Source organism: Prosopis cineraria, unplaced genomic scaffold, assembly GCF_029017545.1.
Source record: "Prosopis cineraria cultivar Desert tree isolate PC_DT_omini unplaced genomic scaffold, ASM2901754v1 PC7, whole genome shotgun sequence".
NCBI classification, from domain to species: Eukaryota; Viridiplantae; Streptophyta; class Magnoliopsida; order Fabales; family Fabaceae; genus Prosopis; species Prosopis cineraria.
In genome coordinates, this window is record NW_026555338.1 from 22,361,457 (window position 1) to 22,433,545 (window position 72,089).

General features: G+C 32.4%; 1 protein-coding gene and 1 long non-coding RNA gene across 2 annotated transcripts; both read left to right on the forward strand.

Moving 5' to 3' along the window:
* Positions 1 to 24,870: 24,870 nt before the first annotated feature.
* Positions 24,871 to 26,360, forward strand: LOC129314838 (uncharacterized). The gene is made up of 3 exons (XR_008594296.1): positions 24,871 to 25,191; positions 25,542 to 25,695; positions 25,871 to 26,360. It is a non-coding gene; the product is annotated as an uncharacterized LOC129314838 (long non-coding RNA).
* A 12,225-nt stretch (positions 26,361 to 38,585) lies between these two features.
* On the forward strand, positions 38,586 to 39,035 carry LOC129316584 (uncharacterized mitochondrial protein AtMg00810-like). The gene is made up of 2 exons (XM_054960999.1): positions 38,586 to 38,759; positions 38,865 to 39,035. The coding sequence occupies exons 1-2, from the start codon at positions 38,586 to 38,588 to the stop codon at positions 39,033 to 39,035; spliced, it is 345 nt and encodes a 114-aa protein (XP_054816974.1).
* Positions 39,036 to 72,089: the final 33,054 nt, after the last annotated feature.

Consider the following 72,089-nt stretch of genomic DNA (forward strand, 5'->3'; position numbering starts at 1 on the left):
ACTGTTCTTGGGTGTGGACGGCGTACATTGCCATACATGCCATGAAGTTTGTTGAGTAGCATAAAGAACCCTCGCAGGAATAAGAGGATAAAGAAAAAAGACCACCATGGAAGCCGTAGAACCAAAGGTGTTAGAAAGGCAATAGCCAAAGAGCCAAAGGCTGACATGAGCACTTCAAACAAAGAAGCAAAACCAGGAAACACGAACTTGGCTGCAAAATTAAAGTAATATGCTATGGAACACAAGACGGCAACCACGTAAATGAAAGGGTGAAGCTGGAAGGGTGAGGTATTTGCCATTGGACTTCGAATTTGAGGGAAGGCGATTAGAGTTGTAATGATGGGAGCGAAGATAAAATTGGGGGAGAAGGCTTCGTTAGAGAAATTGAAGTTGTTGATGTTGAAGAAGATAGCACCAAGGACTCGCCTTCCTGAGGAATAGAAGTAGTGGCTGTTGCTGTTAGAAGCGGTCCTTGTTCGCTGGAAGAAATGAGAGATAAATTCATGTGACTATGCTTGTATAACCAAAATAATCAATAATTCTAAAGGCTAAAACTTAGTTGTGTGAAAAATACATATAAACACATCTACTATATGTTAAAATTAATTATGAACCCAAAATTATACTTTTTTTAAAAAAATTCAAATATTCATTATACATGATAAAATCAATTATAAATCCAAAATTATGGTTTTTTTAAAATAATATCCAAACACCTTTATATATGCCAAAATCAATTATGAACCCAAAAACATGATTTGTAAAATAATTTATATGATTTTTGAAAAAAAAATTAGAAATTTATCATTGAAAAGTTGAATTGATTGAAAAACAACAGTAGCTTGTGGAATTACTGTGGTTTTGGATTGATAACTGAATTTTAACTTTCAAGGAGTAATTTATTTAATCGATCAAATGATAAGGATTTGATAAAAAAATATAATATAAGAATCTTTTTTAAAAATGAATTAAAATTAGAAGGACTTACATATCAATTTTTCTGAAAATTAAATATGAAAAGAGGTATTAGAGAAGAGCATGAGGGTGTCCAAATTCGATCGTGGTCACTTTTTGTTTCCGAGGAAAGCATTAAGCAGCAACCAAAATAAAGCACACATCTTTTTTATTATTTTCTTTTAATTACATATTTTACTTGTTTATTTAGAAAAATTACATAAGATTTGTCTGAAATTAAAAGATATCTATATAAAACTCCTTTAATTATTGAAAATCTATTTATCTGTATAATTTTTAGGGAAATTTGCTGAAAAGGACCTAAAGATTAAATTATATAAAAAAAGATCAAGGTTGTTCAAAGGAATTAAAATTCTTGGTTCGCCAAGTCATTTATCATTTAACCTTAATGTGTGAATTAATATTTAAATTGTTCAAGGAGAATCCCATCGTATTTGTCACAGCGGAACAACTTAAATGGCGAGAAACTATGGAAAGCAAATTTTAGATGGAGGCTTTGAAACAAATTAAAGGAGTGATAAATAATAATTCCCCATTTCTGAACATTTACTAAGCCCTACCCACCAATATGGGCGGAACCAACATGAAACCCCCCAGGGGGGGTGGTCTTAACAATATATCTGGTTCGGTTTTTAAATATTTATCATAATTAATTTTTTATAATTAAAAAAAGCTTTAGATGTTAAAAAAAAAAAATCTGAATCCATCTGTCTAATATGTTAATTAATTTTAAGAAAATTATAATGAACACATAAAAGATAGGGTTAAATAGCAATTTGGCTTTTAAATTATAGATTTAAGAGCTTATGAGGCCTTGAATACGCTTTTTTGCAATGTTTTTCCCTAACTTTTAAAAGCAATACAATGTAATCCTCACCATTAACAAATTTAATTTTAACAGTTGATTAATTAGAAAATAATAGAAAATGATATCAAAAAAATTATAAAAAAAAAAAGAATAACAGTTAAGTCTCAAAAGAGAAAATTAATGACAGTTAAATTTCTAACAAATTTTTTAAAAATTAGTTATAAATATTAATTCAAACAGTTATAAATTTAAAAGTTTCAATTACAAATATGATATTTATATTTTAAATATAGCGGAGGAGGGCGACGGACAAGGGCTTCTGAGGATGGTTCCCGCGGTGGCCTTGCGGGTATCATCCTCCTCGGAGGTTTGGGAATCGCGAGAGAGCTGGAAAGGGTGGTGAAGCTTGGAGAACATATTGGGAGTTTCTTGCTTAGCGTGCTGCTCACTGGAGTTTATCCCAAAAAAAAAACTCACTTGCCGGCGTGACCGGATGGAGAAGAAACCCACACCATTCTCACTTTACGCAGAGAAAACAAAGCCTTACAAAAGATGGCTACGTATCTCCCCGATTCAAAAAAATGGTGAAAGGAAAGTGTTTAAGCTCTTAGCTGTGCATGGTAAAAGGGAATCTACTAACTAAACCAGACATTTCCTCAGCAAGAAAACTCACCAGCGGCAGACTCTGACTATTGTTTCCTTCCATTCCGTGCAGATCATTCTCGTTCTCACCCTCCGATGATGGTAACAACCACGTGCAGAGCTTCCTCAGCAATGACACGACTGAGTTGAAGATGATCATCACAAACAACATTAGAGCTTCAGCCGCTCGATGCACCATCTCTGCCAATCAAGTACAGAAATGGATTCAGCAAGAAGAGAGAGAGAGAAAATTTTATATTGAACGTCTATGCAGAGCAGTAAAGGTGGTAAGTAAGAAGAAATGGGCGAGGGAAGCAGTAGCTGGAGCTCAAACTGATAAGAAGAGGAGAGAAGATGAAGATTTGAGCGTGAGTATGAAGACATGATATAGTATTATATAAGAGCTAGGGGTCTGGTTCCCTCATGCCAAGCACGTGCTGGCCTTTAATTTGGAATGAAATCTGAAGAATTCCATAGAGCTAGTGAGAGTACACTGGTCAAAGGAGATAATAAAAGTGAAGGAACATCTGGCCACAATAGAACAAAAAGGAGAACCACCATATTTCCACACGGTTTGGTTTCGAAGGAATCACGTTCATGTCAATTGGATGCATTTATATCGCCCACCAAATGCCATAGTCCAATGTGGGAGAGTAAGGTTTGAGAAAATATATCTACAATTTCTTTCCGTTTTATTTAATTTTGAATCAGGTTTTTACAGTTTATTTTATTTTAATTAAATCCTTATATTTAGATCAACCAGATTTTTTAATCCCTAAAAGTTAAAACCATTAAATTTTTCCTGTTAAAAAAATAAAACTAATAGCTTTTATATTTTTATTAAATGATTATATGACTTTAGAATTAATTACATAATTTTTATAACCCAAAAAAATTATATAATTAAGTTGTCTTCTAAATATTTTTTATACATATAGAATTTTCATAAAAAATAAATAAAAATGAGCTGATCAATACTATAAGAATGAGGTGTGTAGGGCCTATTTGGTTTCTGTTAATATTTTTTATTTTAAAAAACTTTTTTATAATATGATTTTTATAATTCTTGTTCAAAACAAAACAAATTAAAAATTTGTTTAGTTATGTTAGGTTAAAAATAATTTTAAAATTAAAAAATAGACTAATAGTGATGATTGCAGGTAGTTAATAGCAATAGTTTGTAATAGAAATTGATCAAGCTTAAGCTATTTATTTATAATTTTATAAGATATTTTCTATAATTTTTGAGTTCTCTTTTACTAACAAATGGTCAAAGTTTATTTTTATTAATAATAGAAATAGAATTGTACCATTTCTAAATGCTGAACGAGAACATTTCAATAACTTTTTTTTTTGGAGGTTTCCTTATTCCTGAATGAAATGGTTCAAAGGAAAATTCTCAGAAAGTCTAGCATTTGGCTATTTTGAATATCGGTGTAGCTAAGAACAGTAGCTCCACATGAACTGGTGGAAATGGGCATTGAGACGTGAGTCACGAGACCACGTCTTAACAGAACACAAGAACACCTATAATACTAATCCACGTCATAACAGAACACTCCACGCGTCATAACAGAACACTCTTAATTCCAAGGTATTGAAAACCAGTCATTAAACCAATCAAGCGAATAAGTTACAGGTTAGTGGTTCAATCGAAGTTGAACTAAAGGTCAACTCAAAGGGCAAATTGTCATGATTAAAATAATATAATTTAAATAAAAAGACATTAATCATGAAAACATTCAACCAACTTTAAAATTAATCTCTAATACAAGATACAAATACAATAATAATTATAGAATTACAACCACCTAAAAGTCTAACAATAATAAATATAACTTTCTAAATATTCATTCTTACCATTACAATTTATAACCCTTCAATCATTAAAAAATTTAAAACTAATAATCACTAACAATAAAATCATCAACAATAACAATTATAATTCATAAATGTTAAGTAACAATCAAACAAAATGAACAACATCAAATAATGAAATATTAAAACAATTAAAGCACAATTCATTTAGAAGAATATTGAATCTTCCAAGTTTAAATTTACAATTAAGGCTCTCCATTCGAAATTTAAACCACAAATGGTGAAATCTAGTTTAATTGTCTTGCCCTCCCTTGCCTTGCTTCTTTAATTTTCAAGTTGAATTTTCACTTTTTTTTTAGTTTTTACAATTTAAAAAAAAAATAAAAACCAAAAAAGTGACTTGGTTGACTCAGCAACTTTGCTGGGTTAGACGAGTTATCCCAGGTTGACCTTGGGTCACACCAGGTCAGTGGCTGGTCGATTTATGAGGAAACCCAAACCGAAAAAGAGACCAAGTCACCAATTCACGGGTTGAATCGGCTGATCTGATTCGGGTTTTCATACAATGATTAATTCTATTTTTTCGATCAAGCACATTTAATACTAATTGTCTACAACCACCTTGACTGTCTTTGTCGGATTATGGATGTGATATCATTTGCCTTCTGATTGGATTCATTGGAGTTATTGGTCAGGAATCTAATGGAGTTCACTTCATTACACATCCCAATAATATGTAATAGAAGATGTTCGGTTTTTTGTTTCACAAAGATTGGAACATATTGATTTATTATGTTAGTAGATACTCTAATACCTATGCTCTAAACACCTTCAATACTAATCCCCAAAAATATATATTTAGAAGAAGAAGACCTAACAGAATCAAAATTTAATATAGAAAGATTTCATCCAAAAATATATAGAAGGATAAATTCATCAACATAATTTATAGGTTTAATATATAATTTAGATGCTGAATTATAGATTCAGAGGTAATTTGAATCACTACAAAAAAAAATAGCAATTTTATTAACATTAAATTGTTTCGTTAATGTGAGAAAGAGGTTAAGAAAAGGGAAGCATCATCGAAACTTAATTTACACTATATACGAAATAAAAAATAAAATAGAAATAAATTAAATTAAGTTTGCTGTGGTATATAGTGTAAATTTAATTTATTTGGGGGGTTAAGAATAAAGTTCCGATGACGCTTCCAACGAAAATGAAAACTTGATGGAGATTTGTTTACGTGGACCCCACCTGAACTCCGTGTGGCGTGTTTTCTTCCTACGTTCCATTAGGGCTGCACAAAAATCCTTCAATTCAATATGATACAGCTCAATACAAGACAAATCTAATCCTATTCAGTTCATATAAAAATTAAGCTTTTAAAAATAAAAAAATTAAAAAGATCATGTTATTTTTTTAAATTGGACTGGATAAGAGACCAAATATCTGGACCACTTAATTCGATTCAGTCCTATAAATTCATTTAATATAACTATAATTAATTTATTAATTATTATTATAATAAGTTAATTTATAATAATAATTAGTATTTTTTGTGTTTTATACTTGTAAAGTCATAAATATTAAGCAAAATTCTAACATTGACCAATCTCAGTCTTCTCCTTTTATTGATGAAATTTATTGTTAACTTGATATAATGGACTTTAGACATGTTAAAAGTTATTTACTTTTGTTAAATATTGTTTAATTTGAATAATTTATGTTGTAACTGAAATACTTTTTGTTGTTATTGAATATTGTTGTGAATTTATAATTATTATTGTTGTGATAAATTTTATTTGACTATAAGTAATTTTATTATGTTAATTGATTTGATTATGTTGAAATAAATTGCTACCTCCTGAATGAAAGAGGAAAAAAGTGAGATATTAAACAAGATCGAGACCAGTCTTCTCATCTTACTGGACCTGGTCTTATTCAGCTTTAGGTTATATTAAGACCAAACCAGATTATGAGTTACTTAACTCAATTTTTTTAATAAAAAAAACTAAACATTAAATTAAGCTGAAGTTCTTTTGAGTCAGTTTTTCATATAGTCCTATGTCTCATATGATTTATTATTGCTTAGAGGGCAGAAGTAAGAAAAAACAAAGTGGTCCCTTCAAGTTCTAATTTAGTATAGTTGCTGGGAAGTACAAGTGCCAGGTAAAAAGAAGTGGTGGTTTCGTCGGTTTGTGCCGTGAAACCTAAGTTTATAAATTGACTACACACACCCGGCTTGTTCGTGACTTGAGCCGACGGAGTGGAGGAGACTGTCATTTTTTATTCCTATAAAGCCCCCCTCCTTCGCCACAGTTTGCAGACGAACACTTTACTACCCATCTCTGTTCTGTTTTTCTTCTCATCCGGCCCTTTCTATTCTAACAATTTTCTATATTAATAAATTTTCAATTTTCAAAATATATATACTTGATTAATTATAGGAATTTAAATTATGTTATATTGTAATATTATTAATGACTAGATTTTATACCCTCGTACATCGTACGGGAATATTAATCCTAAGTTTTTATATTAGTTCTCAGATTTTACATAAGCCCACTTTCCAATTATTTATAAATCGATAAAATCTCCCATCTCCTGCCTTTATTTTCATTTGTTTGTTGAATCATATTACGTGTGGGAATGGAGATTTTAAGTTCTTGACGTTAAACCCATTTTGGATAATAAAATAACAAAACTGTTCACTTGTCAAATAGATGACTGGCATCCTAAAAAAACACGGATTCTAGTCTCAATCTATCAATACCATAATCTCATTGGTAAATAGGTTTTATATACATATACTAGAGGTGTAAAACAAGCAGGCTTGGCCCATATGAACTCAAACCCTTAAACTTAATTTCTCAAAAGTTGACTGAATTCTGAAGTCACTTTCATGGATAAAAATCAAATCATGCTTTTCTCGTCCCATCTTGATCATCATGCGAGTTGGCAGAATGTTCATCACCGAGCCATTGTCACCGAGGACCTTAGTCATTGGTCTCCTATCGAAATGTGCCCTAATGTATAAAGGCTTCAGGTGTTGAGTCATCTTCATGCTAGGTTTCTCTAGGATGACTCGCTTTGGTTTTCATTCCATCGCTTGTAAAGTGATTTGGTAGACGGGCTTTGCCATCTCTTCTTTCTGTGCCCATGTGCTTATAGGCTCATACTCCTCTTCTTCTCTTAGCTCCATTGGACAATACTGATATGGGCTCGTCTGTGTTGGCCCTGAGGAGTTTTATTTCTGCTGGCCCTGGGTATTATCGGTGGCAGACCAGAATTGAGAAGGTAGTGTTAACGAGACCACGCAGCAGAGGTTGAGCAGTATCTCTCCAACATGAATGGTCCCATTTTTCTGATTTTCAGCCTCACTTTCTTCGTCCTGATCCTCTATGGACTTCCTTTTGAACTTGCTAGCCTCCTATACTTCAATTTTTTGTTGTTCGAGGTACCTTTGTGTAGCCCGCTTTCGTTGAAGACGTCACTTCTAGGTTCTTGTCAAGGCAGTTGGGAACTTCTTGTGCCTCACAACTCTCCATTTTAGAAGCGACACGTCGCCAGGTGGTGTAACGAACCTACCCGAGCCCTTAGCGGCTTTTGGTTTTGAAGGAAGCTCTGTGCTCTTTTTTGACAACGTTAATAGTGGTAACGATAGGCTATTAGGGCCTACATCCCAGCCCGTTGGTGTCCCCGTGAATGCTTCGCCTAATCTAGGGGATGCTGAGTACTTTACAAAGAAGTCAAATTTTCTAGATTGTTCCCATAAGCGGTCCCAAACCACCTTAGATCCATCTAATTCTATTATCACTAATTCCCCTGGGCCAACATCCCATCCTGAGGGTCATTTGTCATTTTTCTTCCTTTTCTGTTGATTATCTTCGTTCTAGGTTTTTCCCAAGTGGTCCCAAACTACTTCGGAGCCATCCGGGCTTTTCATGTTCTGCCCCTTTAGGCCTATGTCCCATTTAGAAGACCTGTTCTTATTGGACCAGCTCATAGGCTTCCCTAGGTGGTCCCATACTGTCTTAGAATTTCTTTAAGTCACTTCACCCCTGTTCCAGACATTCCAAGGTCTCCCATCCTTCTGCTTACCATCACTTTTCTTGAGCCATCATTTGCCAGAGGTTATCTCCACCATGTTAACTGTAACAAATGGGGAAAACGGGTCCTCATTTACCACATAGATTCTTCCTTAGGGAATTTTAGAACTCCCTTATTGATCTGGTCTTGGACGACGTTCTTGAATCCCCAGCACACCTTAATGTTGTGGCTCCACGAGTAATGATACTTACAGTATTCCTTTCCTCTCTGTTCTTCCTTCAAAGGAATCTTATGATTTATGGGCAGGGAGATGAAGTTTTCCTTGATGAGGAAGTCAAAAATTTCCTCTATTTTAGTAGTATCAAAGGTGTACTAGATTGTGTTTGATCTTTTGGGCAGTTCTCTGACCTTCTTTACCAGAGCTAGGCATGTGTAATTACCAGCATTCTTCAGTTCCGTTACCACTATGTCTAGGTCCCCAAAATAGGTCCCGGCTGTAGTCCATCAGTAATGGTCCTCTTCTTTGAGTAATTCCTCATAACCCCATACCTTGACCTCAAACTCATAGAAATCTCAAAATTTCATCCCCTGGAATTTCTTTCGGAGCTTTATATCTAGTCCTGCCTGTGCTAGTTTGACAAACTCAATTTTTAAAAGTGACACATGGCACCTGCTTCTCAGATGTTTGAACCTTACCATGTATTGGTCTGCTATCTCTCCAACCTATTGTGTGAGCTTGCAGAGTTCTGCTATGTTGACTTCTAGCTCTGCTTTATAGAACTGGATATGGAACTTCTATTCCATCTCCATCCAGCTGATGATTGAGTTACGAGGCAACGACGTATACCATATGAATGCCGGACCCATGAGAGTATTTAGAAACAACCTCAGCTTCAAGTTAGCGAAGTTCTCATAATTAGCAATTTCGCCGTACTGGATTGTGAACCTCCCAATGTGCTCCAGGGTTAACTGTATCTTGTCTTCTGAGAACAATGTGAAGTCAAGGATCCTGTACCCCCGAGGGTATGGGTTGTCCCTGTCTATATACTCTAGATAAGGTTTTGAGAAGGTAGGGTGGCCGATTGGCCTCAGCCCTGGTCCATATATATCTTGAATGGCGTCCCTTAGGGCCTCTATGTTCACTAGTTGGTTTTGAGGCTCAATCGAACATTCCGGGATCACCGCCGTGCCCCCTAGGCCACTCGTGCCAGGATCAAGTGTGCGGCCCCGATGGCCAGCACCTATATTAACTCTAGCTTGTTGCCCTCTAAATGGCCCTACACTTGAGCCTGCTTCTAGATGGGTGCCTCTCAATGATGTGGCTATATTCTTCATGCCTTCATGCAGAGCTTGCATCATGATCTGCTGTCATTCCTTCTCCCTACATTCTGATGTTTTCAGGGATATTTCAAAGAACCTTTAGTTCTCTTTCAGCTGCTTATCCATTCGGTCTTGAATTCCTCGTAGTACTTCTGCCACAGGTCTGTTGAATATGATCAGTGGGTTGGGTTGGCCACTTCCTGACTTGGAGCCAGGGCTCATGCTACTACTACCTATTGTCACCAACACTACGTGCTCACGATGTTCAGTTGCTCCAACATCAGGCAATAAGTGTTCTAATCCTGCGTGCGTAGAGATCCGTTCTGGTTCGTGAGAACCAGCACCTATTTTATTAATTCTTTTGTCTTTTCGAGTCCTTTCCATCTTTATTACACAGGTCCCACTAGGCGTGCCACAAATTGTTCGTGGTTGAATAACAAATATTAAGCGTGACAGAGATGTTGGGTCTCAATAGATAACAAAAAGGGTCTTGAGTTCCCTTACCACAGTTCGCTCGGATGTAAAAAGATAAAAGGCGTTGGTAGAATAAGTGTACAATTTTATTGAAATGTAAAAATTACAAACTAAAAACTAAGAACTGAAAAAAGAGCTAATGAATGTAAAATATGCGAGTTTTGATTAAGTATTGACTAGCTTTCTCAGTTTTCTTCTTTCTATTTATAGTGTCAAATAGCAAAAGCCTTTTCTTTGAGACTTAACACGTTATACCGAAGAATCAGGAATCTTGCAAAACTTATGACATGGTCTCTCCATTTTGATAACCATCCCATTTCACCGAACTACTCAGGCGTAAGTTTCGGCATTACTTAGGATCGTGTCCTCGTGTCAACGGTCTGATATTTGAAGCTGACGGGATTTCGGCATGTTTATTTGTTGTAGACTTTATTGAGCTTTGGGGCCGGCCTCTTTTGTTTATATTGGGCCTGATGCTTCGATTACTCAACCCAACTAGCCTCGTGACCTATTTGAGCGACGTTTCATATTTAGCCCAAACACTTTGTTTCTTTTTTTAGCCAAACAAGACGTGAATTCTAACTTCAAGTGAAATAAAAAAGGGTGGATACATAAGTGTAATGGATGTACAGTGGCAGACACAGGGATGCAAGATGTTTTAATTTAAAAATTAATAATTTTTAAAATAAAATTTTGAATAATTAAAAATAATAGTTATACTAAGACTAAAATTGTAATTAATTATATAAATAGATTAATCATATTTTTTTAGAAAATTATATTACACATGTAAATATATTTTTCATATCTTATTTTGATCATTAAAATTTAACATATTTAATAAGCTTTTAAGCTTGAATATTTTTTATTTATTTTAAAGGGTACAAAATATAAAAATGAGGGTGTAAAATTGCAAAATTTACATATTATACTTGTAATTTTTTCCAAAATAAAGGGATGCATTTGCCCACCCTCATCACAATGTGACTTTGCCACAACGCCACTAGGAACTCGTGCGTGTATCACATTTTCTCATAGGAATCAGTTAAGTGTTTGTAAAAAAATAAAAACATTCTCAATAACCTATACGCCGAACTTTTATAGTTGAATGGTGCAGATTCGGTACATTGACCGAAACACACCGTTTTGGTCATTGAGCCCCTCACTTCTATATACTGACAAACATATATACATTTTTCTTTTTTTGAAATTGAAAGACAGGTCAAATGACTTGAAGGTACAAAGCTTAGTTACACGCTGTTGATCAGCCCACAAATGGGCCGTACAGGCACATTTGGTCGAACATATATACCTGACCCCCTTTACGTCAAATTCATTAAAATATTGTCAAGTAATAACTTTGTGTGGGAACTAGTAGTTTTTAATAATGTTTCGAGAATTAATTTTCATTAATCAAATTCAATACTGAAATTAATTTTATATTGTATTTTTCAATTAATGTGCTCGGTTCTTTTTTAAAAAAAAAAATCCACTCTTATGAAGTGGGATAAATTATGTTTAGCTCACCAATGTATTAACCTTGAATAGTTAAGGGCAAAATCACTCTTTTGGGTGTTCAAAACTTGTGACTTAAATTCATCATTTTAGTGCGCTCAATTGGGCTAAATCAATCAACTTAAGTGTGTGTATTGTTTTCAATTTACATCTAACAAAAAATCATATGAGAGATTCAACTATTTGTTAGATTTGACAAAAATATATTATACATGTGGTTTGAATGTGCTTTTAAAGGTTACTCAAACATGCTTTTAATCTGTTTTGACAATCACACTAACTCAATCAACTTTTACCAACAACTTAGAATCCTGTTAAAAAAGGTGTCCATATTTGGTGCCTCATTGTATTCGAACATGATTGTCTTTAATAGAAGGACACCTGTAAGCAATAATAAAAAAATTCAACAACTTTTATTTTGATCAACTCAATTTATTTTATTTCATTTTTATTTTCTAAATTTAGGAGACAAATAGAATCCAGAAAGGGGAAAAAAAAGTAAACCCACTTTAATACATACATACATGCAAACATACTTACATAGATGATTCATATGAGCACATCTAACGGGAGATGATTACCTCCTCTTCTCCTTCTTTTTCTTTTCTAACAATGAGATCAAGATTTGGATGGTTTATATTTTATTTTTTTCATAAAATTATTCTTAAAATGTTAAATTATAAAGCATATAAATAATCAAATAAAAAATTGCTAAAATTTAATTTGAACTGTTGAAAATTGCAATGAAACAAAATAAAAATAATTATTTTATAAAGCATTAAATTCAAACCATCCATAATATTCATCTTGGGGTTAGAAAAGGAAGAGGATGAAAAGAGGATAGAAAAGGAAGATGAGAATCATCTCCCCATATGAAACTATTGAAAATGGCAAATGATGCATTAATTAATTAAAATGAACATACATTGATTAGAAATTATAAATGACTAAATAAATATTTGCACCATGATAATGGATAAATAATTATTAAGGAAAAGTGAATAAAAAATACCCTTGAAATATACAAATAACAAAGAAGTACTCCCTTTATTTAAAAATGTAAAGCATTTTTACTAAATCTCATCCTTCAATAAAGTAGTTACCTACTTTCAAATTAACCCTATCTTTTTATATTTACTACTATTAAATACTCTATAATAAATATAAAGTCACTATCAATAGGAGCGCTTGTAAAAAAAAGACAATGACTACTCTTGAAAGATTAAAAATGCTTTATATTTTTTAACATTCAATTTTTTAAAAAATGTCTTACATTTTTTAATGGAGAGAATATCATAAAATGTGATAATTATTATGTAGTTTCTAAAGACTTGTTTGACATATTAATTTTTTGATGAAGAAATGACAATTTGCCTTTAATTTAAAGTTTAAAATAAAATAGGTGGAGGACGGATTCCTTAAAAATATATTGTACTTCTATAATAAATGTTTTTTTAATAAACTGAAAACTAGAGAGAGAGAGAGAGAGAGAGAGCTGACACACAGTGTCACAGCCAAGAACAGATAGTCATACTGGAAATGAGTTGTTTATTTTATATGTTGAATAGCAATCATCAGTGCAATTATACGGCAAGATTAAACAACATACTCCCCCGGTCTTATTTATAAGTCATTTCTACCAACCTCATCAATACCAATACAATAAAAGTACAAAGAATAAAAGTAAGTAAAATTCCAAACATGCCCCTATATAATAAATCTAAAAAGTAATGTCTTGTTACTTTTTCTCTCTCATGAAGGGTAATTTTAGAAATACCTCTCAAATATTACCTAAAAAGACCCACCGTGACTTGTAAATGGGACCAAATACACCTTCTAAAATTAGACTTATAAATGGAACCGGAGGGAGTAATGAATAGGCAATAATCCCAATAGAATATGCAGAGGAGTGCCAGAGGACAGAGAAACGTCAGAGGGAAAGATTCTATTTGTCATCAGCACGCCCCACTCGTTTCCTCACATTGTGGCCTTGTACTTTCCTTCCCGGTTCTCTAATTCTGGAATCTTCCACATGGGCTTCCACAGCCGTCCGCTACATCTCAGCCCGACAGTCTGCTTCAGGCCTTCCTCCTTGGCCCATGACACGTGCACGAGAATCAATCATCATTCCCTAATGATTGAATGTCGGCAGGAGGGGCTGTGCTGTTCTTGGCTGTGGGCGAATTATATTGTCCCATTTGCCGTGAAGCTTCTTGAGGAGGTTAAAGAACCCTCCGACAAATACTGAGTCAGTTCATAATTTAAAAGATTGCCTGTTCAAATTTTATGATTAATATGAAAATGTTATTAATGGATGATGTATAAATATTTTTTAAATATGAAAGTATGTTCTAATCTTATGAGTTTTCAGAATCTAATTTCTCTAAATTTATATACTCCCTCTGAACCATAATATTTAAAAAATTTTAGTTGGTTTAATGTTATAGTAACTTTTTAGTTACCTCCTTTCAAAAATTTCAATTGCTCCCCTCATATATTTTAAAAAATTTCACTTGTCCATTGGAAAATTTATAACCTAAAATGTTGTCTATGTGCTATGATCTTAAATAACAAACGTTTTAGAATGGAAAAGTAATAATTTTAAAAAATAATTTGTTTATACAAATTTTTATCACAAAAATTTCTACCATATAAAAAAAGTGGATAGCTTTTAGTCAACGAATATAAAAAAGACGTGGTTCTAAATTCTAATAGATAGAAAAAGATGTTTATATAAAGGGAGTTTTTTTAATCTTATTATAATTTTATGTTTTATACATTGTTTTTTAGTATTTATTTATTCTATTAAATTATACCCTTCATATTATTTACCAGATATTTTAAATTATTTTAATAAAAATATTAATATTTATTTTAAGTATAAATTATGTCATCACTAACTTATTATATTTTGGATCCATCATTGCCGAGAGGTGTGCATTGGATTACATTTATTTGAGGTCTCTTTTTTGGTTGGGTGGTTGATATTCAAAATCGGATTAATATATTAACTACTAATTGCAAGGTTGAGTAAGGTAGACAATGCATTGTACGGAACCTAAAAATTTTAAAATCATATTATAATATTTAAGATTTTTTTGCAATTTTTACATATTGATGATTTTACAAGTTATTTGGTCTTGAAAATAGTTGAAAATCTGATATACAAAAAGATGATTTCTTTCAAAAACGACAAAATAAGGGAGTATATAAATGAAAGACTCATGAAAGAATTTAATATTCAATAAAGACTTGAACGGATTGAATATTTATTAAAATTTAAATAATAGTTTTATTTATTAATTGTTAATGTTTAATTATTTAAATTCATTATTAGATATTAAATTCTTTCAAAAGTTCTTCAATAATATTCTCTATTTTTTTAACATTGCATTTTTTTTAAATTTTTGTTATAGATCCCTAAAACTCTGAAAAATAAAAGTGTAAGAATATTAAAAAAAAGTACATGAAACTATTTAAAACTCAAAACAAAGTGGGGATCCAAAGTTTTATTTTTCCTTTTAAAAGTTTAGACACATTTATTTAAACTGAACCACTTATTTACTAAAACTTTTAAATATAGATGTTGGCTTATGTATGTATGTATGTATGTATGTTGACAAGATGGCCTAATTGAATCAAAATTTAATATCGAATAGAAGGATAAATTAATCAATAATATTTATATCAATATAATTTTAATTAATAGATATTATTTTTGGAAACATGCAATACTATTTTCTAATGATGATAATAAGTTAGATTAAAGTACCTAAATTATATCTCTAACTTATATTACCTGCAGCAGGCTACAAAGAGAGACTAAATTTAAAAAAAAATGTAAAAATTTACCTTACATACAAACCATCAGGAATTTTTCACTTTCTTTTCCAAACTAGCGCATCACGTTTTGGAACATGAGAGCAGAGTAGCCAAAGAGGTGGGTATTTATAAAAGTGAATGAGGACCTTTCTGTTAGAGATATTAAAAGATATAACACATATATAAAGTTTAGGATGTATTTAATGAAATAGTTTAAGCTATTTTGTTGGAATATACTACCCACAAGTATATACTTAAACAGGGTATTAACAGCTTTTTATTAGGGACAAAAATTCCTTAAAAAATCAAGAAAAAAAAAAGAAGGATGAAAGATGAAAAAACAATTTTAGAAATTAAAAAAACTAAAAGAGAAGAGGAGGAGGAGGAGGAGGAAGAAATTGAATAGACTCAATGTTTTTGAAACTTAAAATGGTACAAGTCCAAGCCAAAAGAAGAAAATTTGAGAAAAAAGTTTTTGGAGAAACATCTGAGATAAAAAAGTCACACATCTATGACAAAAATGCTTTCTTTAACTGTAATAAGGATGTATGGTTAATTTAGAATTTGAAAGGGGCTGGTGTTTGGAGCAAAATTTTCGGCATTACTTGTTGGTTTCTTCGGCACTGGTGAAACAAAAGGATGATTGGTACTAGTTTTGATAGGAATGATATTTCAGTTCATGCTATTCTAAAATATGAGGATAAAGTGAGACATGCTTATGATGGTGAGGAATTGGTTTGTGGGAGGAAGGTTTGGAGGAATATTGCTTGGGTAAGGCCTATTTCTAGTTGGGTCAAATTAAATATTGATGGTTCTACTAATGGGTGTCCAGGGGAGATTGGATGTGGAGGATTGATAAGGGATGATGTGGGAATCTAGATTAGGGGTTTTTGTCACAAAGTGGGATTCGGTTTTACATTCGAGTCAGAGCTATGGGCAATATGATCAAGATTGTAGCTATTGAGACTTTTAAGTCTGTGTAAAATTGTTGTTGAATTTGATTCTCTTGCTATTGTGATTATTTCATGAGATTTGAATGTAAATGGGGAAGAGAATAGGTTTATGAAGTGTATAGCCAACCTCATTGATCTAGGTTGAGATTTACAAACTGTTCATACTTATAGAGAAGGAAATACTTGTGCTGATTTTTTGGCTAATTGAAGTTTAGGTAGAGAGAGGGGATTTCAAGTTTTGATTGATCCTCTTGATGAGTTGCAGGAGATACTGTAAACGGATGCTATGGGCTTTTTTGAGCCCTGTTTCATTACTATTGCTGCCCTGCACTTTTACCAAAAAAAAATCCCAAATTTAAAAATTAAAAAATAGATCATAACTTAAACTATACTTTAGTAAAATAGATTATCTTTAAGCATACTTAATGTAAAGAATCTAACACTTTCTTGCATATATAATGGTGTATTTATCACAAATTCCATGCTCATCTACCATCTCGTAGGGACCACCAAATATCATTGTCAAGAAACAACCTGCTAAAATGTAACGGGAGAAAAAGGTTTTTAGAAATGGTGGACATAATGCAATATTCATATAACTAATTAAAAAAAACAGAGAGAGAATCTGGCCTAGCCATCAACTACTTGAATCCATTAATCCATTTACGTATTAAATGTCTTCGATTGTTATTACACCAAACAAATGAATTTGAATCTCTCGATATACCGAGTACTTCTAAAAATATTTGAAGTTTTATATTTGATATGAACTATATAACTCGAAGATTGTTCAATTGACAAGATGAGGGAATCATAGTGTAACTCTGGAGGTGCATCTGCCCTCCAAAGTAAAGTGGCCCCTTTCCTTTTACCCCCTTATAGGCACAGACAAACTCAAGGACGCACTTACTTGTATCGTAATGGAGGCAAGTGCCTGCACTAACAAAAAGTTAATATTGCTTTTATAGAAAGAAAGTTACACATAATTTCCTTAAAAATAGTCACTTGTCCCTTCTAAAAAATAATTTATATTTAAAAAGGAGGATAGAGCTGTTTGGACTGGCAGCAACGATGGGATTTATACTGTGAAAAAGGGTAATTTGGGGGCGAAAAATTAGAATTCCCCTCTTATTAGAAAAGGCCATTCTCCATTAAGGCATGTGGATTGTCAGATTTGGAGAGAGATATGGAAATTAAAAGTGCCCTCTAAAATTAAATTTTTTCTATGGAAAGTGAACAAGGGCGCGCTACCCACTCAAGAGAGCCTTTGGCGTAAAAGATGTGCATCTAATCCACTTTGCTTGGCTTGCTGTGAACAAGTGGAAACATTCGAGCATCTTGTACTTTTGTGTAACCGAGCTAAAATGATATCACTAGAATGGAGGATTGGCTATTGCCTCTGTTATGGAATGTAGATATTCAGGATCTGACTAAAGCTCTGATTGTGTTTACTCTTTGGCAAATCTGGAAAGCTAGATGTACTTTCGTCTTTGAAAAGTAAGGTAACTGATCCAGTGGTTATTATACAACTAGCTAGGGTACTCTTTAGAGGTCTTTTGGGCAACTAATAACTAGCCACGATTATGCATTCTTCTTGTGGAGATAGCAGAGAGCAGGAAGCGGCTAACGCCAATTTTATTGCTGGAGATGTTGCCCCAATTTCTTCAGCTTTTGTATGGCTGACTCCATTTATATTTAAAAAAACATGAAACATATATGATAAATGATGTATGTATGTATGTATAGTTCTCTGTTATATTGATTATAAAAATATACTAGTTCTTTAGAAACTAATTTTAGTATATGTTATTTTTATATTAATTGAATATATATTAAAATTATATTTTTTTATAAAATTTTAATATTTATATTTGGCCAAATTTTGCTCCCCTTAACTAAATTTTGTCGATTTGTCAGTGCACAAATTAAACTCATAGCCTCCGATCCTATCTAAAAAGTAAAAGCCCTTTGCAGACACGCTTCATTGTTTTAAATAAATTAGAATAAATTTTATTTACTAATTTATTTTTCATTGTACCAAACAAATCCCTAATTTACTTTTGACAGTTCATGCAAATTTTAGGGGGGGGGGGAAGACAATGCAGTCATGATGCAAAGACAAATTCTATATTATTAATTTTAAATATATCTATCTCTTCTTCGAATTCTTTTTTTGGCCAGTATCCCTTATCTTCTTATTCTCATTGAGAGAGAGAGAGAGAGTGTGTGATGTTGGATATTAAAAGAACCATACATGTAGGCTGTAGGTACCTCTATTTAGTAAAATAAGACTTGTTATTGTTGAAGATTAAAAGAAGTGCAACCCGACTGTCATATACTGAGGTTGTTCACAAGCATTCCTGTGCCATCTCTGCATTCATTCCAAATCATGTTTTGAAGTTTTTGATATGTGAAGGTCACTATCGATTCCGTGTACCTTATTGTTTTTTTTCTTCTCAGCACGTTTTGAAACCAACTATTCCTGTGCCTGTTTGGAAAATTAATCTACTTTCGATTAGTTTCAAAGCTGTTAACCATATTAGGATGCTCATTATTTCCAATCTCGTTATTAAGATAATGCAATGTTCATATAATCATTAACTTGAGACCACACCATTCATGATATATATTTAATCTGAACTATTTCACAAGAAAAGGAAAAGGAAAATGAGAGTCTGGCTTAGACCTCAACTAGTTTAATCCATTAATCCATTCGATGCATTAAATGTTTTCGATTGTTACACACAGGCAACGAAAAAATAAATTTGAGTTTCCTGAGTATTTTTAAAGATATGTGAAGTCTTATATTTGATATGAACTAAATTAAAAGTCAAAGATTAACAATGGAAATTCTTTAGAATAAAATAATTCAATCATATAGTAAGATCAAAGAAGGGCTTGAGTCTCTGGTTTTTATTTTATGTCCCATAAAGTTTCTATGAAACTTGCCAACGTCGCGCATCCTCCTTTGTTTTTTTTTTTTTCTCCTTATTTTAAGGCAACTCAAGGTTGCAAAAATATTGGATCAAATTATAAATTCTTCAAAGAATTAATTTTTAATTTTTGTAAGAAGCGCTAATTATTAGTAATGGAATTCATCATTTAAATTAATTTTATTTTATTTGGCAAAAAAATTAATTTTATCTTTGTTTTGTTTTTTTCAAGGCAACCAAACGTCACAAGATAGAATTCTTTTTTTTAAGAAATTGAATGCTGTTGTTTGCATTTCATTGTTTCTGCTATCCTCTCCATTCTCTATTTTAGCTTTATAATGGTTAATAATTAAGTAGACACGTTAATTGATAAACATATAAAATAAATTATTTTAAGAAACCCGAAATCCTAAGCGCTAGTAAGAGTAAGACTTAAGACCCACCAAAAAATAAAAAAGGAAAACGACATACTATTTCATTCATTCATATTTTCGTTCATCGATTTTAGAAACCGTAAGCTATATGCTGCTGCTTCTTCCTCCTCTCACCAATCACAGTGATAACGAAGACATCCTCAGGAAGAAGGCAAGAAGCCGAAGAACAAGACGGAAAACATGAGTTCCCCTGCAACGAGGTAGATCCATTATCAGATGGATATTTTCAACGCAGAAACAAGGTTTATATGTTAGAGTTCACCAAGCTCTTAATCAATCAAGTCAATAATAGTCGTGTTTTCACCAGAAAGCAAATGGATTAAACATTTTCATTATTCTTTTAATTATCATGTAATTTATGTGAAATCCTCTTGTGGAGACGCAACCATGTACTGTTAATTTTTTTTCTTTCAGACACAAATTAAAGGCTATATATATATATATATATATAGTATAACAAGTCTCCCAGTAACTCAGTCCAACTTGTTTGCAATGATCTCTCTAATTATTAGTTTATCTACAATAATCACGAGTAAGGTAAGAATTAAGAACTATTCTTCCATCATTTTCTTTGTTTATTGTTCCTTTTTAATATAAGGTCATCACTGTATCTCCCACCATGAAGATGGATTATAATATTATTGAGTATGCTTGTCCAGCAAAATCACATATTCATCTTAATTCTCTAGCTCCCATCATTCTCATGGTGACAAGAACAAATTAAATGAAAATACTCTAAACTAACTATGACAAGCAAATCTTAGATGGAGGCTTTGAAACAAATCAAAAGGAGTGATAAATAATAATTCCCTCAACATTTATGCATATATAAATCAAGTTTGCTGAGCCCTAGCCCACCAATGGAACACCCTAGCAGCCGGTGGTGACAACCCGAGAGAGAGGAAACCAACACCATTCTCACGGGACGCAGAGGAAACAAAACCCGGCAAAAGATGGCTACAAATCTCCCCGATTCAGAAAAGAAAAAAAATGGTGGCAGCAAAGGGTTTAAGCTGCTAGCTGTGCATACGAAAAGGGAATCTACTAACTAAACCAGACATTTCTTCAGCAAGAAAACTCACCGGCAGCAGACTCTGACTATTTTACTTCCATACCGTACAGATCATTCTCGTTCTCACCCTCCGATGATGGTGGCGGCGGCAACAACCACGTGCATAGCTTCCTCAGCAATGCCACGACTGAGTTGAAGATGATTATCACAAACGACGACGTTAGTTAGAGCTTCAGCTGCTTGATGCACCATCTCTGACAGTCAATTACAGGAATGGATTCAGCAAAAGGAGGGGGAGAGAGAGGGAGAGATAATTTTATATTGAACTCAAATTAATTTTACTTTATCCCACCCTCTCCCATAAATAGGGAGAGATAATTCACCATCTCTATGCAGAGCAGTGAAGCTGGTAAGTAAGAAGAAATGGGCGAGGGAAGCCGAAGCTGGAGCTCGAAACTGATAAGAAGAGAAGAGAGAAGAGAAAAGAGAGAAGATGGAGATTTGAGTGTAAGAAGTAACATTGAATATGATACGCACATACAGAGTCAGGGAGCATTGGACCACAATGACGGACCTACTTCTACCACCCACTCTTCTTTAAAGAATAAAAAATAATAAAAAGAAAAATACTCTTGCCCCTCCTCTTCTCGCAAAAATTGCGGTTGTGGCCCTATATAAAATTTCATTTGTCACTATTTACATTTTAATTTAAAGTCTTAAACACATATTTTTTCACTCAATCATGAGAAAGATTCTATTTGTCATCACTATGCCCCACTCCTTTCCTCCTTTCCTGGTTCCCTAACTCTCGAATCTTCCACGTGGGCTTCCGCAGTTGTCCACTACGTCTCGCCCAATAGTCTGTTCGTTCTGGTCTTCTTCAGCATTTGGGCCTTCCTCTTGGTCCAGTGGATAAAAATTAGGCTTATACATATACACATGCATATATCTGAAAACATGAACATCAATTTTTATAATTTCATTGAGTTTTATTTTTAATTCTTATAATTTTTTTAATATTTTCAATCTCTTATAGTTTGAACAAGATTGAATAATATTTATTTCTCAAATACCTATAGTTTAAATATTTTTAATTTTTATAAGGATTGAAAATACTGAAAAAATTAACGGGACTAAAAACAAAATTTGATAAAATTATAAACACTAATGATTTTGTTTTTTCTATATATATATATATATATAAAGGAAAGAGCAATCTAGAAATGTTTAGGATCCCCAGAACCCCAACCATATGCGCTGGAATTCGCATGCATCGGCTATGAATCAAAAGAAATCCATTTCTATTGTTGCTGGTATTGAAGTATTTTCTTTCAAAAACATTCCTAGCTTGTATTCAAAATCTAGAGGTTTTGTATTTTTTTTTCATTAATATTTTTAGGGGATCTAAAGAAATTGGGCAATGTTCCCTTTTTGTTGTAATGCTAGGGACTCTTAAACTCATTTTTATTGTATTGTTCCCTTTCAACTTTTAAAAACCATACAATTTGGTTCTATTATGAACAAAAGTTAATTTTAATCATTTGTTGACAACAAAATGACAAAAAGGGACTTTGAAATTACACAAATGGATGTAATAAAATTTTCTTGATCCATTTTTGTAATTTTGAGTCATTGTCTATAATTTTTAGGTCCCTCAATGTAACTTTTCTATAATTTTTGACATCCTTTTATATTATTTTCATGTTAGTTACTTGTCAAAGGTGACTTTGTTAACAATAAGGATCATATTGTGCCATTTTCCAAATTTAAAAATAAATATTATATTAAAATTGAGTTTAGGGTCTTAGATGCTTATAGACCCAAGCTTTAAGGGCCAATTTGCCATTTAAGCTTATTTTTAATCCTAATATATATTTAAAGAATTCCTAAAATCTTCCTAAGTCTTGGCTTAACAACACCTCACATCCACTTAAAAAAAGAAAGTTGTGAATTCTAACCTCAAATGATATGGAGGGTTGAGTGTGTTTGTAAGTCCTCAAAAGTAAAAACAAGTGAGGAAGGTGTATGTAAAAAGTAAAAACATTCTCAAAAAAGTAAATATAGTATACTTATATGTTCCATATCTCATGTGTAGATCAAAACACACCGTTTTCGGCATTGTACCCCTTACTTCTCCTATCCAATGTACTCGCTTCAGTCCCATTTATAAAGTATATTCTAAAAGATCTATTTGATCTTATTTATAAGTTAAGATGCAGTTTTTAGGTAATATTTAAAAAGAAATGTGACATTACTTTTTGAATTTTTTATAAAGAGAATGACAGTTAGGTCACAAAACAGTAAATTAATACCAGTTTAGTCCCTGGTAAATTTTTTTTACAAAATAAATTATAAATATTAATTTAAATAGTTACAAATAGAAATTTATGTTACAATCTAAAAGTTAAATTTAATATTTAAATATTTATCTGTAATTGAAACTCCTAGCTTTATAATAATTTGAATTGATATTTTCAACTTACTTTTTTAAAAAAAAAAATTTGTCAAGAACATAACTGGTATTAACTCACTGTTTTGAGACTTAACTGTCATTCTCCTTTTTTTACATAGGAGCATTTTTAAAATTTTATATACTTTTATTTCATTTAATTTTTTTACATTGATATTTGGCAGATTGGTGGGAGTAACTTATAAAAGGCTCAGAAGGGAGTATTGACAAACCTGACACACTTACATCAAATTCATTAAAATATTGTCAAATAATATATTTGCATCAGAATCAATTTTTAATAATTTTTTGAGAATCAATTTTCATTGATCAATTTCATTACTGAAATTATTTCTTAAAGAAAGGGCAATCGCAGACATGTTTGGGATCCCCGGAACGCCAACAACATGTGCTGGAATTTTCATGAATCAGCTTTGAATCACATATCTCGTAACTTGGAGTCACCATCATAAAAAATACTCAAACTCTACCGAAATTATCATTCTCAAGCCTCCGACTTGGTCTTGGATCGGACACCAGTTCCTGCCACGCTACACCCGTGTATTTTGAATTAAATAAAGCAAATACTCTCTCTTCTTATATAAATACTTGTGATATTATTATAAAATACGTGCAAATTGGATAATATTCCTGTTCTGAACTTGCATCCATTAATTGCTCTTCAATCATCCATCCATACTTTTCTCCAACACACTTCTTGAATCACCAACGTTCCATCCAAAGTAAATGCTTCTTTTATTATTATTTTTAACAAATTTTACCCAAAACAAAAAAAATTCCTAAAACTTATTAAAATTCTGTTTAAAAATTTAATAAACTTTTAATTTTGGGCTATTAAATATCTATGTTTTAATAATATACTTTTTCTCACCAATTTTAATAGAAGATAAAAAGAAAAATTTGCAATAAAAAATTAATAATATACATTTTATAATTATGACAAAAATTTTAAGTCCTTTTTTGTAATTTTTTGGGTCATTGTCTATAATTTTTAAGTCCTTAGGCATGATTTTTTTTATCCTTTTTGTAATTTTTAAGATCATTTTTTGTCATTTTTCAATTAACTAACAGTTTAAAGTTTACTTTTGTTAACAACAGGAGTCGGATTGTACCGTTTTCAAAAGTTAAATGAATAATTTAGATAATAAACAAGTTCAAATGCATGGTGTTACTCATAAAGTTTTAAGATAATTTGCTGATTTACCTAAAAATCAATTCAAAAGAAATCTATTTCTATTGTTGCTGATACAATAGTTTTTTTTTTTTTTTTCAAAAATGTTCCTAACTTGTTTTCAAAATGTAGAGGTTTTATATTTTTTTAATTAAACATTATTATGGGATCTAAAGAGATTATGTAATTATTTATGTACATAAATTATGTCAATTCATACATATTAGTTCAAAAGAAATAAACCACAATTTTTTTAAATTTCTCAAACAAAAAATATATTATATTGATATTAACTTGTAAATCCCAAAGAGAGGGATGCAAACAACGATGGTGTGGGATTTGAGTGCGCACAAAACATATTATAATATTACCGTTTAAGATTTAGAAAAATCATAGAACCTTATTTTTGTCATCGATTTCATTCAGTCTCATAAACCGTGAGCAATATGCTTTTCTTCTCTCTCCTCTCATCACTAGTCACGGTAACAAAGACATGCTCGCGAAGAAGCCGAAGGAGGAGCCCCCCCGCCTCTCTCTCTCCCCTTCCTTCGTGGCAGCTTCTTCCTTCTTCTCTACACTTTTCCTCCCCTAACCCTAATTTCCATCTCTTTCATAGCTCCAAAACTCCACCAATTCTCGTTCTCCTCCCTCCGAGAGAAAATCGTTTGCCGTACATGGCGACCGGAGAGATTTTCTTGAGACTAGCTTCGCTACTGATGTCGGGGATTCCAGATCTGTGACCATGTTTGAGCCTGAGGTCCTGTAGCAACGGAGGCTGAGCGTCAAAGGTGCGTGGTTACCGGTCCTCGATTTAGTATCTCCGAAGCCGGGCTTTTGTTTCTGTATATATGTATACAAGAAACTGTGTATCACACGACTAGATAATATAGATCCCTTCAAAACATTTTGTTTAGCTCGCTTTGGGATTCTGTGGCACAGTCTGTATCTGAACTTCCATTCCGTTCCGCCCAAGTTGGTAGGTAGGAATAGTAGTTTTCTGGCCAACAAGATAGAAATGAAGTTAACATCTATTTCCCAAAAAAAAAAAAAATGGTTGACTTGACCAAGAAAGTTGGATGAGAGTACCATTTTAATTCCTTCAAAATCACAATAATAAGCTTCGATTTCTTCAACACAGAGAAGGCGAGAAGCAAAATACAAGTCCGATGGCACTAAACTTGGCGAGGTCTAAACGCAGATGAAACCAGCTGATCAGAAAGCAAAACATGAGTCCCGCCAGAGCAACGAAGCAGATCCACCAGATGGATATATATTTTCAACGCAGAAACAAGGTATATATGTTAGAGTTCACTAAGCTCTAAATCAATCAAGTCAATATTGGTCATGTTTTCACCAGAAAACAAATGGATTAAACATTTTCATTATTCTTTTAATTATCATGTAATTTCTTTGAATTCCTCTTGTAGATCTACACAACCGTGTAATGTTAATTTTTTTTCCTTTCAGACACAAATTAAAGGCTCTGTATATAACAATTCTCCCCAATAACTCCGTCCAACTTGTTCGCAATGATCTCTCTGATTATTAGTTTATATACAACAATCACGAGTAAGGTAAGAATTAAGAACTATTCCTCCCTATTTTTCTTTGTTTTTTTCCCCTTTTTAATATAAGGTCATCACTTGTACTGTATCTCCCACTCTGAAGATGGATTATTGAGTGTGCTTGGCGAGCAAACTCACATATTCATCTGCTTAATTCTCTGACTTCTATCATTTTCATGCTGACAAGAAGGTAAATGAAAATACTCTAATAAGGGAACAACTGCTCCTGGCCAAAAAGTAGAAGGTATACTTTCTTTGACCCAATATAGATTGTTACATATTTTTCGTTTTAGCATGATAAGAAGCTCGTACATTTATCTTGTTATCATCTTTCTTATGGGAAAATTCAATACTACAAATGTAGAAATTACAATACCCTCCAAAAATTTCATAACTTATAACTTACTAGTACAAATTTGACTTTTTATAGGGAGACTTTTTATATAGATTGTTTGGCAAATGATATAGAAAATCAAGATGGTAGCAATTTTTTAATTATCAACTTGAACTGATATAGAAAATCTTTTTTACATTGGTTCCTAAAAAGTAATATTTTATACATTGGTTGCTTAGTAAACTGATGTAAAAAGTGATTAAAATTTTAAAAATTTTAAGAATTTGTAAAAAGTGATTAAAATTTTAAAAATTTTAAGAATTTATTACTTTATACACCGGTTCCTTAAGGAACCAACATAAAAAGTCTTTTAAAAGTTCCCTTGCATTCACTGATCTCCATCATCACTTTCAAGGTCTCACTATTGAACCCTAGATCGTCAATAGATAACTCATCGAAACCCTCATCTACTCTAGCCTCCAACATCTTCAACCTCTCTATTCTAAACTCATCAGCTGTTGCTATTGCAATCTCTGCTCTCCCCTCCATGCCTCCTTGTTTGCCGCTGTTGTCCGTTCACTCCTCTGTCATCAATGCCTCCTCATCGTCGTTAACCCACGGTGCTCCTATTCACTGTGCCCTAAACTTGTTGACCTTCGTTGATGCTCTTCGATATTTTGCTTGTATTCCTCCATTCTTGCCAAGAGAAGAGAGGTAATGTTCTAAGGGTTAAATGCCCTATTTGATTTAGGAGATTTAGAATCGTTGCTCTCTAATTTAGGATGCACGAATCCTTCATATATATCCTTGAATTAATGAATATTCCGCTTTAGAATGGTTGTTCTCTGAATATATATGCGTCATATGTTATCTCACTTGATTTGTTTTATTCCTATTTAGCATGCTGGGTTTGTGTTTCTTTCCCTTTTTCCCAATGGCTTGTGCGTATATTCGCATTCAATTCAAGCTTTAACAACTACAGCTTTGATTGGATGTTTTGGGTGTTGGATCTATCGCCTTTACATTCTTGCCAAAAGAATAAGAAAGGACTACTGGTTTTATTTTGTTGCATTATTGTGTATTTGGTTTGTATTTCATGGAATCTGTGCAGCAATAAGAACTGTAAATTAGAGCTGCTTCGCTGAGAAAAAGGAAAAAAAAGCTAAAGAAGAAGACTAGAACAAAGGACTTGGAATTAGGCATTTTGGTGGTGTCCCTTTTGGAGAAGCCTGCGCTTGGTGGTAGTGTTACATTTCTGTTCTATCACTTAACAAGTATTCATTATTTTGTGTTTGTTTAAGAATCTTGGCCTATTCAGATGTGTATATGTGAATCAAAAAGAGATACGACAGAAAAGCAAGGACTAGGAGTGTTGGGTAAATATACTTGTATCACTTCAAGCTTACTAATATAGCTGTGGTTGATCTTTGAATCACTTTCTGATTTTTTTAATCATGTACTCCAATATATAGCTTTTACAGAAAATGAACTGGCACTGGTACATGATTAATTATGAAAGATGAATATATATACATATATGCTGTGACTTGTTAAGTGGGTCCAAAAGTAAGGAAATATCTCAGTTTAGTTTTTTTTTTGCTTTTTGATATTTCTGATGCTGTTTTAATTTCTAAGAAGGGTGAAATTTAATTTTGATCATTTCACGAATAATATAACATTCATGAACCCTCTCATACGTTTATTGGAATTGAGAAGTATAAATTGTTTACTTTTTAATGTTTGCACACAATGGGTGAAGGTAATTTTTATAGTTTCTCTTTTTTTTAAAAAAAATTTCTGCCCCTCTAAATCCTTTATATTAATATATTATAGCTGCAGTCGTGGGAATCTTGAGCTCAATCATTTCGCATCAGTAAAGCTTTCCACTTGTCATTCTACTTCTCCGTTAGTCCATCTACTATTAATGAATAAGCCAAAAGCTTTCATTCTCCTTTTGGTCATTTTGAAGCTAATATATAGTATTTCAAAATTGCCTTTTCTTTTTATTCCATGCTTCTTTTTAAATGTCCAGATTCAAATTCATTTTTGAAGTGCCTAATAGTATGAAGATGATGTTGTACTGGCGCTTAATAATAGAATGTTCATTTTCTGAAAGTCAGTTAATAATCTTATTGTTCTTTCATTATTGTACTCCAAATAGGAAAGATTGAGGATGAAATAGACAATCCAAGCAATGAAATTATTTATTGGTTTATTGTTCTTCCTCTTCATTATAAATTTATTGTATTCTAAATGTTGAAAATATCATTAAACTTATTGAAATATTAGAATTTATTGTATTTGTTATAGAATTTATTAAAATTTATGTAATGATAATAAAATAGGGTCCTTTTAATGATCATTTTGTTTGTTTTAAAAGATATTTGCACACCAATTCTAGTTGAAACCGATGTTAAAAATAAACTTTTTACATTGGTTCTTATTACAACCAATGTAATTATGGCTTGTACATAAGATGACCGTTTTATTTCTTTTTATGACTTGTACATAAGATGAGAAGGAATAATTATAGCATATTATGAAAATTCATATCAATCGGTCTATTTGAAAAAAAAAATTGTTAAACCAATATCTTGATCAGATTAATAAAATATTTTGTGACTAATTTGATTACAATACAATTTTAACTATTAATATTTTAATTAGTGTCTTGATTGATTTGGTTTTCAATACTTTTAAAGGGAAGGAATGAATGAAATAATTTATCATTATGCATTATTATAAAAACGAATAAAAAGAACAAGATGTTAGGTATCGATGGAATTGAAGACCACAACCCACGGGAAAAACATGTCACACATTAGGAAAAGGACAATTAAAAAAAACAAAAAAAGCAAAGCTCAAGCCTCAAGGAATCCACGCCAGCGCGCCAGGACAATCAAAAGCGGGGATTCAGAATTTTTTTTTTCCCCATTCTTTTTACAATCAAAAGCTCAAGCCTGAAGAAGTATTAAAAAAAAAACAAGAAAAGAAAAGAAAGAAAACCTCAAGCCCCAGGTATATTCTATAAAAGCCTCAAGAACTTGGCCACTGAAAATGATCTCTACCTCATAAAGCTGATAAAGTAGCTTCCTTATCTGACTAACAATTGGCATTAGCGGGGACATGGTGTGCGGTCCTGCATGATGAATTTAATCCCTTCAAGTGAATCTGTATGAACTTTAATCTTGCACAAATTTCGTTCCTCACAAAACTGAAGTCCGGCTTTGATACCTTCAAGTTCTGCTTCAGTAGAGAAACCATTCCCCAGCATCTGTTGGAAACCCAAGATCTTGTCTCCTCGGTGATCTCATGTCTCAATATTCCATCACAAGTTTTATGACCCGAAGCATCCACCGATTCTATAAGTCCCTCGTAACTCGTGCATGTTAAAACATGTTAAGCATCGTCCTCAACCTTTGTTGGAGAATATATATATATATATATATATATGATGAAAATATATAACATAAAGACCGGATGGTCCGACCGTCACCTGCTGAACAAAATGGTCCGGTTCAACCAATTGAACCAATCTGATCTTTGACCCAGGTTGACCTGGATTGAACCGATTGGATTTGAGAGAACCGGCGTTGACCTGAAAACCGGACTCGGGTCAACCCGGGTCAACCCAGTTCAAAGCCAAACAAATTAAGAAAAAAATAAATTTAGGCTGAGTTGTTTAGATTCACAATTTCTCTTCTCTAATCATTAATTCTCTCTTTTCTTCTCTTCTCTAATCTCTACTCTCTCCTTCATGGCCTAAACTCAATCTCTAACTTTTCCTCCAACATCTGCTTCCAACTCTAAAGATCCACCCTTTAGCATTGAGATCGAAAGCTTATGAGTCATGATATGACGGCATGCCTCTAACTCTAACATTTTCCTTTAAGATCATAAGCTTGTACTAACATGTCTCTACCTCTAGCTCCAATAATCCAAGCATCTAGCTTTTGAGGTTGAAATCTCAAGCACCATTGACAAATTAATGTTTTATTTTTATAATTGCGCATATAAATTTTATTTTTTATTTAATTTTTATGTTACCGGTTCGACCGTCGGTCTAACCGGTTGGATCATAAAAACCGTGATCCGTTGCTCTTTTTGATTCTATGTCCGGTCCGGTTTCAAAACATTGGGTCGTACCATTCCTAATTATTGGAGAAAAGCTGTAGCCGTTAATTACGGGACGCTGAGGTATGACAATCGAAGGTGGCTCCCACCCTTTGTTGGTGCCTTCGGGCTGTCTGATTGCGCATTAGACAAATGTCTGATTCCGGCTGTCTGACATGAACATGACACACCAGATTTAAATTCGTATTTCCACTAAATTCATAACAACAGCAATTATTGTATTGGAAAGAAAGAATTAGAGATGATCCTGAGGACAATGAAGACGAATGTTTAACTATGACATTTGGTCTCCCAATATTTAGTTTTAATATATAAAAGAATATGAATATGGATGTGAATCCAATATATCATAGATTTTAATTTAGGAAAAAAATTTGTTTATAAAATATTTATCACCAATAAAAATCTATTTGAATTCTGAGTTGGTAGATTTCCGTTTCTATGTTTCGATATTTCTGCAAAAAAGTGCTTCCACCGAGGCATTCTTGCATGTAGCAGGTAGACAGAAGAAAGAGAGTTCCATGAGTTAGATAAAGCTCCCTCGAAACTGGAGGATGTAGCGCCAGAGGTCCAAGAACCCTTGCCTTGGAAGAAGTGAACCTCGGCACCCCTGAGGAGCCGAGGTTGTATAATGCGGAGGCCAGCCCAGCACACACAAATAGATATTTAATTGCAGACTCTTTCAGCTTCTGTCAACTTCTCACGAAACCTCCACGAAATTCTATCCGCCCCAAAGAACATTTAGTCTCACGGCAAGCATGTGCGGAACTTCTTCACCAGAAATTCTTCTTGTTCTTTTTTCTCTGTAGTAAGTGAGTTGATTAAAAAAAGCTTTTTTTTTTTTTGCCCCCATTTAGTGAGTTTAGGAGGTCTGTCTCCAGTTCTTTGACATACCGCACCCCCTCAACTAGGGTCTAGGGGTAATTCAATGTGGATAATAGGTGTGACCATGGAGAAGGAAACAAGCAATATATAGTTAAATGCTGAAAATAATCCTGCCACGTAGAGAAGAGAAAGCTGGAATGTTGCACCTCACTTGTCTGGAAGACACACACACACACACACACACACACACACACACACACACACACACACACACATATAGTATAATTTTTCAAACTATCTAAATTTAAATCTTATTCTTCTGTTTTAAATTAAAATATTATGAATTTAATCATTAAATACTTTTTATCTTTATTATATTATTTTTAAATAAAAATATTAACAATGGGAAAATATTTTTTTCGGCGAGTAAAAAGTAAACACTGTTTGAGTAAAAAATATTGAAAATTTAAAATTAAAACTGTCTTAGTGAGCAAAATCAACTTTTATATGCTTTTCAGAATTTTAAATCAACGTTGTTATGTCTTTGAGTAAAAAATTAGTAAAATAATATATTTATATATACACATATTTTGATAGAAACAAATATTTAAATACTTTATAACCAAATATGGAAAATAAAATAAAAGCAAAAAGCTGCAAAACAATAACTCAGCAAAAATGACAAAATGATCTGCTACTAATGAATCTGGATGACCAATCCATGATAAGGCCTTTCTCATTATTCCCTTTTCCTTTTTGTTTTTTTATATAGTGACTAACACATTTCTTCCACTCCTTCTATCTGATTTACGAGAGATTGCCTCATTCTATACCTTGTTATGTGAAAAAGCAATATATAAAATCAAAATTAATTATCCCCAGGTGTTTTGGGGGCGGGGGCGGGGGGATGCTATTCTCAGCGAAACATGCAGGATTAGGAACGGTAACTCAAACAAGGATTGGTCAGTGAGTAGATTTATGAAGATAATTAGAGGGAAGTGTGTGGATGAAAAGTGTCCGATATGTTGAAGTGATCGCCCGAGAGAATCATTGCTGGAAACTGGAAAGGAGGAAGCTTTGGGAGATTTAATTTGATGCTACAAAGCCGTATTGCTTTTGAATTGTTCAAATACTCAAATCCATCTATGGAAAATTGTAAAATCATGCACCAACCACCACTCTACTGAGTAGCACATCATCATCATCATAATGGCGCCATAGTAGATAAGACAGGACTATGGTGATAGCAATTCATCTTTTGAACCATTAGTTGTTAGTGAGAAATTATTTTTTATGATGCCCAAAATCTAATTTGGATAATTCCATGGTCGGATTAAAAATTACAAAATTGAAGTTAGAATGAACTAAGATTTGTAAATTGAAGTTAGAATAAAAGTATGTAATTTAACATTTTTTGAAAAACAAGTGAGGAAAGGCAAGGTGTATGTAAAAAAGAAAGGAAGGCAAGAAGATTGTATAAAATATGGATTTAGATTTACAGGACAATGCATGATCAATTGGGATTTAAAGCGCAAAAAGTGAGAGGCGTGCAAAAAGAAAAAGGAAAGGAAGAAGAGTAATGTACTACAATACAATGCAATATATAAATAAATAAAGATCACAAAGTACGTCCTTCTTTCCCGTTGATGGGGGGAGATCTCATGGGCGTTTTGTGTTCAAATTGTGGAACGGATTCGAGTGTGGGAGCATCTTTAATGGTTGCCATGGAACCTCGAACAATTACCAAACCTAGCTGAAAGGGATCCGCTCACACAGTTTTGTTTCTGCTTTTACGATTTCTGACCTTTTCAAAGTGTGACATAAAGGATTGTGACATAAAGCTGTTTATATGATTATGGCATAAATCATATAAAGAAGGAGGGTGGTGGAAAACTGACGCGTAGCGTCACAGTCGCAAGTAATCAATGAAGAAAATAGAAGGAGATTCTCATACCGGAAATGAGTTGTTTATACGTTGAGTGGCAATCATGAGTACAATTCTACGGCAACATTCAACAACTTATACAATGGGCAATAATCAGAAATAGAATTGCAGAGGCCTGCCAGAAGAGAGAGAATTATCAGAGGAAAAGATTCTATTTGGCTTATGCTAATCCTGTATCTTATGATTGTGGATTTATATAGCAGACAATGTATAAACATTCTTTAAATTTAAAAGTTTGTCCAGGCCTTATTAAGCTTCGTGGACCTAATTCTTCTAAACTTATATACTTCCTCCGAACCACAATATATGACATTTTATAAAAATTTTATTTGGTCCAAAATATAAAATAGTGAGTAATTTCTATAATTATTTTTTTTAACTATAACCCTTTTTTTATTTATTATTCTTTTTGAAAAAAATGATACATTAAAATTTTAATTATCATTATTAAAGCATTTATATAGAGTATTTAATAAAAGTAAAATTGAAAAGATGTAAATTTTTTTAAAAAAATTAAGGTTCCAACTAACTTTTTTTTTCATAAACTGTAAATTAATTACCAATGCCCTGCATCTTGATCTGGACAGAATAAATAATTAAGCCATACGCCCTCCTTCCTAAAATATAAGGGATTGCCATGATATCTTTCAGTAATTATACACGTTTGCATTTATTATCTTGAAAAAGGAGAAAGAGATATTAATTGTATATTTTATCAATCACCATGATATGAATTATAACATTATTGGAGGCAAAACAGAAAAAAAAATTATAATTTTATATATTTTCAACTAGAAAACAAATTTTAATTGATATGTGAGATTCCTTTAAAATTATCTTATATGTTGCGGCGAGGAAGTAAATAACATATAAATAAAAATAAAGATGTGCTTTGTATATATACTTGTCAATGTCAGTATGTTTTATAACTTCACTTATATATCTATTTTTAATTAAATTTATTAAAATTTTCAGTTCTCTCCTTTTGCTTTTGTTTTTCCCTCCGGCGGATCAATGACCGGATGCATCATACCGTGCAAAACTAGTTTCTTAGAAACAAAAAGAAAGAAATTTTTTTAAAAAAAATACAAGGGCACGGATAACTGAGCAACAAGAAGAAATTACATCAAACTGACATATTCATCTGCTTCTCTTACTTCCATTTTTTTCATGGCGACAATGAAATTACTCCAAACTAATTAAGTCTAAGGCAAGAAGTACACCAGGCCAAAAAGTAGAAGGTATGCTTTCTTTGACCAGAATATCTGATACATTGTTTCATATTCTTCATTTTAGCATGATAAGAAGCTTGTATATTGACCTTGTTATCATCTTTTTATAGAAAAACTCAATATTACAAATGTGGAAATTAAAACATGTACCTTCCATAATTTCATGAATTATAGCTAAATTCATGAATTAAATTACATTTCTCTTCATAAGTATTAATGACCCATCTTACCAGTCGAAAGCAAGGGAAAGCTACGAACTATGATCTTCTGAGTAAATCTTGAAAGCTCTAGTGATCGAATATAATATTAATTGTGTAGTGGTAAGAGTTGTTGTCTGGCTCTTGGTGGAGAACCACGTCGTTTATCGCCATTTCCATTGTGAATTTTGTTCAACAATTTACGGAATCCACGCAGAAGTAACAGGATAATGATGACGAACCACCATGGAAGCTGCAGAATCAAACATATCAGAAGAAAAACAGTTAGAGAGCCAGACACTGACGCGAGCATCTCAAACTTCATTGCTTCAGTGAAGCAGTATGCTATTGAACATGCGACAGAGGCCGCAAAGATTACACGATGAAGCTTGAATGCTGAAGCAATATGTGTTTTAATAACATACTTTTTCTCATCAATTTTAAAAGATAAAAAGAAAAATTTGCAATAAAAAATTAATAATATACATTTTATAATTATGACAAAAAATTTTAGGTCATTGTCTATATAATTTTTGAGTTCTTAGTCATAATTTTTTTGTTCTTTTTGTAATTTTTAAGAATATTTTTTAGTTAACTAATAGTTAAAGTTTACTTTTGTTAATAGCAAGAGTCAAATTGTACTATTTTTAAAAGTTGAGGAAATAATTTGTATAATAAATGAGTTTAGATGTATGGTGATACTCATAAAGTTTAGGGGATAATTTGCTTACTTCTTGAAAATCAATTCAACAGAAATCTATTTCTATTGTTGCTGATATGAGAGTATTTTTTTTTCAAAAATATTCCTAACTTATTTTCAATGTGCTACATTGTCGAACAGCAACAAAGATCTGGAAAGCAGTCACAGATCTCACATGCTCTAATACTTGCTCTCGTATTATGTTGATAAAAACAGTTTCAATGTACTAGGAAAGGCTCCATGAAGATAGAAGAATATTTGAGCAAAATGGAAACCCTATCAGATCATATGACACTTATTAGGCATCCACTTCCCTTGTCTAAACTTGTTATGTAGACTTTAGCAGGTTTGGATGTAGAGTATACTCTAATGATAGTTCATCTAGCTGATAAACTCAACCTCTCCTAGATTGATTTGCATTCTTATTTGTTGAATTATGAACGTCACCTTGAACACCTGAATAGTGTTCAGTCAGTAGGTATAGCTTTTACTCATTTGAGTTTTTGGACTGAACGCTCTTCCTCTAGTAATTGTCAGGGATCACAAGGTTGACGATCTCAGTGGCATGGTTCTGGTTGTGGACGAGGAGGCAAAGGATGAGGACATAATGTATGTAATGGCAAGTTTTGTCATCTTTGTACTCGTGCAAGACATGATGTTGCTGATTGTTTTTACCAATTTGATCGTAACTATCATAATAATAGTGTGTCATCAAATCCTACTACCTTTTATGCTACTTTAGACACAATTCAGGACCTAGCTTAGTACTTAGACAGTGGTGCTTCTTACCATGTCACACATCAAAATGTCATCACTGATATGAATCCTCAGCCAAATGCAAGTACACTCACAGTAGGTAATGGTGCTAGTTTATCAATAATTGGTCATGTTACTGGCACTCTGAAGTGTGATAATACTCAACTATTGATGAAAGATATACTTGTGGTGCCATGAGCCTGTTCTTGATAATGATATACTTACTCAATTTTTTACTGATCTATGTAATGTGAAGGAACTGAAAACAAGACGCGTCCTTCTTAGAGGCAAACGGTGTGATGGTTTACACAAAATTGATGGTGTTCCTCAAGTTTATGATGTTGCTTCTAATAAACATCTAGTGGCCTTGCTTGCTGCTTTAGAAACTTGGCATAGACGTTTAGGCCATACATAATGTAATGTTGTTAAAGAAGTTTTACAAAGTTGTAATATCTCCTTTTACAATAAAGACAACTTTGAATTCTATAATGCTTGTCAGTTTGGTAAAATGCACAAGTTTCCTTTTGAATCTTCTGAATCCAGAGCTAACGCACCACTTGAATTAATTTTCATTGATTTATGGGGGCTAGCTCTTGTTGCTTCAAAATCTAGATTTAAGTATTATATTAGTTTTGTTGATGATTTTAGCCATTTTACGTGGCTGCATCCTCTTCGTTCTAAGGGTGAGGCTCTTTCGGCTTTTAAACAATTTTAGAAACTTGTAGAAAATCAATTTGATACAAAGATTAAAGCTCTTCAAAGTGACTAGGGAGGAGAGTTTAGAAGTTTTTCATCAGTTTTGGCTGATTTTGGGATTATTTTTCATCATCCTTATCCTCATACATTAGAACAAAACAGACATGTGAAAAGAAAACATCGTCATATAGTTGAAATGGGATTAAGTATGTTAGCTCAGGCTTTAATGCCTTTACATTTTTTGTGGGAAGCATTTATGAATGCTAGCTATGTGATTAACAGGATACCCACTTCGGTTTTAGATCAGAAATCTACCTTTAAAGTTTTATTTGGTTCTAAACCAAACTACAGTGGTTTTAAAATATTTAGTTGTACTTGTTTTCCATGTCTACGGCTATATAATAAACATAAACTAGAGTTTCATTCAGAGAGATGTGTATATTTGGGTCCTAATCCTTCACATAAGGGATATAAATGTTTAATCACCTCTGGTCATGTTTTTATCTCTTAGCACGTTGTTTTTAATGAAAATGACTTTCCTTATATAGGTAGCACAACATCATCTCCTTCTTTTCCAGAATAAAATATTAGTTCTTCATCTCAAGCATGGCTCCCTCATCTCTGTTCTAGATGTATTGAAATAGAGTCTCAACAGACTTCTTCATGCAACGTTAAAGACAGCACTGTTTCATTAACACCAACAACGTCATTTCATAATAATGAAGTACCTCATCCTCATACTGGATCTCTGTTTGTCACTTCTAGTCCGGCCCACCTTAATACAGACTTGATTCTTGAGGCCCAATCTCTTAAGTCAACAAGTGTTAATTCAAAGGATGAATTTGGTTCAAATATTCAAGACCCTCTTGTTACCATAAGTCTGACTTTCACCTCTGATTCAACCATTGATGATTCTTTATCGTTTCTTGCTCCAGTTGTCAATGATCACCCCATGATGACACATGGCAAGCATGGTATTGTTAAACCAAAAAGGCCTTATGTTGGTCTTGTTTGATATGATCTACAACAATTGTGTACTGAACCAAGCTTAGTAGCAGAAGCCCTTACACTTGATCATTGGCATCAAGCTATGTCAGCTAAGTATGCTGCTTTACTAAAAAATAATACCTGAGATTTAGTTCCCTTTAATCCTTCTTTCAATGCTGTTGGGTGTTGATGGGTATATAAGACCACGTTCAAGCCTGACAATACTGTAGATCGATACAAAGCTCGTCTCGTGGCAAAAGGCTATCTTCAAGAACTTGGGATAGATTTTGATGAAACTTATAGTCTCGTTATTAAGCCATCGACAGTGCGTGTTGTTCTTACAATTGCAGCTTCAAGACATTGGGATGTCAAACAACTTGATATTAATAATGCATTTCTGAATGGTGTTCTTACATAGACCGTTTACATGGCTCAGCCAACAGATTTTGTGGATTTTACTAGACCCAATCATGTTTGTCGTCTTCGGAAAGCGTTATATGGTCTAAAACAAGCTCCATAAGCTTGGTTTGATTGTCTTTAATCTACATTGCTGTCTTGGCAATTTCATAACTACTTCTCTGTTTTTCTTTCAAAATGGAGATCAAGTTCTTCTTATTCTTATTTATGTCGATGACATACTTGTTACTAAGTTAAATGACATGTTCTCTTTAAAAGACATGGGCTAATTCACTATTTTCTCAGAATAGAGATTACCTATGATGACTCTGGTTTCTATTTAAATCAGAGTAAATATATTTTTAACTTGCTTAGTAGGTGGCATATGAACAAAGCTTCTTTATGTAAGACTTCGATGGTACTAGGACAGTCGTTATCAAAGTTTGATAGTTCTCCTCTACCTAACCTATCTGATTATCATCAAGTTGTTGGTACTCTACAATCTTTGGCTCATACATGTCCTGACATTTCCTTTACTGTCAGTAAGTTGGGTCAGTTTTTATCTGCACCCACTCTTCTTTACTGGCAAGTGGTTAAATGTTTGTTGCACTATTTACAAGGGACGCTTCATGTTAGTCTTCATATTAAAGGATTTGAATATCTTAATTTCATGGCTTATTTAGATGCTGACTAGGCTACATGTCCAGATGATCGATGGTTTACTAGTGGCTATCTCATTTTCTTAGGCGATGCATTGGTTTCTTGGTCCTCTAAGAAGCAGGCAGTGGTTGCTTGTTCGAGTGCAGAATCAGAGTATTACTCTCTTGCTCACACAGCTTTTGAACTTTGTGGCTTTGATCTTTGATGGGAGAGCTTGGTTTGGTATTCTCTTCTCCTTCAGTTATTTGGTGTGATAATTTGAGTGCATCTGCCTTAGCTTCGAACCTTGTTTTTCATGCTTGTACGAAGCATATAGAGATTGATACTCATCTTGTTCGTGATTTGGTGTTACGTAAAAGTGTTACTATTCGGTTTGTCCTATCTGAACATCAGCTAGCTGACATACTTACAAAGCCATTACCCTCAAGTCATTTTATCTTTCTACCTGACAAACTTGGGTTGATCACCTCTCATTTACGGGGGGTGTTAAGAATACGAATGACCAATCCATAAAATAGTCCAAGATCAATAAGAAGCCCAAGAAGCAGAAGACTAGCAGTCGATCCAAGTCATACACTTTTAGTGATTATTATAAGATTTTCTGTAATATATATTCTTCATTTTTTTCAGAATTCTGTAGAACCTATGATGCGCACATTGTTGTAACTAACTCTTGTACTATATAATGAGTATTAGCTAGTCATGCCACTCACATTGAGTAAGCCTACAGATTCTTTCTTCTGTAAATCTTGATTCTCCTTTAAATCCTTTATTTTAATATATTATAGCTGCAGTTGTGGGAATCTTGAGCTTATTCATTTTCCGTCAGTAAATCTTTCCACTTGTCATTCTACTTCTTTGTTAGTCCCTCTACTATTAGTTAATAAGCCGAAAGCCTTCATTCTCCTTTTGGCCATTTTAAAGCTAATATATAGTATTTCAAAATTGCCTTTTCTTTTTATTCCATGCTTCTTTTTAAATGTCCAGATTCAAATTCATTTTTGAAGTGCCTAATGGCATGACGATGATATTGTACTGGCTCTTAATAATAGAATGTTCATATTCTGGAAGTCAGTTAATAATCTTATTGTTCTTTCATTATTGTACTCCAAATAGGAAAGACTGAGGATGAAATAGACAATCCAAGTAATGAAATTATTTATTGGTTTATTGTTCTTCCTTTTCATTATAAATTTATTGTATTCTAAATGTTGAAAATATCATTAAACTTGTGGAAATATTAGAATTTATTGTACTTATTATAAAATTTATTAAAATTTATGTAATGAAAATAAAATAGGGTCTTTTTAATGACCATTTTGTTTATTTTAAAAGATGATCTTGCATACCAATTTTGGTTGGAACTGATGTAAAAAGTCACTTTTAACATAGGTTCGAACCAATGTAAAAAGACACTTTTAACATTAGTTAAAAGTGAGATGTAAAAAGACACTTTCAACATCAATTAAAAGTGAATTTCTACATGGGTTCTAGGGAGAATTGATGTAACAAGTTCATTTTTTACATCGGTTCTCCCTATAATTAATGTAAAAAAATCTATTTTTAACATTGACTATACAATCAATATACGTCCCTTGAAACAACATTTCTTTGAGAACTGATGTAAAAATGTTTTTTTAATTGCTATTAAAAGTCTTCTTTTTTGTAGTGACTCTTGATCTCAAGAATTAAATTACTCTTTCCTTTGTAAATATAAATAGCCTATCTTTATACTCCTTGTTTTGATCACTTTATTTTTTGTTTTTATTTCTTTAATGCATTTAATTATTTTTTTCAACAATGGCCTATGTGCCAGTAGAAAGACAGGGAAATCTAGGAAGAGTTTTTGTCAGTCAATCTTGAATGCTCAAGCGGTTGGATATAACATTAATATCATGCAGTGGTAAGAGTGGTAATTCTCTGGCTCTTGATTGGGAACCACGTCGTTTATCACCTTTTCCTTTATGAATTTTGTTGAGAAACTTCAAGAATCCACCCAAAAGTAACAAAATAATGAAGACGGACCACCGTGGAAGCTGCAGAATCAGACATATCAAAAGGGCAACAGCCACAGAGCTAGATGCTGGCATTCAAACCGAGAAGCGAAACCACGAAACAAGAACTTCATTGCTACAATGAAGTAATATGCTACAGAGCATATGATAGAAGCCTCAAAGATTATGGGATGAAGTTTGAATGGTGAAGGATTGGTAGCTGAAATTTGTATTTGAAGGAAGCTGAGTAGAACTGGAATCAAGGGAGCGTAGATCAAGTTGGAGGGAAAGGCTTCATGAGAGAAATTGAAGTTACTGGTGTCGAAGAACATAATAGAATCTTGTCTTCTTGAGCAGAAGTTGTGGCTATCACTGTGGTGGTTATGTGTTGTCTCTCTTTGTTGAAAATAACAAAAGATGAAGCGATCATATGATTATGCATCGTGCAGGCATAAGCCTTACTGAATATATTTCTCCATATATTGTACGGAAAAAATTAAATATATGAAAAGAGGTATAGGAGAAGAGTCCAAATGAAAGATGAAGTCATACGTATGATTAAATATGCACTGTGCAGGCACAAGCTTTTCTCAATATATCTCTCCACATGTTGTACGGATGAAATTGAGGCAAAATTCATCCGCAAGTCATTCTAATTTTTTTTATTGAATTTCAATTAGGTCCTTGTATTTTATTTTGTTTTAATCAAGTCCTTATAATTATTGAAAATCTATTTTATTTGTATAATTTTTAGGGAAAATTATTTTTAAAAAAGACCAAGGTTGTTCAAGGGAATTAAAATTCTTGATCCGTCAAGTCATTTCTCATTTAACCTTAATGTCTGAATTACTATTAAAATTGTTCAAGGAGAATCCCATTATATTTGTGACATTGGAACAACTTAAATACCAAGAAATAACTATGAAAAGCAAATTTAAGCTCTTAGCTGTGCATACGAAAGGGGAATCTACTAACTAAACCAGACATTTCTTCAGCAAGTAAACTCACCAACAGCAGACTCTGACTATTGTTTGCTTCCATACTGTACAGATCGTTCTCGTTCTCACCCTCCGATGATGGTGGCATCGATGGCGGCAACAACCACGTGCAGAGTTTCCTCAGCAATAATGCCACGACTCAGTTGAAGATGATCGTCACAAAAAACGTTAGAGCTTCAGCCGCTCGATACATCATCTCTGCCAATCAAATACGGAAATGGATTCAGCAAGAAGAGAGAGGGACATATATATATGTATATATATTTTATATTGAATGTCTATGCAGAGCGGTTTATTAAAAAGCATGAGTGAAAATTTTGACCATCAGCCTTGTAATAGTAAAACAGTCATATTGAGAAATGAGTTTTTTTTTTTTTTACTCTATCAACATGTTGCAGCCTTTCATGTAGTTTCGCTTCTTTTTCTTTTTTTTGTTTTCTTTTTAAAGAGGTCAATTTCTTTTTTTTTTTTCAATAATCAATAGCTAAAGTTTGTCACCTGAATATGTCAGGACCTGCCTACACCGCCCCCCCCCCAACAAACAAAAAGCAATTTCTGAAAAATTAACTTGGAAATTTAAAATTAATATTCATCCAATCTATATTCTTGTTATTATACTTTACCTTTTATTGTTTAAAATAGTCTGCAAGTATTTAAAAATATATTAATTTAATTAGGATTGTTTTGGCCACCATCAAATAATTGAATCTTGAATCATCCAATGCGTGACTATAGTTCAATTGGCAATCTGTCCTTTCCTAACCTAATTAATTCTAATTACATTTAAAAAACATGTCTTACTTTTTTTATTTTATTTATAAATCATTTTAAATATATTTTATTGAAATTTAAAAATATTAAAATTTAATTATTTTAAAAAATATAATAAATTTTTAATTTTGTTCATATTAAATATGTATACTTTGATCACATAATTTCCACAGTCCTTTATTAGACGTATAAGGAAAATTTTGTAATAAAAAGTCAACAACTTACTTTATAGTGAGAGAATTTCTTTTTATGGCTTGTATATAAGACGAGAAGGAATAATTATAGCATATTATGAAAATCCATATCAATCGGTCTAGTTGAACAAAACAAAAAATGGTTAAACCAATATCTTGATTGGTTTAATAAAATATTTTATGATTGATTTGATCACAATACAATTTTAACTATTAATATTCTAATTATTGTCTTGATTGGTTTGGTTTTCAATGCTTTTAAAAGGAAGGAATGAATGAAATAATTTATCATTATGAATTATTAAAAATAAAAATAAAAGAATAAGATGCTAGGTATCGATGGAATTGAAGACCACATCCCACGGGAAAAAGATATCACACATTAGGAAAGGTCAAGCCTCAAGGTATCCACGCCAGCGCGCTAGGACAATCAAAAGCTGGGATTCAGAATTTTTTTTTTAAACATTCTTTTTACAATCAAAAGCTCAAGCCTCAAGAAGTATTAAAAAAGAAAAGAAAAGAAAAGAAAACCTCAAGCCCCAGGTATATTCTATAAAAGCCTCAAGAACTTGGCCGGTGAAAATGATCTCTACCTCATACAGCGGATAACGTAGCTTCCTTATCTGACTAACAATTGGCATTAGCGGGTGACATGGTGTGCGGTCCTGCATGATGAATTTAATCCCTTCAAGTGAATCTGTATGAACTTTAATCTTGCACAAATTTCGTTCCTCACATAACTGAAGTCCAGCTTTGATACCTTCAAGTTCTGCTTCAGTAGAGAAACCATTTCCCAGCATCTGTTGGAAACCCAAGATCTTGTCTCCTCGGTGATCTCATGTCTCAATATTCCATCACAAGTTTTATGACCCGAAGCAACCACCGATTCTATAAGTCCCTCGTAACTCGTGCATGTTAACATGTTAAGCATCGTCCTCAACCTTTGTTGGAGAATATATATATATATATGATGAATATATATAACATAAAAATTATCACAAGTCATACCATTCCTAATTATTGGAGAACAGCTGTAGCCGTTAATTACGGGACGTTGAGGTATGACAGTCGAAGGTGTCCCCCACCCTTTGTTGGTGCCTTGCGGCTGTCTGATTGCTCATTAGACAAATGGATCTTTCTTTCCCAATTCCTATTTCCACTAAATTCATAACAACAGCCATTATTGTATTATAAAGAAAGAATTAGAGATGATCCTGTGGACAATGAAGATGAATGTTTAACTAAGCTATTTGGTCTCCCAATATTTAGTTTAATATATAAAAGAATATGAATATGGATGTGAATCCAATATATGCAACATAGTTATGATGATATCATGATAGATTTTAATTTTAAAAAACAATTTGTTTATAAAATATTTATCACCAATAAAAAAACAACTCTTTGAATTCTGAGTTGATAGAGAAGAGAAAGTTGGAATTTTGCACCTCACTTGTCTGGAAGATATATATTAATTGTATTTATCTTGAAAAAGGAGAAAGAGATATTAATTGTATATTTTATCAATCATCATGATATTAATTATAACATTATTGGAGGCAAAACTGTAAAAATTATTGTAATTTTATATATTGTGAACTAAAACAAATTTTAATTGATATGTAAGATTCCTTTAAAATTATCTTATATGTTGCAGCGAGGAAGTAAATAACATATAAATAAAAATAAAGATGTGCTTTTTGTATATACTTATCAATATCAGTATGTTTTATAACTTTACTGATATATCTATTTTTTAATTAAATTTATGAAAATTTTCTGTTCTCTCCTTTTGCTTTCGTTTTTCCCTCCGGTGGATCAATAACCAGATGCATCATGCCGTGCAAAACTAGTTTCTTAGAAACAAAAAGAAAGAAATTCTTTCTTAGAATACAGGGCCACGAATAACTGTGCAACAAGAAGAAATTATATTAAATCAAGATTAATATGGAATTGACACCTTGAGGGTGGATCATCAAAAATCAAAGTATCAAAATGATCATTCGAAGCTTAATGAGCACGCCAATCCACACAATTGTTGGATTCTCTAAATTACATGATTAAAGTTAATAACCTAGTCCTTCATGGTGAGGAATTTGGTCTTTTTTATAGTTTTGTTGAGAGGATGATTCGCGTTTTATGGTAATGTTGAATAAGTGTTAGAGCTTTAAGAGAGTTAGACTAAACATTAACATTAGTGAATTTGTTCTTCCAACAAAGCTTGAGACCTTCAAGAATACCCAAGAGCTCAACGGTAGTGCTGGGGTGATAATCAAGATATTTGGTAGAACCTTTTATCCAGTTACCTTGGTTATTGCAAATGAGATCTCCACATGTTACAACTCCATTGGTGTAGGCAACTCCATTAGTGTCCAACCTAACCTAGCCAGGTTTGGGTGGAATTCATCTAGCAAGAGATCTATCATGTTCTAAATGCATATTCTTGAGTTTAATTGGAGACAAAGGTAATTGATGATGTCTTGGGTACTAGTGAAAATGATGTCTTTGTCAGGAATGTGATCTTTCGAATATATATATATATATATATATATTGTAGCACTTTTTCTAAATGTTCCAACATATGCAGGCATAAGAAGAGAAAGTGTTAAGTTTGGAGTACTTCACTAGTTTCATCCATACTTCCCTTGACCTAGTGCAATCACCCAAATCTGACTTTACCGTACATGATCCCCTCTGACAAATCATGCTTCTTCCAAATATATACAAATACATACATACATATCTATGCGTGTATGTCTATATATATATATATATATATATGCCAATCCAAAGATAGCAACATAGTAGCGATTGATTTTGGCCAAAAAAAAAATTAGGAATTGATATATATTAGGGTGGCTTCATTATAGAAACATATATCTTGCTTACTTAAAATTGATATATGTTGTTTTTTTTAAATAACATGTATATCTAAAAATTTAGAGTTAAAGTATTATATATTTTAAAAAAAATTGAACCCAAACAAATATATTTTGATTAAATCTAGGGATTCAAAATTTCAAAAATATATATGCACATAAAGTTGCAAAATTTACAAACTACATATGCAATTTTTTCGATGTCACACATGGCTCTACCAGTGCCTCTAATATCTTTGCATTCTTTGTAATGTCTCTGTTATTCATTTGCTTTTGCATCTTTCTTTTAATTATTAGTTTGTAGATAAAATTACAGACACTCATGACTAATGGCGAACCCACGTTGAAGCCGGGGGTAAATGCACCCCCTCAGTTGGGTGTAATTCCATGCGAAATGAGATGTCAATGCTTTGCACCATTCAATTACAAAATCTTGAACACAATGTGATGACCAAGGGAGAGAAATTAGGAGACTTGAATTAATGTTGAAAATATTGTCAAGTAGGGAGAAATTAGAAACCCATAAAAGTCTTATGCACCATTAATTAATGCTTTTGCTTTCTATTCATTGTATAAATTAACTCTTTATTTTATACTGAAAATGGAAATATTTCATTTTACAAGTAGATTGTGTAAGATTTAGGGAAAATGATAGTTAAGGACCCCCTAAGTTCATTAATTACAATTAGGGATCCTAAATTATTGAGATCTCAATAATGGGCCATGGTTCTTGAATTAAAACGTACATGAGTTTACAAAATTGCCCACTACTTGAAAAATAAATAAATGGCAGTGCTGAATTTACTATTATGGGATGGATATGTTATTAATTCTAGTTGGGAAACTAAAGAACTATAGTTAGAAATGAATTGTTTCTCAATATAAAACTAAAATTCACTTTTAAAATTATTCAAGGGTATTTGTAAATATACAATAGTCACTTCTAAATAAGAACCCAATCACTTGTGAACATATAGGTATATCAATTGAAAAATAAAGAAATGATACTGCTGAAATTATATTATATAATGAGTATATTGTTAATCTCAGTTAAGAAATCGAGGACCAATAGTTGAAAATGGATTGTTTTCTAATATCAAACTAAAATTCACTTTTAAAACTTTTAAATAGTATTTCTGAATATACAATAGTCATTTAAAAATGTACTAAAGCACATCTGAGGAGCATTTTAGACTGTTCACATTTTTTAATTCATTATTGAGATTTCAATAATTTAGAATCTCTAATTGTAATTAATGACCTTAGAAGCTCCCTAATTGTCATTTTTCTTAAGATTTATTCTTTTAGTCTCCTCTATTCTTGATATTTTATACACCTTACACTTCTTATTTGGAGCGACCTACTCTTTATTTATATCTAAATATATTTTATGTAAATATTTTTTTAGATATAAATTGTAAGCTTTAAACATAAATTGTTACTATTAATATTGAATACGTCATTATTTTTTTTTCATTTTCATATATCAAATCCAAATTTTTCACGACATTTTTTTAAAAATTATTTTTTTATATTCAGTGTTTTTGAAACATGAAATCATAATTATAATATATGAATTTAAATTTTTAATTAATAAAATTTTATTTTTAAATTATTCATTTTTAATTATATTGCACCTCCTGAGTTGGAGTCCCAGCTCTGCCACTACTCATGAAATAGCACAATTTGTTTTAATACTTTTCACAAAAAAATCATAAACTTGTGTAGCTATAATATTTTTTCACAAATATTAAAAAATTGTAAAACAGCACCATTTTAATTTCCCTAGTCTTGTAGCATCTTTTTTTATTATGGTAATCGGTTTGAAAATTGTTTATTTATTCAAAAAAAATTTTACCACAATAAAATTTGAAAATTATTTTTTTATTTGAATTTTTTGATTTTCGGGGTAGCATGATACGTTGTTATATTTGCCATGCTCTCAATTATATTATACTGATTTTCTGGGTAGTATTCATTTATGTCATTGTCCATCTTGCGGTGCAGTAGGTCGTTGGTTCCACTTAACACGACATCCACATCTTTGTCTCACTGTCTTATAATTTTATTTGAAAGGTAGAAATTAATGAAAAATATCTTATAATTTTTAAGCAAGCTAAGGGTATTGTAATTGATATAATTAAAACCTTAAAAACCAACCATCATTAGATTAATTAATACGAAATATAAAATTTGTAACATATTATTAAAAACTATGGCTTCCTCCATGTGTTGTACTAGAATATATTCGTGCTGGATAGGAATGACATTTGAAGAAATCAATTTTTATCTTTTTGTCGGCCAACAATCTTCTTTATCCCTTGATTTATCCCGAAATGAGTAGCGAATTCAAAATTCTCATCGAATTCCTTCATCAGTTATTGAATTTTCTAAACAATTATTAGATGGACTTCTTTTACTATAAATAAGAACAAACCTAAGGAACTAATTAACCATCATTTTCAAAAAATACCATTAGGAGAGAAGCATCTCTTTGGTTTTCCTTTGACATCAAATCCAATAATCCAAACAGTAAATAGTTACCACACAAACATAAACATCGAGAGAGAGAGAGAGAGAGATAAGGAAAAAATAGCAGAAAATAGAGCAGCTTGAAATGAGGTGCGAACAAATAGAGCAACCAGGCATGCCCCACTACAAGCTGCCAATGGCAAAGCTGTTGTTATGTGGATCTTAAAATTGAAAAATTAATATTAAAATACAATTTAAATATTACTTTGAGATAGCTTATAGATTAAAAATAACAAAAGTATGATAACATAAATATTTTTTATTAATCTTTAATATATTAATAAATGAAAAATAACTATATATTAATAAATATTTAATAGCTGCAAAGACCAAGACGCGCGAGGACTACATATGAATGAATGAGTAATTATATAAATTATGAATAGAAGGAAGAGGAATCAGGGGGCAGGTTAACTTAAAGTTTGGGGCGGAATTAGGGGAGGGGAATAGAAGCATGGTCATGTTTGATGATGATGACGGCGCTGGGTGATACAGAGATATAGAGATAATTGTGGGACCCATGGTTAAAAAAATAAGTGTAAAATAAAAATAAAAAATAAAAAGATAATTATAAGCACCTTTTGCAAGAAAATCAGCAGATTCACGTTTGGAGTGAATGATCTCCACTGATTAAAAATCCTTTGATCATTTTCTATAAATAAAATGCCATGAGGCTGGGAATTATTGGACAGAACGTCACTGTTGTGCAGAGCAGCCTTGATTCCCCATGATGCAGAAGTTAACGACCCCACTATATGAACAATGTACATGTGCTATTAGCTGGCATGCACTTTATAGTTTCTTAATTATTACGAAACTTGTCCTGAAAATATCCATGATTTTGAGCAAAATCAACAAACAAATCAGTTAATTTAATAAAGAAAGAAGTGAAACTTCAAACTTCAACAATAAAAATAGAAGGGGAACAAAATAAAGAGACACTATAAGCACCCGCAGACTAAGGACACCATTTCTAGTATTGTTACGGACTTGGAGTGATGATGGGCCACACAGGAATGACCGTCCGGCGCTTTACAAAATTCTTAATACAAATTTTCAAGTTGTGAGTGCTAACTACTTTATTTTATTGAGTTTGATCTAAATAAAAATGGTGGGAGATAGGTTAAGCTGATTGAGTTGGCCCAATTGAATCCCACTAAAATGATGAATTTAGCTCACAAACCGTAAATGATGGTTTAAATATTGTCCGTTATGTCGTGACGTGGAATGTCAATGGCATTAGGAAGCCTAAGAAAAGAGAAGAAAAGGTCCGTTGCCAGGAAAATTCTAGGGAAAAATGCGCTGAACTAATATATTTACATTAAAAAATTTAAAATAATTTAAAATAATTTTACAATTTTAAGAGCCTTTCTTGTAGTTAAGTTCTACGAGTTTAAGAACTTTTATTGCTATTAAGTTTTTGGGTGAAAAGATATGATTCTCTTGGCCACCTTCAATTATTAATTGGTTGTTGGTGGCCGCCACCATAAATTTTTTTTTTTAAATAATATGTTAGGGATAATAAGGGTTGAAAATAGGTTAGATCGAGCTAAGTTTTGGCTAAATAGGCCTAAGCTTATATGGTAAATTAGAGGTTTGAGCTTTACTTGAAGCCTCTATAAGACTTTTATCATGGTTCAAGCCTGATCCTCCTTGAAGCCTATTTAAAAGCATCGCATTTTAGTTTTAAACTTTTCAAATATATGTTAGGACTATTTTAATATAAAATATATAAGCTGATTTATCAATTATAATATTTAATAATTGAAAGAACTAATCAACTAGAATACAATATTACAATAAAATAATAACATTAAAATTAATATATAAGTCCAATATGATTGAAAATATAACTAAAAATGAGAAAATAAATTGATTAAAAATTAAATGATGAAACTAATGTATTTATAATATATTACATTTTGTGTGTATGTATAAATAGGCTGGTCTATTGAACTCGTATGTTAAGCCTTGAAAACATAGGTCTAGCTTATTTAACTAAATAGATCTAATTAAAATTAAAGTCTAAACATGACTTGAACTTATTTAGTAAATAAATTTGGTTGAGCCTGAAGTAGGCTAGGTTATAGGTCCATGTCAGATGCCAGGCCTATTTCCACCCTAGGGGTAATTTAGTTTTGTCACAGCATAATTTAATTTCATTTGGATGCTGTTCCGATGCACTTATGCAAGATTAGAATTTTGATGAACTCTTGCAACGAGTGAACTTATGCAAGATTCGAATTTAGATGAACTCTTATAACGAGTGTATGTTATCATGATTTCTTCCAAGCATATGATGCATTAAATTGTTTGGATGCAATTAAAGAGCTGGTGTGAAATTATTATACATATGCATTCATGTCCTTGTACCAAGCAACTTGATAAGAACAAGTAGATAATTAAATGCTGAAAGCATTATATTATATCATTGAATAACCTTCACCGTCAAAACTGCATGGGTGAAATGGATTCTTGAATCCAACGACAAGAACGAGTAGGAAGATTCGGCGTAAGATGGAACCTGAAGACCAGACTTGAAGCCAATAAATAATAAATGGCCACTTAAAGAAACTCAAGCTCCCACCGTTTATTATTACAACATTCACTATTATGTAACCTATTTGGCATACCACATGTCAAGAGGAGATTAGTACTACATTAGCTTTTGACTAGGCCCTACAAAGTCAAAAGTAATATCAGTTATATGTAGCTGAGATTGATGGTGGACTTGGGACAACAAAGTTGGTTTGTCTACCAAATTTGTTTGTTTTTGGCAATGATAGTTGGAATATTGAGCTTGTACTTGAGGCTAGCAATGCCGGTGGTTGGGATAAACCTACTTCTAGTGCACCATGAGCATTCTATCTTGGAACTGGTAGGGGTTGGGGGCTCCTCAAGTAGTCAAAAGTCTCAAAGATAAGTGTCGCAAGCAAAAGCCCCAAATTATTTTCATTATGGAAACAAACGAAAGGAAAAGGTATGTTAGCAAGATTAGGGAAAGTGCAGCTTTAATGAAGAATGGAGTGTTAAGCCAATAGGACGAAGTGGAGGTCTTGCTTTATGGTGGGAGTCATCTATTGTGGTGAATATTCTATCCTCTTCAATTAATATTATTCATACAACTATATCCTCTAATACCTGGGAAGCACCACAATATATTTCATTTGTCTATAGTCCTCCTAAAGAAAGAGAGAGGCTATAGGTATGGAAATTAATTATTTAACTAGCACGTAATTTCCGTAAGTCTTGGCTCTACCTAGACAATTTTAATGACATTGTTTCTTTAAGTGAGAAGGAAGAAGGAAGGCCGCGGGCTATAAGGAAGATGTTAAATTTTCAAAACTTTATTTCTAATTGTTTACTTATGGATTTAGGTTTTTATGGATCTTTTTACTTGGTGCAATGGGAGACAAGATAGAGATACTATCCGATAACGAATTGATAGGGCATTAGGGAATGACAAGCTACGGGACGATTTCTTCAAACTACAAGTGCTTCATATTAATCCTCTGGGCTCCGACCACCACCTTCTACTTATTCATTTATGCTTTAATGCAAATAAAACTCCTAAATCTTTTAAACTTAAGGAGATTTGGACAAGCTTACTCAAATTTTCTGCAAATAGTTCGTAATAGTTGTCAGTATCCTACCTCTTTGTTTATTGATCCTATTGAATATTTTCTAAAGAATTTGACTACTTGTCAATCATCCCTTGTGTGATAGAGTAGTAAAGTTTTTCCTGACAATAGGAAGAGAATTGAATAGATCAAATTGGAAATGGCAGAGTGTAAGCAGGGGATTTTAACTATAGCTAAAGTTCAACAAGTAGATAACTTAACTGTAGATATTGAAAGACTTCTAGATCTTGGGGAAAATCATTGGTGGCAAAGATTTTGAATTTCTTGGCTTTAGGCAGGTGATAAAAACAATAAATTCTTTAATTTAGCTATTTCTATGAGGAGACAACGCAATTGCATTCTAAGAATCAAAGATGAATAAGGTAACTCTATGTGTGATAAAGCAGATATTGCAAGGTTGTTTACATCCTTTTATTAAAATCTTTTCACTGCTTTTGCTACACGCTCTATGGAGGCAACTTTGTCATCTCTGGAATGTAAGATTGATAAATCTATGAAAGAACGACCACTCCTTCCTATTACTATAGAGGAGGTTTGTCAAGCTACTTTCTCACTTGGGGCTTTTAAGGCCCCGGGTCCTAATGGCTTCTCAGGTAAGTTCTACTACTTTACTTGGACTGAAGTAGGGGAAAGTATATATCGGATGGTTTGCAAGTTTTTTAAGAGTGATTATCATCTCGAACCTTTGAATGATACTAATATTACTCTTATTCCAAAAATTGACAAGCTTGATTCGTGTCTCATTTTAGACCTATAGGCCTTTGTAATTTTCCCATAAGGTCATTTCAAAAATTTTGGGAAATAGGATGAAACCCTACATGAATGTGTGTGTTTTCCCTAATCAAGGAGCCTTTGCAATAGGGAGATTTATCCATGACAATGTGATTATTGTACATGAGTTTTATCATTATATGAGAAGGAGGAAGACTAGTAAAAAGTATGAATATGCCCTCAAGATATATATGAGGAAGGCATATGATAGGCTTGAATGGGAATTTTGGAGACTTGTTTTACTGAAATTTGGTTTCTGCTATAAGTGGGTTGATTTAATCATGAATTGTGTAGCTTTTGTTCATTTAAATCTTTGTCTCTCAAGATCTAAAGTGGCTTCCATTAAATTAAGAAGGGCCTCGAGACAAAGGGATCTTTTATCTCCATACATGTTCATCTTAGTTTCTAAGGTCTTTTCCAGTTTGATTCATCAACAATTGAGGCTGCATAAAATTCAAGGCATTAAAATGAGTCAAAAGTATCATGAAGTCACACATAGCTTCTATGCTTACGATACCCTATTCTTTATGAATGCAGCTAAAGGTAATTGCATAACTTTAGCTACTATTTTGGATGACTATTGTAAAGTCAGGTAGCAAATCTAGAAAGATCTGCTATAGTTTTCTTTGAAAATACACCTGCTCATATTCATAATAAGGTATGCTCTATCTTGGGAATTGTAGCTATTATTGACTCGGGGAAGTATTTGGGTATTCCCAGTATCTAGGGGTAAAACAAAGCACCAAGTCCTTACGTATGTTAGAGAGAAAGTTTGTAGGAAGGTGTATGGTTGGAATAAGAGGCATGTCTCCCAAGCTGGTAAAGAGGTAATGATTAAAGCAGTTATCAATGCTATACCCACTTATCTAATGACATGTTCTAAATTCCCAATTAAAACATGTAAGGACTTTGATAGTTTGATTTGTAATTTATAGTAGAATGGTAGTAGTCCTAGTAATAAAACATAGTGGATTGCTTGGTAGGACCTTACCAAACCAAAGAAGGAAGGGGGTATATGATATAGGACGTGGAAGTAGAATCGTACTAATTTAGGGACAGAACCCTAACATAACAAAAAAAAGAAAGAGACAAAACTTATGATGAAAATAAAGAAAGATATGAAATAAACAATGGGATAATGATCAAAAAGAAGATCCTCTAGAGCACTTGCCTCTAGGAACCCCAACCTTCAAAGACACCATAAGAGTTGATCACGCTCTTGATCACATCTGTTTCTCACACGGATACCACCACAAAGCACTAAGGCTTACAAGAGTTATAAACTTTAGAATGAAGAATTTCATTCAACTTCTGTTCTGTTTACAAGAGGGAGCATGCCTAATTTATATAGGCTCAAAGAAAAGAATATTTTCTAAAATTAAAACCCTAATTTCCTAATACTAAAAGGAGAAATAATATAAAATAATGATAAAATATTCAGCCACATAATTTAGGAGATGTGATCCTAAAATTATGGGATTACAAAATTTAGAAATTAATACTATAATTAATTCTAACATTTGACTAGACTTAAAATAAGAAATCAAATCAAAGGACCATTAAAATAGGAAATAATTTAGGAGACAATCAAGGGATCATGAAGGATTTAAAATCACGCCACCCTTGACTTCTTCACTAGGGTTTCATTCCTCCTTGCTTGCAAGAGGCTCAACTTGTAGTCTTTCTTGCATTGGGCTTGGGTCTGCATCTCTTAGCTTGACTCTTCATGAGTTTGGATCTTAAGTACATTATACATGTATAGATGCTCTCCTTTGGGCTTGAAAGGAGTGCCCCAATGCTCTCCAAGCTCTTGAACTTCTTGCACAAGATTGAACAATGCTTGCTTCATGGCTTTAGTTCGGGCTCTTATCATTAGACCTCTAACATGTTGTAATGGGTCTTTAGGTATGTTGGATTGAAAGTATTGGGCTCCTTCCATGTCACCATGCTCATAATTACCATCCTCAAGCTTCGTTACCATTAATGCTATGTCATTCGTGTCATGGGGTCTATCAGTATAGGTTTCAAGGATTTTGTCATTTCAACAAATCTTTGCTTGGATAACTATTAGGCGTTTGTTTAATAATCCAAATGAACTTTGAGTGAGAGTTTTGAAATGAATCTACTTTCCTAATAAACATTTTCTTGATGCAACAAAAAGGGGTAAGGCATCTTCGTGTTAGTCTAGTATTGTTGATGGCTAGGAATTTTTGAAAGGTAATCTTTGTTGGCAGATAAGTGATAGTAAAACAACACATATCTAGAAGGATAGATAGATCCATTACAAAAAAAGGATATTTAGAGACTATCATGAATTTATCTCTAATGACTAAAAAAATCCATCTCTAACACATTAAAGACTACTTTTGCAATGTAATCATGCCCGTCTCTAAAAGTAACATTGCTAAATTATTTCAAGGTGGATATTTATAGACCGTCTCTAATAGAGACATATAAATGTCATCTCTAACTTTAAACAAGATGTTTCTAATTATGAATTAAATTCATCTTGATAATCATTTAAAGATGCACATATGCCATTGCAAAATTAAAATTAATGTGTCTCTAAAATAGAGACGGACATAAGCAGTCGCTAACTTCTTATAAATCCAATCTCTAACTTATTAATAAATCATTGAAATGCTTTAGAGACATATAATATCCGTCTCTATTTCTTAAAAGATCGTCTATAATTAGAGATAGATTAGAAACGTCTCTATTGTTGATAATGTTAAAGACATAATTAGAGACGACTTGCAAGTGCACCTAAAATCTATCTCTATTTTTTTCTGCATTTTATTTTTTTATTTTTTTCATATTAAAACCTATAAAATTTACTTGAAACCTTACAATGATAATCGACAATTACTACAACAAAATAGTAGGTTTCTCTCGAAAATTCCTCTCAAAAAAATTGTAGTGAGAATTTCTCAAGAAATCTGAGAGAACATTGAGAGAAAGAAATCGTGCTATGGTGGGAACCTATTCTCTCGATAATTTCAAGAGAAACATTTGACAGAAATGATAAATAAAAAATAAAAATTGTAAAAAATTTTATTTATTTTTCTCTCGGATAAATCTGTGAAAAGTTTTCTCTCGAAGTATTTTGAGAGAAACTTAATATTTTCTCTCAAAAAAATCCAAAAGAAATAGTTCTCTCAGTATATTCTGAGAGAAATACTTAAATATCTTTAAAAATATATGAGAGAAAATTTCTCTCAGAATATTCTGAGAGAACTCTTATAGTTTCTCTCAAAAATTTCTAAGAGAAATATTTGTTTTCTTATTTTTCAAATTATAATTAATTTTATTTCCATTAAAGTAGTTCTTCCTTAAAAAAAGTAAGGCATTTTTAATTGAATTTTACTCTCTTAAAGTAGTTATTATTTTCAAACTCATATCATTTTTTTTATATTTACCTCTATTTAATAGAGTGTTTTAGTCTAAAATAAATATGAAGTAATTTATTCATTAGGAATACTTTTAGAAAAACGATGATGATTATACATTAAAACACCAAAAATTTCTTATATTTTTAAATATCAAACCCCTCAAAAAATGTCATATATTTTTTAATGAAGGGAGTATATCTTTTGTTTACAAAAACTAAACTAAACTAAATTTATTTTTAAAATATTAAAAATTTATTTTATCGGTTATAATAAAATATAATAGTTTATAATTATAATGTATATACGTAAATTATTACGTATAATAATATACATGTGATGTTGTAGCTTTATTGGTTACAATAAATCCTCATAAGTCAAAATATTAATTTTTTTAAGTTAAAAAAAAGACCCAATTAGATTTGAACTCATAATATATTGGACAAGTGAGAAGCTCATTTACCTTTGAGCTACGTTAAAATAATTGAAAATTTTTAACTTAATCACAAAAATCTATCACTAATTTTTAACTTAGTGATGAAATATTAAGTAAAAGGAAAAAAAATTGAATAAAAAAAAAGTAGAGGCGGTAATTCGGGTGAGGTGGGCTTATTAAGGTCGGGCTCAATTCGAGCAGGCTTATTCAAATCTGTTTTAAAGTATCATATCCCTTTTAAAAACTCATATAGCCAAACCTAACTCTAACTCCTTTGAGCTTATTTGGGTTAGCCTCAATACTATAGAACTCAACTTTTTTAAAATAAAATTGAGTCTTAAAATATAAAAATTAATATTAAAATATATTTTTAATTTTTTTTATTCAGGTATTCGGGCCAAGTTTGAACCCAATCAGGCTTGGCTCAAATTTTCTCGAGCCTACTCAGGTTAGCTCAAATAGGCCTGAACATTAAAAAATTAATATTTTTTGGGCTTGGTCTTAAATTTTTCAAGCAAGTTTAGCTAGCCCATCAGAGTTGGACCAAATTATTGGCTCTAAAAAAATTTCTTTTTTCAGAAAATAAAAAAAATAACCTAGCCCCAAAAAAATAAAATACCCGCATTTACTTTTCATGCAGCCGCCTTCTGAGACCCACTCCAAAATTTCAATCCCTAATTTCTCTCTTCAAACTCCATCAGATATGTGACAGCTCCCATTCCTCTGCAGACATCTCCTCTTCATCTTCCTCAAGGATTCACGTGGGTATCTTCAAGTGGGCATCCTTTTCTTCACTGACGCGTGGTAGCATTTGGATTTAAGGTATTCTTTTCTTCTTCACCGAGTTTGATTCTATCGCTAATAACTATTCTTTAACTCTTATACGTTTCCTTTACTGTTGAGATAAGAGATTGCATTTGGGTTTATTTTTCTTCACTACATAATGATTGCAAGGAGTGGTGGGACGCATGTGGCTATGCTACTTAAATCTCTTTGTTTGGACTCTTCCCCTTAAATTCCTCTTATCTGTACCGAAAATATGAAGCTAATGTGCTGACTTGAATTCTTAATAAATGAAAATCAAGAAGTAGACAAAAGCTAATAATTATAATGAAGGGCCCACCAACTTGGATAGAAATGTAAAGAAACAAATCTCATTTCAACATAATCCACTTTTTGGCTTAAAATAAGCTACAAATTCTATATGTGGTCCCCACTTTGCCTTTTTCTTTTGGAATGCATGTGTATTTACATTGGCCTCTTTGCAGCAGTCAAATAAATTGTAGCAGATCACGAACTAGCCTCTTGCTTTTATTTTATTTGACCAGGTTCTATTTATCATGTTTAGACAATTCGCAATTCTTGTACTATAGATTTCAACATCTTGAGATATTTGGCTGCACAATCCTTTTCCTTCATTCACATATAGTTTGTTTTTAGTCACATTCTATACTTCTAATAATATATGGACAAATTTTATTTAATCAAAAAGAGAAGTGCAGGGGTACTTTCTTCTTTTATTTAATGCTAGAAAATAACAAGAAATCATCTTTTGGGGATGCTAAATTGTGAATGTCCTAGCTTCACATGCACGTGGTTTCCTACCACATGATCAGCATAGAAAGAGTAAATAATAAATAAATATCTTGTTTAAGAATATATTGCTTCCCACTCCTTATATTAAAATAAATGTCTTCCTTTGTGAATAGTAGAGCAGTTTTTAATTATAGAGTTTGCATGTAACATGCCAAAGTTTTACTGTCAAGACCTGATGCTTTTGTATTTTTGGAGAACAAATAAATTCCAATGACTCTAAAATTTTGACAGCATGTAGGTCATAAGTAGTGATTTTTAACAAGTATTAATTTGTAGAAATTGCAGCATCTACCAAAAGTTATGAAATTTCAAAAAATACCCATAAATGCTGTCAAAATAAGAAATTGTCATTACTATCAAGACTTGATGTTTCTGTCTTTTTGGGAAAAAAATGAATTCCAATGACTCTGAAATTTTGACAGCATGTAGCTCATAATTATATCTTTTTAGAAAGTATTAATTTGTAGGAATTGGATCTTTCTATCAAAAGTTATGTAATTTCAAAAGATACCCATAAATGCTGTCAAAATAAGAAATTGTCATTACTGTCAAGACTTGATGTTTCTGTCTTTTTGGGGACAAAATGAATTCCAATGACTCTGAAATTTTGACAGCATGTAGCTCATAATTAATGATTTTTAACAAGTATTTGTAGAAATTTCAACTTTCTATCAAAAGTTATAATAGAGTTAATTTGTAGAAATTGTCATTACTATCAAGACTTGATGTTTCTATCTTTTTGGGGACAAAATGAATTGCAGCTTTCTTTTGTTACTTTCCAAACCTGATTTTTATGTGTTTAGGTGCAATGTAATATAAAGTTTCTTATCTTTCTTATAATTAATTTATTTTGTTAGATACAACTCCAAAGTTAGGCTATCTCCCTTACTCATAACTAATTTTTCTTAGTAGATGGAACCTTCTGAGCATCGTTGTTGGATATATAATAGAGTAGATGAAAAAGGTAGGCATACTGATGAGTTCCTTTACAGGGTGGAGGAATTTATTAGGTTTGCTAGCAAAGGGGATGAAGGAATGAAAAAAGATGTCCATGTGTATCATGTAAAAATTTGAAGAACCACATGCCATATGATGTTAGAAAGCATTTATATAGGAAAGGATTTACCAAGGACTATTACTATTGGCATTGTCAGGGAGAGGAACGTCCCCAAGTGGCTCCAATTATAAAGTTTTGTTGTAATGATACACAACAAAATAGCCCTCATTATAAAGTTTTGTTGCAATGATACATCATAAGTTTGGACCCATTCATTCTATAAAATTTTTAGGTCATCTATTAACAGTCGCAAATAGATATTAATCTTAGCTTTTAGATTAAATGGACTAGGAATAAGGATGGTCAAAAATATAACTTTTCTTTTCATACACAACTAAGGAGGGAGGCTATACAAAGTAAGAATGATAGGCCAACATGAATAAGAGTTTCCAGATAAGCCATATGGGGAAAAACCCATTAGCACATAAGCCTAATCTAACATTTTGAGGGTCTGCTGTAAAGTCTATATATATTTCATCAAAATGCTTCCATGCTGCACCATCTGATGGATAAGATAAAATACTAGGTTCTCTTGGATTCTCATGACGCCATATCACTTGACTAGATATAGCAATAGAAGAATAAAGCCTTTGTAGTCATGGAATTATTGGAAAATAGCACAATTTTTAAAGGAGTTTCTTTGACCATTCCCCCTCGAGTGGTCCATTTGTAACTTTCCATCCTATAAAATTCATAGCTTTGCAAATCCTTGTTGTCTTTATAATATATCATACATCTATTAGGACAACAATCAATTTTTATACTAGTCAAGCCTAGATTTTCAACTAATTTTTTTGCTTGATAAACATTGCTTGGCAATCGAGTACCCTTTGGTACTAATTTACTCATCATATCTACCATGCGATTTAAGCAATCGTGAGGCATGTTATAATCAAACTTCAAGCTAAGACAATCAATTACAATCAATGTACAGCTTCTAACATCTTAAAGAATTTTTGTGCATTTAGGTTTGACTCATCAATCCTAGGTTTGACAATATCAATCACCATTTGTTCATAAGAGTTGTAGTCTTCTTGTTGTCCATCAAGAGCAAAGAATGAGTTCTCTACTACTACTAGAGGGAAAGGAGGCATTGTTTCCCTATGATTAGTCTAATAGTAGTATTTCTCTATGAAACCAAGCTTTAATAAATCTACCATCACATCACAGGGTACTTTGCACTTCTTGCATTTGCATTTCTTATAAGGACACCTTAGCATTTTTGTAGAGTGAAAAATTTCATCTTTACAAGCAAATTTTATAAATTCATTCACCCAATCAACAAATTCATCAGTCAAATGGCGCTTGTTGGCAAGTCTATTATCCATCTATTTTCGATGCAAGGGTGCATTCATTATGTATAATGGACATCTAAGAAAACCAACCTAATATGCAAACAATTGAGGTGTCATAATTAAAAATAAATAAATAATAACTCAAGCTACAAGAAATATGATAAAGGATTGAAGAAAAGAATTCTAAAAGTATGACAACATAGGAAAATTTTGGGCAATGTAGAAATTATATTAACACAGAGACATTCAATTTCTAAAAAGAAGAAAGACAATTAGAGTGTCTAAGATTAACACACTCTTAGATAAGCATCTAGGATACTTATGCCTATAAGAAGAAAATAGTGTACTTGTAATATCTCACTTCACTAAATATAATTAACTAATAAAACTCAAGGTAATCAAAAGATTAACATAAAAAGGTGATTATTAAGTTTTAGTTTGAATTCAAGGGATCCCAAATTTTCTAAATCAAAATGAGTTCAAAACTATCATAGCTTCTTATATCAAAGTCAAAACAAGTTACAGAAGCATGAGATACCTCAAAGGAGTGAAAGAAATCAAAAATAAATGAAAAATAACTCTTTCATTATGTGACAGGGTAATATGTCACAGCTTATAGACATTGCATCATGGCATGTTGCTCTCTGTGCAACGGGCCACAGCTCAAGAACCATGCGCCGTGGCATGTTGCACAAAAATATCAGCAATTTTACTATCATTTGATAGCAAAATTAGGAAACTTTTGACACGTCCCGATTCTCTATCCAATGTCCGAATGACATGATCTAGGTATCTACAGAAAGCTCTTAACATGAACTAGTTAGTGGCATGAGTTTCACTTCTAAAATAAGTCACGCTATGAAATTGAACACCCAAACATATTTTGATCACTTTACATAACTTTCATATAAAAAGGGTGTCCAAACCCTCAATAAGTGCCATCAGCCTTTCATAATACCTAAACCATGTCCATTGGATCTAGGACTATCAGTACAACACATCTCACGTACTAAAACAATAGCATAACATAAATTCACTCCTTGACTCCTTTTTACCAAAAACAGAGAGGGAGGTAAATTTATATTGCATTGGATCAAAAATCATTGTATCATGTTTAAAACATCATTTCTACACTTGTACTAGTATTTTTGCCCTATCAATAATTATATATCACCTTACACAAAAATTGAAGACCCAAAATACAACTCAAACATTTGTAACAACAAAATAGTGCAAGTGTGATAACATGCAACCTAGAATTAGCAATCATATACTATTACAAAAAATAAATCTAAGCTAGAGGTATACAATAGAAATGTGCTAATTCCTAGCCTCTTGACCTTCTCCCTCTCTGCACTAGAGCTCGAGCCTAAAAGGTGTTAAATGAAAGAGGTGAGTCTAGCCACTCAATAATCAAGATAAAGCCTACCCTATGCAATTATACATCAATTATAAATCAAAACACACACATACGAAACCAAGTATTTAAAACATGCTTTAACACATACCAATACTTACCAATCTAATTAACAAGTTTTCGTCTCACATATGTAAGGCACATAATCACAAGACACTCACGCATGTGATCATGACTCACTACAACCCGTGACTTACTGCAACTCAAAAACATGTGACACTTCATATATTTACATAGGAAATAATTAACTAACCTTAGACTCTCCTTATTTTCTCATACTGAAACCGTTGACTATAACTCTAAATAAAGCTCCGTCTGTGTAACTGGACTACCCAAACTCACTAATAGTGAGGTGTGATTTGGCTAAAGATCACATGACTCACTCTCGGACCATGGCTTCCCCTATTCTTGAATATTTAGGGTGTCTCATACCCTAAGCTATTCTCCTCATTGAATTGGTAGAGAAAGCTAGGTTCTAATCCCTTGACGAACTATAGGACAGTCTCTTGACAAACTGTAGGACAAGGCTATATCCCTGTGCACTAAAGGCAGCCTAAATACCATACAGATTTTTCTCTACTCCTAATCCCTAGGTGAACTCCCACCTATTGATCATGCCATAATCAATACTCACTCATTTTTACATTTTCATTTATTCAAAATCAATCAATTGGTTGGCTCACGACTGTGCACTACCCAAGTGAGCAAGAATTCTCATTTTCCATTATAACTCATAAACACCTCACTTTTAACCTCTTATATTCCTCTTTAATATATTCATCATCAATCACTTATTCACAACACATTGGAAAGGGAAATGCCTTTTGAACACTACATTTTCCACTTCAAAACTCATTTTGAAAACCACTTTCACATGTGTAATACACATCACACAATTACAACACCAAATTTCAAGGCATGTAACTCAATTTCATAAGTTATAATTTTCATGATAAACACACAATTAACATTACAATTAATATACAACTATCCAAAGTAGGGTTTCCTCGGTTACCTCCAACCTTTAAGAGGTCAAATGTTTATCCCCCAGTCCAATAGCTTTCAAGCTTGCATTTCTAAGCCAAATAGGTGTCCAAGAGCCAAAACTACAATCAATGAAGTTGATTTTCATTAATATAGCTAAACTTAAGCATTCAACTCTCATCTCCACTTCTAAATTGCCCAATGTCCACTTTACATGAGTTTGAGTCTATCCATTGGGCTTATTAATTATCTTTAGTCCCCAATATTATTAATGAGCTATTAAACTCTTAATAATGCCGTCACACTCTTCCAACCACCCACATTAAATGCAAATTTGGATATCTATGGTGCCTAACAATCCAAAATACCAAAATTCATTATACCTAAGTCTAAATACTTTAAACAACTCCCATTAACTCCATTTGAGTCAATGGGTTTGGACCCATATCTCATATAGACCAAAATCACCATCCTTATCCAAACCCTAACTTAAATCCTTAAGATAATAGAGGAGGAAAGGAGAAAAAGGGTATTGAAATCTTACCTTAAATGATTTGAAGCTTCAAACCTTCTCAAATCCTCCCTAGGTCATGCCCTAGCAGAACTTGGTGTGTCTCTTCCATTTTCTCCTTTCTTCCTCTCTATTTTTGTCTCATTTTCATTATTGATATCTTCACAATTCACATCGTGTGCCATAATGCCTGTCCCTATATGCTGCAACATGTGGTACAGAGAAGGTAGCTCTCGTTTTGTGGCCCTGTGCGCTACGGCATGTGGCACAGAGGTTTTTCAACTTGTTTTTATCTACTTTTTGATCCCCAAGTGATCCAATTTTACTTTGGACCTAAATTATACCTAAAAATCTAACTAAAAACACTTATTATTTTCCTCTGACCACACACCATGTCAACTTACTAAATTATCCTAATTAACCTTAGTAAATCATAGAATTAAAAACTAGGATGTTACAGTACCAAATGCAGCATTAATATATTAAATAAAATTAATCTTTTGAGACATTGATGTATATCTAATAGCTGGCATCATTTTTTTAAATTAATAGTGCCTGAGATTTTGTATAGTCGAGAGCCATTTCTTGGGATAGAATTGGAGGTATTGTGATGTGTATACACAAGAAGAATGTGTGAATATTTATATTAATCAAGACTCTAGAGTCTTAAGAATTAATATTTGCTTGACATGTGTGAGTATTCATAATAGTGCCTGATGTGTGTTTTTTTAAGGATAGGCATAAATCCTAAAGTATTCATCTAAATGAAACAGGGTAGGCCTAATGAAGGAATGGAGCAGAGCATTAAAATAGGATATGCAGCAACTACAACTATATATATATATATATATAATATTTATATTTATTTATAGGCTTTATTTCTATATTGTTCATTTTGTTCCAATCACATTTGTATAAGTTCCTAATCTACTATATAATCTAGAGGCTTTATTCATATTTGAATGCAAATAGTGGAGTTAATTGGAATCCATAATAGTGGGACGCTAAGCATCCTAGGGAAGCTAGTGAACTACTTCACACTTTGCAGGGACTTGAGGACTTGAGATGTGTTATCAAGGAAGACATTTGAAAAATCATGGGTAGTTTTAAGAAAGTCAACATGAGAATAAATTTTTAGCTTGAATCTACAGACAATGGACCCACTTTGTTGATGTCCATCAATTAGCTTATATGGCTTTTGGCTTTTGTTTTGTTATTTTTCTTTTTCCCTTCTATAATTTGCTTTTGTATTATTGACTTTTTATCAAAAGAAATATAATTTAGAGGCTTAGAAGTTATTATTCCTATGGCTCAGCAAATTCCGTGTGAAAGCGTGGTGGGGTTCATCAACTTGCCTTAATAGTACAAAGTAAATGAAAAGTGAAATCAACAATATATAATTTAATCACTATTGAAAGCATAGCAAAGGCAAAACAAAAAGGGAATTTCATAATTTGGAAAAGATGTCTACCCACGTGACTTGTTGGACATATAGAAGCTCACACATTTCCCAATCCCCCTTTCTGTACATATTACTATTATGAACCCTACCTAATAAAAAGATCCAAATTTTACAAAGCTTATCTATAAAACCCCAATTCCATTTCAACATAACAACCCACTGTCCATTGATAGCAAAATCTAAAAGTTATACCAAAACAAACTTTAAAAACTTTAAGCGTACCTTTCGAGCTTTTGTTCCTTTCCAAAACAAATGACATGGATGAGAGAAATGGAAGTGTGAGGGGAGGGAAGGGACGTGGGAAAAAAAATGAAAAGCAGACTGATTAGGGCCTGTTAGGGCCGGTGGGGTTGTGTGATTGTGAAAGAACAGGTGAATGTGAAAGAAATTAGGAAAGTATGAGAGAGTCGTGTGAGGGAAAGTGAAAATTGGGGGGGGGGGGAGAATTAAAGTTTTATTATTATTTAATTGATTAAATCAATTACAAGTTAATAAAATACATAATTTTTCATAATACAAATAAAAATATGGAATAGATAAAATTATATATATATATATATGGGATATATATATATAAAATAATGTATAATATGATAATTTTAATTCATTTCTTTTAAATAAAAATTTATAATTTAATGTATATAAAAGTCATATGATTTTATAAAATTTTTAAATTTACTATTTAATTATATATAATTTGATATTTAATTATAAAATATTTAAATTTATCTATTACAAAGTCTATTGTCAACTAAATAAAATAAAAATATAAAAAATTTCTTATTATGCTAGAGACGACATTAGAGACAGCTACATATCCATCTCTAATTGTATAAAATGTGCGTCTCTAATATTGTCTCTGAACTAATTTTTTAAAGTATGCATTAGCAACGGATTTGGAGACGGTGAGCTTAACGACGGTGTAATGATCATGTCTAAATGTGTCTCTAACCTTTTTTATTTTTTTGAAATTAAAATTTCAACTTATGGAGACAACATTAGAGACAGTTTTAGAGACAACCTGTTTAGGGACGAATAGAACCATCTCTAAAGCCCTCGCTATGATTTTATTTATTTTTCTCTATTAAATCCATCTCTATTTGGATATTCTGTCTCTAATATTGTCTCAAGTGGATATGGATATAAACCTGTCTCTAATTGTCATCTCTAATTTATTTATTTTTTTTTTTAGTGATCCTCACTCTCCCATCTGCTACGTTACATACTGATGATCCTGAGTTAAAAAAATTCAAGGCTGTTGTAGATAATCTTACTGATAACCAACAATGGAATATAGTTGGCATTAGGCATTTGATTGATGATGACTCTGCTACTGCAATAGAGGATATGCCTCTTGAGAGGATGGAATCTTAGGATAAGCTGTTCTGGGATGTCGCAGATAATGGTATTTATCGTGTGAAACTAGGCTATGCTAATGTTATGAAATAGAAGCAACTATAAAAGACCAAGGCCAGTACTTCTTTTCATGTTCCCAACTATACTTGGGAAGCTTCGTGGCAAATCAAAACTATTCCTTGAGTTAATCATTTTGTTTGGAGAAGCCTTTCGAAAGCTATCGCCACCAATGGCGCTCTTGTCCATCGACACTAGTGGTATACCATTGTTTGCCCAATGTGTGATAATAAAGTTGAAACAATTGAACAATTGTTCTTTTTATGTCCTTAGACTAGGTAAGTATGGTGGATATGGTTTGTCTGCAAAATTCGATGCTCAAAATGTTATAACATTTGGCAAATTGTGGGTTAGTCCCTCTTCATCACAGAATACTATTGTACTGACTATGATCTTTCATTGATTTGTTGGACTCTGTGGTTGATTTGGATAGCCGCAATTGATAAGCTTTTCAATGACATAGACCTGGACCCTTCTACAATGATTTGTGTGGCTAGGAAATCTACTCTTGAACACTGGGAGACCACAGATGACTCTAATCTCACCCCTGCTACACCCCTGTCCCAAATGCCAGAGCTGGCTGGAAGGTATCACCATTGGGTTTCTTGAAGGTTAACAGTGATGGTGCTTTTAAAGGAGGAGACAATATTGCCGCTGCTGGGATTATATGCAGAGATGCCAATAGTAGACTTTTATGGGGTTTCTTTGCCAAACTCAAATCCATTTCTGCCTTTATGATAGAGGCCCTGGCATTGAGAAAAGCGCTAATGTTGGCTTAGGACCTAAGCTTAAACAAGGTAATGTTTGAAACAGATTTCCTCCATCTTGTCAATTATGTTCAACAAAGGCAATTTGATAATCTAGATGGGCAGCGTAGAGGTTTAATAGAAGACATCTTAGTTGTTATGAATTCTAAGGCTAGGTTTTCCCTTTCCTTTGTTTTTCGTGTTGGGAATGGTGCTGGCAGATTACTTGGCTGCTATTGCTTATAAGGATGTGAGCCATATAGGGTCGGTGTTTACACCATCACTTCCTTTAATTGGTTTACACCATCTCTGGATGTATGTTCTGGCGTTGGCTGTTTTCCAGTTGGTGGTCTTTCTTTGTTGTTTTCGTTGGTTTTTTCTTAGTGCTGCTATTTCTAGTTTGCTATTTTCTTTTGCTATTTCTATTTTTTTTCTTATGCTCGTTGTTTGCTTCATTATGTTTCCTTTGGATGTTTGGTTTACCTTTTTGCTGGTTGGTTGTAATCTATTTTCTTAGTTACAAAAGTATTATTCAGGCAAAAAAAAAATAATAACTTCTCAAATAATTCACAATTTTAAATTTTAATTTTAATAATATTAAAAAATGTCAAGTATCATAACTTCCTCAATTTATCTTATTAGTATAGTAGAATAATTCTAAAAACTACCCCTTAATTCCTATTAGTTTAAATATTTTAAATTTTAAATTTATAGAATTTAGATTTGAATTTGAATTTTTTGAATCATGAATAACTTCCCTATCCTCTCTGTTCCCTAATATCATAACTCCTTTAATTTCGGATTTCAAACTTTGTGATGTATCATATTTTAAAATTATTTACATTTAAATCATTTTAGTTAATCAGCATACTAGATTTTTCTCATTCTAATAAATACCCCTTAATTCTTATTAATTTAAATATTTTAAATTTTAAATTTATAAATTTTATTAATTTAGATATAAATACAAAATTTTTGAATCTGGAATAACCTCCATATCCAATGATTTGTATTATCTAATACCATATTCTCTTTGCTTTTAGAATTCAAAATTTGTGATCTATTATATTTTACAATTATTACATTTAAATTAATTTAATTAATTGGCATAATAGATTTTTTTTATCCTAATAACTACCTCTTAATTTAAATTTTCCCTAATTTTTAGGTCCATGCTTTTGGCTTCCCATGTTAACTTCCATATCTTTTTTTAACTTCCCTACATCCGAAATTCTCCTCATTATCCTTTCTTCCCAAATTTGTGTTTCTAATTTTATATTCTCCAGAGCAGTTGCCAATAGTGTTGTTTATTACACGCACTATATCTGTCAATGCTTACGCCATATTGTGCTTCAAATAAATTTCTAGTTCACTATGGTCACATTAGTAGGTGCATCATCTTCCTCTCTTTAAAACTAATCTAGCCTCGCTTTTCTTCAAGTTCCTCCAAGAGATACTGTTTATCGCTACAGATTGTGAAATGTGTGGTTCTCATGCACATGTGTCCTTCTCTTTTGTCTCTTTTAAAAGAAGAATTATACACTCATTTTTCTTTCTAAAATTCTTCTGCTCATATTATTCAAATTCATCTTTAAATATAGTTTTGACCCCAATTCAACGTGTTGGTGATACAATCATAGCTTCACATTTTTTAGAATTTAACCACCTTTCAATGTTTGCTATGTCCTTTCTTCTAGATTCAAGGTTTATTTCCATATCATTGATGCATCTAGATAATAATTGATAGGGGAATAGTTTGATTAAAAATGATTTACTAATCAAAATACTTTTTATTTAATGCAATGACTTATTTTAAATGATTTAATATGAATATACTTTTGTATAATTTTATATATATATATATATATTTATAATGTGAGGACTTGTTTTAAATGATAAAAAATATTAACTTGTCATACATGTAATTAGCTCCTACTATTTTATAAATCTTTTGTTAATTCACCTAACACCCGTGCTCTGCACGGGGTACGTACTAGTTATTTTAAAAAACCCAAAGTCCAAAGCGGTAAGAGTAAGACTTAAGAGCCAAGAAAAGGAAAACAACAAACAATATCATCCATTCATATTTTCGTTCATCAATTACATCAACCGTAAGCTATATACTTCTTCTTCGTCCTCTCACCAGTCACAGTGATAACGAAGACATCCTCACGAACGAAGAAGCCAAAGAAGGAGCCCTCTCGCTCTCCCCTTCCTTCATGGCTTCTTCCTTCTCCTTTTAACCCTAATTTTTGTCTCTTTTATAGCTCCAAAACTCCGTCACTCCTCCTCCTCCCTCGAAGGGAAAATCATTGGCCGTATATAGCCACACCGGAGTGATTTTCTTGAAAATTGCGTCGCGACTGATTAATGGCCGGGGCAACGGGGCACTGTTCGGGGCTTCCAACTTTGTGACCATGTTTGGGATTGAGGTCTTGTAGAAGCAGAGGCTGAGCGTGAAAGGCGCGTGGTTACCACTCCTGGGTTTAGTATCTCCAAAGCTGGGCTTTAGTTTATATATATAAATATATATCATCCTTGAATAGTGGCTAAATTTCTCATTGAGAAGGGATACAAGATCTAGTAAGTAAAATATCGAAAAACATATAACTGATTCATTACAACATACAGTGATTCTTACCACTAGAGAATCCGGATCCCTTCAAAAAAAAAAATTGGTGAAAAGGAGTCCTTCAAATTGGGACACAGTTTGTGAACTTCCATTCCAAGATTGCAGGTTGGAATGGTAGCTCAAGCATATATATATATATGAATTAACATGTCAGGAATGTATTTGAAGGCACCGTTTTGATTCATTTTTTGATTAAACATGCATGAACCAAATTAAACCGATTGGTTTGTGAAAAAATAAGATGATCATTTGTTTTAATTGACTCGTTTAATTTCGTTTTTAATCAATTTGGTTTATATTTAGATAACCTTTCAATTATACATATAAAGCTAATCATAATTCTCTCTCATTTCAACTTTATTCCCCAATCTTGCTATTAGTTAGTATATATTATATAATCATAAATTGCAATTAATATTTTTAATGTTGTATTTGGAAAATGATGAAGAAGAACCGAGTTAAACACAATATACAATGTATCTCACGACTAAAGAATCTAGATCCTGTCATTCTGCAGACAATACATTTAATCATAAAACCAGAAAATACTCTATTCTAGGGTTCTTCTATTATATAAAAAGGAGGCTAATTCTACTATCGCTAACGGAAGGCCATTAGCATATTTCAGGACACTATTTATTGGCTCCTAGTAACCTCTCATTGGAAAATATCCTAAATTAAGGTAAGAAATATTCTTCTAAATCAATCTCCATCTTCTAATGATTTTATATAGGTAGGAGTTTCTGTATTGTTCATGGCTGTGGATGATGTATATTGCCATATATGCCATGAAGCTTCTCGAGCAGCTTAAGGAACCCTCCAAGAAATAAGAGGATAAAGAAAATAGACCATGATGGAAGCTGCAAAACCAAAGGTGTCAAAGAGGCAATAGCCAAAAAGCCAGAAGCTGACATGACCACTTCAAATAGAGAAGCAAAACCAAGAAACATGAACTTAGCTGCAAAACTGAGGTAATATGTTATGGAGCATATGACAGCAGCCACAAAAATGACAGGGTGAAGCTGGAAGGGTGAGGTACTGGCGGCTGAACTTCGAATTTGAAGGAAGGAGAGTAGAATTTTAATCATGGGAGCAAAGATGAGATTGGGGGAAAAGGCTTCATCAGGGAAATTGAAATTGTTGACTTGCCTTCTTGGATAGAAGTAGCGGTCATGGTGGTTGCTATGAGAAGCTGTCTCTGTTTGCTGAGCAAGACAAAAGATAAGGTTATTTATTGTGGTCATAACTTCATTTCTCATGTGCATTTTTTTAATTAAAGGACCATTTTATATTAAGAAAATAAAAAATTATAGTTTAAAATTCCCAAAAATAAACCCGAAGGGAGAAATTCCTTCCCTTTTTAGAGTAAAAAACTCAAAGAAATTAAAAAACACACACACACACATGCACAGCGGATAATAAAAATGCCATCTTCTCTTCTTTTTTTTTTTAAGTCTTGCATTGAGGTTAAAAAATAAAAATGGGTCAGACTAATCCTGATAATCAAAGTTTTAATGAACTTTTTAGTTTATCATGACTTGAGCCCCAAAATCCTATTCTTTTTATATTTAGTATTTTTCAAAATTTAGCTCGAATTTTCACGATCTGCACTCCTAATTTTTTTTCCACCAAAATTCAAGAGAGGGGGAGAGGGAGCAGTGAACAACAAGGGACAAAAATGCGTGGAGTAGACTTTTCACCGAGCCCGTCAAGACGATTTGGATCCGACCCAATCTAAAATGTGGGGAGCAAAGTATCAAATACAAAAAAGAAGTTAGCAAAGTTTCAAATAAATAAAAAAAAATTCTTGAGTTCGATGAACAGGAAAAAATATGGCCAAAATTTAGGCCAGGAAAGGGAATGTTGTAATAAATAAGCAAAGAATGAATTATAAAAGAGCAGACCAGTAGTGTTGGCCAACGTCGGCCGTTGTTGGGTCGAGCAACCAAAGTCCAGCTCACAGCCTGCTCATCCTCGTTCTCGCCTTCCGACAGTGACGGCGACCACCAAGTGCAGAGCATGTCCACCAACACCACCGCCTTCTTCAATATCTTCACCACTAACAGCCATAGACATTCCCCCACACATTGTGCCATCTCTGCTTTCATATATCATCTGTCGGCTTTGTCCAATATTGACCATGAGAAGTTAACACACACACATATATATACACTGCCCACACAAGTCCAAAGTGTGACCGACCTTTTGTCCCTTGCTATTCACTACTCCCTCTCACCTCTGGTTTTTTCCCAAAATCTTCTTTTCTGCGTTCACACTTTGGACTTGTGTGGGGACAGTTGCCTACGAGAGTTAGAAAACAATGATACAAGATGACTTAACTGACAATAAAATTCTTTTAAAGTATATAGATAATAATTTAGTCTCTTAAAATGTCATAATTTTGTTAACATTTTTAAATTTTTTTATTAATGAATTTATATAAATTATTAAATTATCTTTGTTAAAAATAAATGATTTACAAGTTTTGTGTAAATATTCATAACTTCTTTTTATATTCACAACAATACAATAACAAATTAT

Bases quoted from the DNA above. Each gene is read 5' to 3' on its own strand.
- LOC129316584 (XM_054960999.1), top strand. From the start codon at position 38,586: ATGGTACTAGGACAGTCGTTATCAAAGTTTGATAGTTCTCCTCTACCT. The intron at 38,760-38,864 runs GTGGTTAAATGT...GATGCTGACTAG, and splicing joins CCACTCTTCTTTACTGGCAA to GCTACATGTCCAGATGATCG.